This window comes from Chionomys nivalis, chromosome X (genome assembly GCF_950005125.1).
Source record: "Chionomys nivalis chromosome X, mChiNiv1.1, whole genome shotgun sequence".
Taxonomy (NCBI): Eukaryota; Metazoa; Chordata; class Mammalia; order Rodentia; family Cricetidae; genus Chionomys; species Chionomys nivalis.
The window spans coordinates 108,123,582-108,189,060 of NC_080112.1; the positions used below are offsets into that span (position 1 = coordinate 108,123,582).

At 41.6% G+C, this 65,479-nt stretch overlaps 2 protein-coding genes across 4 annotated transcripts; one reads left to right on the top strand and one right to left on the bottom strand.

Moving 5' to 3' along the window:
- The first annotated feature begins 23,267 nt into the window (after nt 1-23,267).
- Nucleotides 23,268-60,166, top strand: Zdhhc9 (zinc finger DHHC-type palmitoyltransferase 9). Of its 3 annotated transcripts, none has more exons than XM_057759595.1 (10): nt 23,268-23,461; nt 25,112-25,400; nt 38,291-38,451; nt 42,007-42,165; nt 49,522-49,659; nt 50,523-50,569; nt 51,323-51,427; nt 52,208-52,311; nt 52,681-52,777; nt 56,866-60,166. In XM_057759595.1, exons 2-10 carry the CDS (start codon nt 25,234-25,236, stop codon nt 56,980-56,982), a joined length of 1,095 nt encoding a protein of 364 aa, XP_057615578.1. In that variant the 5' UTR covers nt 23,268-23,461; nt 25,112-25,233; the 3' UTR covers nt 56,983-60,166. The 3 variants fall into 3 exon arrangements, with proteins under 3 accessions (XP_057615578.1, XP_057615580.1, XP_057615579.1); XM_057759597.1 differs by having other exon boundaries at nt 25,201-25,400; XM_057759596.1 differs by lacking the exon at nt 23,268-23,461 and adding an exon at nt 23,837-23,899.
- Nucleotides 34,227-35,491, bottom strand: LOC130867551 (glyceraldehyde-3-phosphate dehydrogenase-like). The gene has a single exon (XM_057759598.1). The coding sequence runs from the start codon at nt 35,423-35,425 to the stop codon at nt 34,424-34,426; it is 1,002 nt and encodes a 333-aa protein (XP_057615581.1). The 5' UTR covers nt 35,426-35,491; the 3' UTR covers nt 34,227-34,423.
- Nucleotides 60,167-65,479: the final 5,313 nt, after the last annotated feature.

Consider the following 65,479-nt stretch of genomic DNA (forward strand, 5'->3'; position numbering starts at 1 on the left):
GGCCAAAAAGAAGTTCCAGGCCCATTTTATTTGGTGTCTAAACCCTTTGGAATTAGTGTTTTCAGCAAAGATTCTTGGTTCCTTTGGGTGGAGAATGTTATTTATAGGTCAAAATTTAGGTGCCAAGTATTCTCATTGCTATTAGTATGTTGCTACTCCTAGGCCTTCTCAATGGATTAACAGTAAGAAACCAAGAAACCCAGTTCCTTAATATAATCTTAACCCAGTTCCTTAATATAATCCTTCTGCATGTATGAAGATTTGATTTTTTTTGGGTCTTTTTTGAGACAGGGTTTCTCTGTAGCTTTGGAGCCTGTCCTGGTCTTGTAGACCAGGCTGGCCTTGAACTCACAGAGATCTGCCTGCCTCTGCCTCCCGAGTGCTGGGATTAAAGGCACGCACCACCACTGCCTGAAATGTATAAAGATTTGAATGAGGATGGTGTTTTATCACAGCAATTGGAAGCAACTAATATAGCATGTAAGCAATCACACATTGCTGAAGTTATCCCTTATGTCATGAATATGTTAATTGTAATTATTTAAAATCTATGATTGAAAATTTTAATATCTGAATCTTTTTTGTCAGGGTTTATTGTCCTGACCTTTTTCTCTTGATTTTGGCTAGTGGTTCTCTTTTTGTATGGCCCATTATTGGTAACTGAGTGTAGAACAAAGCATAAAATGTAGAGTTGCTGCTGGTTGATACTCTTTTCTTCTAGATGATATTTATTTTTTCTTCCTTTGGCAAGAACACAAAGCAAGGATAAGTGACCCCATAATCTGATTAGAGATTGGGACTGACCTTCAGTTTTCATAAGACTGATCTAGTTCCCATTCACTCTTATCCCAATGGTAAGGTTCTAACAATGGGGAGTGGGTAGACAGACTTTTGTGGTATTTACTATGATTACTCTTCCTTCATGGATCCTCAGCTCTATTTTCCTCATGGAATTTCTATTACATCTCTGACAGTCTCTGACACTGTTATTTTTTCATCATCATTTCACAGGCTTTTAACATTTCATCCACAGATTTCAAGCTGGCAAGTTGCTTAGAAGCAAAGATGTAACCAGATCTCTATCTGGCTCGTCCCATTCCTGCCTACATTTCCCTCCGGTCCAGAATTTCAGCTTGTCAATTCCTTGATATCTTGGAGACCCTCCAGTGTGATCAAGTTAAAACAATATATTTATAGTGCTTTCCAGCAGTTTTTCCTTGAGACAAGGCCTTACCATATATTTCAGATCCTCTATTTCAACTACCTGGATTCTGAGATTGCAGGTTAGCACCACCATGCCTGGTCATTCAGCTTCTATATTTATTGTGGTGTGGGACGGTTGATCAGAAATAAGTCTGCCTCTGCCAGAAGAAATTGATTTATGCTCATAAATGATTAGTGTGGCTTTTTTTTAACCACATCTATGGAGATAACAAAAACCATTCTCAGCAATCACACCAAGGATATTCCAGAAACTGTTGTCACCACTCTGAAGGGGTGCACTGTTATGGCGAAGGGCCCCAGAGGAAGCCTTTGGAGGATCTTGAATCATAGCAATATGGAGCTCAGCCTCATTGAAAAGAGAAGGAAGAGGCTCTGGGTTGACAAATGATAGGCAAAGAGAAAGGAACTGGCTATCTATGGCCACGTAGAGAATATGATTCAACTGTGGTGCACTGGGCTTCCGTTACAAGGTGAGGTACATGTAAACTTACTTTCCTATCAAAATTATTATTCCAGATAATGAGTCTCTTGTTGAAATTTCTTGTATGAAAAAAGTATCTGCAGGGTTCAAATGAGGCTAGATGTTGCTTTTTCTATTTACCAAGCCCAGAAAAATACAATAATTCTTGAAAGAAAAGATATTGAACTTGTTTCAAACTCAGCTTCTTTGATTCAGCGAGCCATAACAATTAATAAAACAAGGCAATCAGAACATTTTTGATGGCATCTATGTTTCTGTACAAGGAACAGTACAGCAGGCTAGCAAATAAGATCTAATTTATCCTGCTACAGAAAAAAGATTCTGGATTATCAAGCCAACTTGTGTGTTTTAATGATGCCATAAACTTTTTTTTTTCTGAGACAGGTTTTCTCTGTAGTTTTGGAGCCTGTCCTGGAACTAGCTCTTGTAGACCAGGCTGGCCTCGAACTCACAGAGATCCTCCTATCTCTGCCTCCCGAGTGCTGGGATTAAAGGCGTGCGCCACCACCACCTGGATAATGATATTGATTTGAGATGTTAAAAGAAGAATTACTCTTGGGGCTGGAGAGATGGCTCAGAGGTTAAGAGCATTGCCTGCTCTTCCAGAGGTCCTGAGTTCAATTCCCAGCAACCACATGGTGGCTCACAACCGTCTGTAATGAGGTCTGGTGCCCTCTTCTGGCCTGCAGGCATACACACAGACAGAATACTGTATAAATAATAAATAAATAAATATATTAAAAAAAATAAAGTATAAGACGTGGTGGCAGAGATGTATAGTACATGCAAATGTGTTGTGGGAGCTCCTCCCACTCCTTCAGCCAATAGCTGCTGAGATACCAGCCCACTGGGTCGTGGTCTCTCTTTCTTTAAAAAAGCAGCAACTGCCCTCACTCCCGCTCTGGCTTCCGGCTCCACATCCCGTGAGTAGGCTCCCTTCCTGATTGCGCAGAGGGCTGTTGTCTGGGACGGTGATCTGTAAGGTTTTCCCCTTTAAATAAATAACCTCTCTATTGGTCATAATTCGAAAACTGGTGTGGGATTGTTTGTGACTTACGCCTTCACAAATGGACAGAGGTCTGGGGGTCAAAATATATGCTTGAGCATCTTTTAAAGAGTGATGAAATCATGTAAATGATAGAGCTTTCCTGGGATTCTCACATATTCTAGTAAGAGGAAATGCAAAAAGAACCATTTAATTGATCTCTCTCTATCTACCTACCTTGAAGTATGGACTTCATATTTGATGTATGTGTTATATGTGTGTTTTGTTTCTTTGTGAAATTAACTGTTTCATAATCTACATATAATTAAATCCATTGTGTGGTTCAGTTACTCTTCACTAATTTTTGTTTGTTTATTAGTTTGTTTCTGGAGACATGGTTTCTCTGAGTAACAGCCCTGGCTGTCCTGAAACTCACTTTGTAGACCAGGGTGGCCTCGAACTCACAGAGATATGCCTGCCTCTGCCTCTGAGTGCTAGGATTAAAGGCATGCACCACCAGCACCTGGCTCAACTCCTCACTAATCTTTGGAAACAATATCTCATTATATAGACCTGGCTAACCTGGAATTCACTAAGTAGGCCAGGCTGAACTTAAGTGCATACGGATCTGCCTGTCTGCTTTCTGGGTGTTAGGATAAAGATGTGCATGACTATGCCTGGCAACTAATTTTTTTTTTTTTTATTGAAAAAAAAATTTTCCGCCTCCTCCCCGCCTCCCATTTCCCTTCCCCTCCTCCCGCCCCTCTCTCCCTCCCCCCACTCCTCTTCTCCTCCCTCTCCAGTCCCAGGAGCAGTCAGGATTCCCTGCCCTGTGGAAAGTCCAAGGTCCTCCCCCCTCCATCCAGATCTAGGAAGTTGAACATCCAAACTGTCTAGGCTCCCACAAAGCCAGAACCTGAAGTAGGATCAAAACCCCGTGCCATTGTTCTTGGCCTCTCGTCAGCTCTCATTGTCTGCCATGTTCAGAGAGTCCGGTTTTATCCCATGCTTTTTCAGTCACAGTCCAGCTGGCCTTGGTGAGCTCCCAGTAGATCAGCCCCACTGTCTCAGTGGGTGTGTGCACCCCTCGTGGTCCTGACTTCGTTGTACGTGTTCTCCCTCCTTCTGCTCCTCATTAGGACCTTGGGAGCTCAGTCCGGTGCTCCAGTGTGGGTCTCTGTCTCTATCTCCATCCATCTCTAGATGAAGGTTCTATGGTGATATGCAAGATATTCATCAGTATGGCTATAGGATAGGTTCATTTCAGGTTCCCTATCCTCAGGTGCCCAAGGAACTAACTGGGGACATTGCCCTGGGCATCTGGTAGCCACCCCAAGTTCAAGTCTCTTGCCAACCCTTAGGTGGTTCCCTTAACTAAGATATGAGTTTCCCTGCTCACCTATCCAACCTTCCTATATCCCCAATCATCCCGTTTCCCCAAGTTCACCTCATCCTCTCCTTCACACTTTTCTCTCTCCATCTCCCCTTACCCCCATCCCACCCTACCCCCAAGATTCCAATTTTTTGCCCGGCAATCTTGTCTATTTCCCATAGCCAGGAGGATAACTATATGTTTTTCCTTGGGTTTGCCCTCTTGATTAGCTTCTTTAGGACCACAAATTATAGACTCAGTGGCCCCCTATCCATGGCTAGAAACCAACTAATTTTTTTAAAATAACTTATTTTTTTTATTTTATGTGCATTGGTGTTTGTCTATGTCTATTTTATTGTGCATACATGTATGTCTATGTGAGAACTGAAATAATAGTGAGCTCTGGCAACTAATTTTTAAAGCTGTTCTTAAGTTCTGACTTGAAAGAGTCAAGGCTGACAGGGTGGTGGTGGTGGTGCATGTCTTTAATTCCAGCATTTGGGAGGCAGAGGCAGGTGGATCTGTGAGTTCAAAGCCAGCCTAGTCTACAAAGTGAGTTCCATGACAGGCTCCATAGCTACAGAGAAACCCTGTCTCGAAAAACCAAAAAAAAAAAAAAAAAAATCGAGGCTGATGTCTTATGTTGTTATAAATAGATGTTATTTGGGGGGAGGAACCTCATTGATAACTGTAGTGGGGAATCTGCAGGTGCCCATAGAGACAAAAAGAGGGTACTGTATCTTCTGGAACTAGAGTTGCAGATGGTTGTAAGCTGCCTAAAATGGATGCTGGGAATCCAACCTGGATCCTCTGCAAGAGCTGCAAGTATACTTAATGACTGAGCCATCTCTACATTCCCTACTTGGGTCTTGGTATATAGTATGAACAGGTAAGATGAACCCTAACCATTATCTGGTGTTGTCTGAATAAAGCCTGTACTTGTCTGGTAATATGATTTTTTTGTCCTGCCTTCATTTGTAACGGCAATAACTGCCTCCCCCAATACAATGATAGAAATTTCTTTCATACTCTAATAGAACTTGGGAATATTGAGATACTCAAACTCTGATATCCTGATGTTTCCATAGTAACTAATGCACACCAAGAGGAAAAGATGGAAAATAAATGAGAACAGCATTTTAACAAAATAAGTGAGGGGCAAAGAGGCTTTAGACATGTGATTACCTCTTGTTTAGGAATATGAAGATATTCATCTCCTTAATAATGGGGTTATAAAAGTTGTTACAATGAAACTTGCCAGTAGCCATTTATATTTCATTTTGCTCTATAATCATCACCATCGAAAGCATTTAAACACACTTCTGTTCAACAATACCACAGCGAGTGAGTTAAATGGACATGGTTATCATTTTTCTGTGAGCCTGTAATCAGGATGGGACAGGTTAGGTGATGGTACTCCAGTCAGCCGGGCAGAGCTTTGACCCAGCTGATATTATGAAGAATGTGGATTCACAAAAGTCTACTTAGTCCTACTGAATGGTTCGCATTGACAAAAGACTTTGCTAGCTTCTCACTGCTTCCTTGGTTAAAGCTTGCGAGTAACGGGATGCTGCTGCCCCACTTTCCCCACTCTAGCGGATGATTTGCCTAGTCATTCCTAATGCTATTCTTCTGGATACCGTGAATGCATTCTATACATCATTCCCATCAACTACAAAGCAAGCTGCTCACTTGTTTGCTAGGCCAGTTCTAAGTGTTTGTGTATTTGTAGATAGACATTCTCCCATATACATCTCAGACACCTGTTAATTTACTAGCAAGTGAGAAATTTTGCATTAAATCTGTTTTTATGCATTGAATCGTACCCCCACCCTTCACATGATTTAAGTCCTAATGCCCAATGTCACTTGTCTACCTTAGGGTTTCTTTCTTTTTTTCTTTTTTCTTTTCTTTCCTTTTTTTTTCCTTTTTGGTTTGTTTTTTTGAGACAGGGTTTCTCTGTGTAGCCCTGACTGTCCTGGAACTTACTCTGTAGACCAGGCTGGCCTCGAACTCACAGAGATCCACCTGTCTCTGCCTCCCAAGTGCTGGGATTAAAGGTGTGCACCACCACTGCCCAGTGGATGTTCGGGGTTCTGTTGCTGTGAATAGACACTACAACCAAGATGACTCTGATAAAGGAAACCATTTAATTGGGGTGGCTCACAGTTTCACAACTCTAGTCCGTTATCATCATGGTGGGGAGCAAGGTAGCATTCGAGTCAACATGGTGCTGGAGGAGGAGCTGAGAGTTCTACATCTTGATCCACAGGCATCAGAAGGAGACTGAGATACTAGGCATGGCTTGAGCATATATGAAACCTCAAAGCCGGCCTCCATAGTGACACGCTTCTTCCAACAAGGCCACACCTCCTAATAGTGCCACTGCCTATGGGTCAAGCATTCAAACACACGAGTCTATGTAGGCCATACTTATTCAAACCACCACATTATTGTATTTGGATCTAGAACTTAAAAAGAGGTCATGCAGACTTGTCCTCACCAGATAGAGCGCTAACATTTTGCCACTGAATATTCAGATTTCTAGTTATCTTTCAAAAATAGATGCATAGATATTACAGTATATGGAAATGTTCTTCTTCCCTTTTCCATGTCCTTTAAAAACAATCTTATTGGGATGGAGAGATGCTTAGTGGTCCAGAGGACCTGGGTTGCATTCCTAGCCCCTACATGGTGGCTCACAATGATCTGTAGCTCCATTTCCAGGGGATGTGACACCCTCTTCTGACTTCCATAGGTACCAGGCATGGACGTGGCACACATACATATATGCAGACAAAACACCCATATACATTAAAATAGATAAATATTAAATATAAAATAAATTTAAAAATACCCTTATTGATAAGGAATGTATTAATTTACATAGAAGATCTTTGTCTTTCAGAGTACCACAAAGGAAAGAATGGTCACAGAAGCTTAGCAAGAAGGAAGAGAGCTCCCACCAGGAACCAAATCGGCCAGCACCTTGATCTGGCACTTCTAGCTTTTAGAACTGTGAGAAATTAAAATTTTGGTTGGTTCAGCCATTTAGTTTTATGATATAGCCCTGAGTTGACCAATATTCTAAGTGTATACATCAACCAATTAAGTTGTTGTCAGATGGAAATAAACACTGTATGAGTAAAAAGTTAGCTTTTGAATTTTAAAATTACAGTAATTATATTTCTATAGGTAAATGTGATAATTATAATCTTTTCAAAAAACCATAATCACATTACCATTGACAATTATTTTTCAACTTAGCTTCTGTGCAAATGAATTCAAGGTTAGAAGCAAGACGTGATGGGAAGGCTGACTAGCGTGCTCAGTAGGTAAAGGTACTTACTGCACAGGCCTGACAACCTGAATTTGATTCCTGAAACTTTCCTGAATGCAGAGAAAGAACTGACTCTACAAATTGTCCTCTGACCTCTATATCTTGGCATGTGCACGTGCACACACACGCACACACACACAAATTTGTTGGGAGATGACAGCAGGCTGAGCTTGTCAGTGGAAGGTCAATGAAGGTCAACACCCTCATTTTGCCTGGAGAAGGTACATCAAAATCAGGACCATTTCCCTGGAATGGTAAGAGGTTTCCCAGTTATTCTCAAGTCCAGGAGGATCTTGGAGGACAGATCAGTATGGTATCATTACAGACTCCAGTTGGAAAGAAGGAGAATTCTGATTTTTTGTTTTGTTTTGTATTGTTTTTCGAGACAGGGTTTCTCTGTAGCTTTGGAGCCTGTCCTGGAACTAGCTCTTGTAGACCAGGCTGGCCTCGAACTCACAAAGATCTACTTGCCTCTGCCTCCCAAGTGCTGGGATTAAAGGCGTGCACCACCACCGCCCGGCGAGAATACTGTTGTTTTTTTTTTTTTTTTTTTAAATATTCAATATTATACTTAGAAATTCTGTGGCATAAATTGTTTTTAATTTAAATTATTATATTTTTTCACATTCGTTCATGTGTTTGTTAGTTTGTAGATCAGTCTGTGCACATGTAGAGGTTAGAAGTCAATGCTGGAGAGTTGGTTGTGCCCTTCTGCTATGTGGGTCCCGAGGGTGGAGCTCATGTAATCAGGCTTGATGGCAGGTGCTTTTACCTGTTAAGCTACCTCATCAACCCAAAAGTATTTAAAAATTAAGTCTCTAGGGATGGCAAGATGGCTTGGTGGATAAAGGCGCTTCCCATCTGACTAAATGAGCCGAGTCCAATACTTGAGGCCCACATAGTGAAACGAGAGGGCCTATTCCTGCACGATGGCCTTTGCCTTCCATGCATGTGCCGTGTCATATTTGTGCACACACGTAAATAAAAAAATGTATTTTTTTCTTTTTTCAAGATAGAATTTCTCCGTGTATCCCTGGTTGTCCTGAAACTCACTCTGTAGACCAGCTAGGTTTTTTTAATTGTTGTTGTTGTTGTTTTTCGAGACAAGGTTTCTCCATGTAGCTTTGGAGCCTGTCCTAGTACTCGTTCTATAGACCAGGCTAGCCTCAAACTGATTGAGATCCACCTGCCTCTGCTTCCCGAGTGCTGGGATTAAAGTTCTGCATCACCACATCAGCTAATAAATGCAATTTTAAAGATGGAATATCTATGTGCTGGCATGCAATTGTACCCAGTATACATTAAGTTTAAAAAATAAGTGTAGACCTGTCCTGGGCATGACTACTAGTGGTCCCATCCCCAAAGAAAAATGACTCTCCTTCCCTGAATAACCACCAACTGGAACTAGCTCCTCAGCTAGGAGTGGGGACTTGGGTACTCCTGTGTACTCTTTCATGCTGGACTTCAGAGCAGCTTGACTTTATGCAGGTCTTGTGCAGGTAACCAGAGGAGAGAAGCAGCTACACAAAGTTGTCCTCTGGATCTGCTGTGTTACAAATGTTTCCACACTGAAGTGCACAGATCATAGGTGCATGCATACACAGAGTAATAATGAATGAAATACTTTAAAAAATAAACATAGACAAAATGAAAAAGAAGCTGAAAGATGGCTGAGGTAAGGCAGAGGAGGTAGTATCATTGGATTTGCAAAGAGGAAAACACAATCATGGCCCAATCTGTGGTTTTATTCTGAGAAATCATAATAATAAGCCAAACACTATTTCATTCGGTTTTTGGAATCCAAGCTAACGAAAAGAAATCACAGACAACTTAGCTGTCTCTTTTAAGACAGAGTTTCTCTATGTAACAGCCATGGCTGGAACTCACTTTGTTGATCAAGCTGGCTTCGAACTCACAGAGATCCACCTGCCTCTGCCTCTAGAGTGCTGGAATTAAAGTTGTGCGCCACCACTGCGTGATGAAAACTTAGCTTTTATTGCTGACACATTTAGTGTAAAAGCTTACCGAAAGTAGAATTACAGGAAGTAGAAGGACACATAGAGACATCAATATTCTAATTTTAAGAAGTATGAAACCCAGAGACAATATGTATAGGTGAATGAGAATTACATGCTTATAAAGGCACAAAAGAAAAACAAAGACAAAAAGATGCACATTGCATCTGTTGTCTGTTGTGGAGGGAACTAAACGGGAACTAATAACAGCCATGTATTAGGGGAAGAGAGGGAGATGCTGTGGTATAAGTGCTAAATCCCCTTCTACCACGCAGGAAGCAATAGATGCTGTTTGCAGTTGGTAAACCAAGGAATAATTTAGAGAAAATGAATTCTTGCAATATTCCGGTCATTGGTTTCTCTGCTTCCACCTTTGCCCCCTTTTAGTCTATTATTAACACAGCGGCTGGAGAGATTCTCTTAAAACTTAAACTCTGTCACGGTGGCTCACTCAGAACAAAAGACCGTGCCATTAAGGCTACCTAAGCTTTACACAATTGTCTGCCTCACAATTTCCATCCTCTACAATTCCGACTCATTTTGCAACAGTCCAATGGCTGCCTTGCTGAGTTTCTATAGTGATCTAACCCTGTTTCCACTTTAGGACGTTGAAACCAGTTATGCTTTCTGCCTAGAATTATCTTTCCCCGGATATTATCGTGACTCACTCTATCGTCTCCTTCAGGTACTTATTAAAACACCTACCTCTCAGGTTTGCTCTGGTCACTGTAATTTGAAATTGAAGCCACCCAACTCTCTATCTCCTTTGTCTAGTTTGCCTCCATAGCGTTTGCTGTTTTCAAAATATTTTCATTTTATTCTTGTATATGTGTCTGTGTCTTTGCTGTGTGTGTGTGTCCCCAACGGAGACTAGAAAAGGTGGTTGTATTGCCTAGAGCTAGAGTTACAGTTTTGAGTCATTGGTGCTGGGCCAAACATTTGGGACCTCTACAGGGGCAGCAAGCTGGGCCATCATCTTGTTTACCATATTGCACACATGGTTTTGTGTTACATGTTTGTGGTGGTTTGAATAAGAATGGCCCCCATTGGATCGATGTCACCAGAAAGTAGAATGCTTTGATAGGATTAGAAGGATTAGGTGTGGCCTTGTTGGAGGAGCTGCGTCTCTGGGGGTGTGCTTTGAGGTCTCAAAGTAACGTGCAAGGCACAGGTTCTCTCTCTGCCTGTGGATCAGGATGTAAAGGTCTTAGATTCTCGTCCGTGCTCCATTCTGCTTGTTTGCATTCGACCGTGCTCCTTGCTGTGATAAAAATGCACTGTTTTAGACATTGTGATCCTCCTGCCTCCAGCAAATCCTACCAGTGTGTGCCACCACAACTGGCAAGTTTCTGAAATTGTAAGCAAGCCCCAAATTAAATGTTTCCTTTTCTAAGAACTGCTTTGGTCATGGTGTCTTTTCACAGCAATAGAACAGTGACAAAGACAATATTTTAGCTATTTATCTTTCTCATTGCTTCTCTGTCTCACTAGAGCATCATCGAGAGCAAAGATTTTCATGTTGCACTCACTGCTCTATTCCTACTGCTTAGAACTGTGACTATCACCCAGTGGGTGCTTGCTATGGGCTAACATGTCTCTTCCCAAATGCATATGTTGAACCCCTCATACCTTAAAATGTAGCTAAAGATGTCATTTCCAAAGTGAGTGAAGGAAAGTGAAGCCATAATGTAGATCTGTAGTTTAATACAACTGCTGTCCTCAGAAGAAGAGGAAGATACCTTAGGGTGGTGGCACTCTGGAATCTCAGGCAGGAAGATTTCCATGACTTTGAGACCAGCCTGGGCTGCATAATGAGACCTTGTCTGAGAATAAACAAAGCAAACACAGTGCTTAAAAATATTTTGTTTGTTTAAATTAGTGGATAGACAGGATGTATTAGTCCTCGTTGCTATAACTCAATACCAGAGGCTGTGTGCTTTATACAAAAATGAATCTCACAGCATCTGCTGGGTTCTGTTGAGGACCTTCTAACGCTATCATAATGCACCATGTGGGATTACAGTGGGATCAAATGGAAAGATGAGAAGCCAGAGAGATTCAGGGGCCAGTCTCAGTCTTTATAACAAACCATTCTCATAGGAACTAACTGGAGTCCAGTGAGAACTACATTAATTTCTCCCAAGACGTAGGGCACAAATGATTTAATCACCTCTTAATTTAAGGTTCTGTAACATCAGCTTCAACACAGTTTCAACCACACTGAGAACAAAGCTCCCAACACATGAAACTTGGAAGAAAAGTCATATCCAAATTATAGCACAAGTTAATGGAAATGACATGAACCATCAGAAAAACCCAAGTCAGAAACACTTATAAGTGTTTATAACTCAGAGCTGAAGGTAGAGCTCAGTTGCTAGTGTGCAAAAAAAATCCCTGAACTCAATCCCCGGTACTGCAGAAAACCCACCATGATGGCACAAGTCTAAAGCCAGAACGCCAGAGGCAGAGGATCAGGAACTCGAGGTTACATCCTCAACGACATGGCCAGCCTGGGCTACATTAAGCCCTGTCTCAAAAGCAATTGTGGTAACCTTTAGAGAATGAGACTACTTGCATGGAGGAATGGGGTGAGAAATACTGTTCATTGTTCTAAGCCTTTTGGTACTATTTAACCTTTATGCACATGAATGTGGTGTTTTGTGTTTTGAGACAGGGTTTCCCTGCGCAATAGTCCTGGCTGTCCTGGAACTTGCTTTGTAGACCAGGCTAGTTTTGAACTCACAGAGATCCACATGCCTATATCTCCCTAGTGCTGGGATTAAAGGTGTGCACCACCACCACCCAGCTATGAATGCAGAATGCAGTATTTTAATAATTTTTTTATTATTATGAAGACTTTTAATAGCAGGATTTTTTGTATTATCTATATTTTTCTATGATCTAGAAATTTTTTCTTGTTTACAGTTTTTTTTTGAGACAGTGTTTCTCTGTGTAGCTTTGGAGCCTGTCCAGGAACTAGCTTTGTAGACCAAGCTGGCCTCAAACTCACACCTTTGTAGATCTGCCTGCCTCTGTGTCCCGAGTGCTGGGATTAAAAGCGTGTGCCACCACTGCCTGGCACTTGTTTTCAGATTTATTTATTTATTTATTTATTTATTTATTTATTTATTTATTTATTGTGTATGCAGTGTTTTATCTGCATGTATGCCTGCACACCAGAAAAGGGCATCAGATTTCATTATAGATGGCTGTGAACCTCCATGTGGGTGCTGGGAATTGAACTCAGGAACTCTGGAAGAGCAGCCAGTGCTCTTAACCACTGAGCCATCTCTCCAGACCCTGTTTTCAGGTTTTTTTTTTAAAGATTTATTTATTTATTATGTGTACAGCATTCCTTCCATGTGTGCCTAAATGCCAGAAGGGGGTGTTGGGTCTCATTATAGATGGCTGTGAGCCACTATGTGGTTGCTGGGAATTGAACTCAGGATCTCTGGAAGAGCAGTCAGTGCTCTTAACCACTGAGCCATTTCTCCAGCCCCACCCCCGTTTTCAGTTTTTAAAATGAAATATAATTATGTAATTTCTCCCGCCTCCTCCCTCCAGTTTTCCCCACTCATGTGTTCCCTTTCATGAATACCTTTTAAAAAATTATTATTGTTTCCTCTGTGCGTAGATCTGTAACTACAACCCACTGAGTCCATTTACTTTTGTTTGTATGTATGCGATTTCAGGGCTGACCACTTGATATTGGATAACCAATTAGAGGACTCATCCCTAGGGAAGATTAATTCTCCCTCCCTCTACCAGCAGTCCTTAGTTGTTTATAGTTTTGTGTCTAGGGCTGAGCTCCTATGAGATTTTCCCTTTCTGGGTTAACATGTCTATATGTCATTGTTCAAGTCTTATGTCAGCAGCCATATGGTTAAGGTATCATGGGTGAAGCTTCCCAGGCATTTCTTGGAGACACAGTCTGGCAGAAGACTTCCTGTTTCTCTGGCTCTTACAATCTTTACATTTCCTCTTTCACAGTGTTCCCTGAGCCTTAGGTATGGGAGTTGTTGTGTTGTGAATGTGTCAGTTATGGATGGAAAACCCACAATCAGCTGTTCTCTGCATTTGGACCAGATGTGGTTTTCTCTAGTGGTCTCTGCTTCAGTGGGAACCTTGGATGAAAGGTGAGAAGCTACACTTATCTGTGGGTATAAGAGTAAGTATTTCGAGTGCAGTTAGGAATCACACTGGTTTAGTCAAGTGGCACTAGTCAATTGTCCTCTAAGATCCAATACCTCACTAGCCTTGGGCAGTTGACTAGGTTTCCTGTAGTAAGCATGTTTTCCTCCTGTTAAGTACATCGTAAGTCCAATTAGGCAGCTGGTTTGGTAGTACCAAGATATGAATGCCATTATTGCACCTTTAGGGATACCTTTTGATAAGCATTCTAAATGTTAATTTAAAAAGTTTCTGTAGAACAAAAAGGTTCGGCAAGGTATAGAGGGTTGCACCTGTAATCCCAGCATGAAGGAGACTGAGGGAGAGTTGTCAATTAGATATTAGCATGGCTGAAAACGCAAGACCCTGGCTCAAAAGACCAAAGAAAAGAAGAAAGACTCACGAAGCTTTAGGTTAATAGTTCCCCATGGGATATTTGCCAAAAATGTCTAGAGACATTTTAAGGGGAGTACTATGGAGGCCAGGGACACTGTTTGACATTTAAAAAATGCACAGGAGAGCTCCCTGCAGAAAAGAACACATTTGTATTTAAATATGCAAATAATATAGCTGCAACAATTTATTAAAGTTATGACCATTTAGTAAACAGGGTCAACCTGTGAGGTGGATATAATGTAGGAAACTTGCTGCTGTTCTTCACTATCCATTCTTAGTACCTCTAAGAGAAGTTCCGAAGTGAATGGTATTCCCATGACAGCGCTAGGAATGTAAGGAGGCATAGTAAATATAAGGAGATTGACTACTCTCTACAGAGGTTTACATAAGGCTTCATTATCTGCAAATTCAATGGGTGGTTCAGCCCATATTACCACAGGCTTTTCACTGGCACTCTAATTTTATCTCTTCTGCTCTTTATAAATAAATATCAAATACTGCCTTTCTGTCCCTTTTATGTGAAATCTCAATTCCAGGATTTCCTCTAACCACAAATCTTACTGGAATGGCTCCTGTGTATCACTGAGCCAAGGGCCAACTGTCTGTCATTTACACAGCACCTCTTTGATGAAATTTCCAGTTCCTTAGAAAATAGTGAACAGTTTCTCGCTGATTTCGTCTTGCATAAAGGCACACATCCTTCCTTGCACTACGACCCACCCAAAGCATTTATTGAAATGTCTGGATCTGGGAGGTGTACTGGCTACTGTATGTTCATCATCAGTGTGTCCATTAGTGTTTTGTCCAGCTAAAAGTAGTTCCGACAAGTATCTTGTGACCTGCTCTGAGAATGTGTTTTCTGAAGATGAAGTTGAGAAAACTCAAGGGTAGACACTGTTCCATCCCAATACCTAGAACATTAGTTTGGCCTTGGAGCTACATGTTTGTATTGCCAGGTACTAAGAGCTTGCTAGGGAACAGGCAATTACTCTATTTCCTAACCAAAGCACAGTGAAATTACCTCTCAAAGGAAACACGTGAGACTGCCCACAGGCATTTGCTTCAGAGGGAGAAACTGGTGAATTTTGAGATGAGAGAGAGCAGTAGGCCTGGTTGCCAGTGTATATCCTTATATAACTTGAAGATTTTGTTCTATGTGTATACATTAGATATGCAAAAATGTTATTTTATGTCAGCAGCATTTGGATTTTAAACCAAATCTCTATCCAGCTACAATGGGAAATGATACAATCATGTTTCTGATGCAGTGACGTGTACACACCTGTAGGTCTAGCATTCAGGAGGCAGAAGAGCTGCACGTTCGAATTCAGTTGTATAGTGTAGAGAAACTCCGATTGCTTAAAAAAATTAAAGGTTGCTATTATCATACTTCTTATGAGATAGTAAACATATATTTTGGTAGTTTGTTAGACTCTGAATCCCACATTGAGAAAAACAGAAAAGAAATTATCTGCAATAATGTTCTTTGTTGATAAGACTTCATATAAATTACAGGAAAATAGGCAGAAGACAATTGATCTACACAGTAATGTCCATATGGATCACTAAATTATCCACTGTAAGGATAATTGGCGGTCTGAAAAATTGCAGTGACAAAATTTCAATTATATTTCAATGCATGACATATAATTAATTGACCAGGAGTTTTAAGCACTGTGTATTATAGCTGACAAGAGAAAACCAGTCTATCCACGAGTAAATACTTCTATGCCTTGTTTCAATTGGTAGAAATAACAATAGGGTTCAAACCTGTTGAGGTAAGACAATGCTTTATTAAGAAGTAATGATGCCTTTAATTCCAGTACTCAGGAAGCAGAGGCAGGTGGATCTCCCGAGTTCAAGGCCAGCCTGGTTTACACAAAGAGTTCCAAGACAGCCAAAGCTACATAAATCGATCTTGTCTCAAAAAAGAAGAAAAGAAGGGATAAAAAGAAAAAAGAAACAATGATGATCAGCCAAGCTAGCTCAAGTGGCAGAGGTGTCTATCACCAAGTCTGAGGAACAGAGTTCAAGCCTTAGGCCCACATGTTGGAAGCAGAGAATCAACTCTTGTAAGTTTTTCTTTGACTTCCACAGGACTACTATGATACACAGAAATTCCTCCCAATAAAAATATAATACATAAAGAAAAATAAATAAGGCCAGAAGGATGGCTTAGCAGATAAAGGCCACATAAACCTGATGACCTGGAAGATGAAAACTAACTCTGCAAAGTTGTCCTCTGACCTCCACATGGATCTCCACATGTATGCAGTGACACACAAATATCCCCCATTGCACGCGTGCAATTGCACGCGTGCACACACATACACACACAATTCTAATAATAAATGCAAATATTTTAAATTAAAATGTTCTTTCTGTTATAGAATTTAAACTCTTTAATAACTTTAACACTGAATATCTTTTTTGTTGTTTTGGAGAATAGGGCTCAGTATGTAGACCAATCTGGCCTCCAACTCCAGAGACTTGCCTGCCTCTGGCTTCTAGGTGCTCGGATTAAAGGCATTTGCCACCACACCCCAGCCTAATATCAATTGTTTTTTTGCTTTTTTTTTTTTTAAATGGAACTCTCTCCTTTCCAGCTGGAGCCTGCAATATGACATCACACTTCACCTGACCTCCTAGGCCCTCCTGAACTTGAGAATTTCTAGCAAACCTCTTGCCATTCAAGAGAAATGGTCCTCATTTCCAGATAAACTTATGGTATTGACCTTCATTTCCACTGATGAGCTCACCCTATTATAATCTCCCAGCACAGCTCTTTTGGTTTTATTTTATAGTATTGCTGTATGTGGAGGGGGCATGCGTGCCAATGTTTGTGTGTGGAGATCAAAGGATAACTTTGTGGAACTGGTTCTCCTACCTTCATGTAGGTTCGGGGGACTGGATTTAGGTTGCCAGGCCTAAGAGGCAAGTGACTTAATGTTGAGCCATTTTGCCTCTCTTTAATATAAAAGTTCTTTATTGAACTATGCTCATAGACACAAAAATGATGTTCTACTCTTTTGTATGTGTATTATAACTTAATTTTGCATTGATATTATTATTATTATTATTATTATTATTATTATTATTATTATTTTGACTTTTCAAGACAGGGTTTATCTGTGTAACCACAGCCCTAGTTGTCCTGGAATTAGTTCTTGTAGACCAGGCTGGCCTTGAACTCACAGAGATCCTCCTACCCCTGCCTCCAGAGTGCTGGCATTAAAGGTGTGCACCACCGCAGCCTGGTAATTTTGTATTATTTTTTTACATTTATTTAGTTAGTGTGTGGTTCTCTCTTTCCATATATGGGTCTTAGGGATCAAACTCAGGTCTCAGGTTGTTAGGCTTGGTGGCGAATGTTATTATCTGCTAAGCTATCAGGATAATTGATATTATTTTTTTGGTGTATGTGTGCATGTTTGTGTTGCTGGACTTGTGTGTAGGTATACATCATACACATGGATGCTTGTATGTGTGGAGATCAGAGGCTATCCACCTTGCTTTTTGAGACTAGTCTCCCTGACCTGGGACACCTAAAAGGCTGGTCAGCAAACCCCAGGGATCTAACTGTCTCTACCTCCTCAATATTGGGATTCCATGTCTGACTTTTTCATGTGGGTTCTGGGAATTGAACTTAGGTCTTCATGCTTCTAAGTCAAGCACTTTGACAAACTGCTATCTCCCTATCCCTACTACTATTTTTGAGATATCTTCCCCTGTTGTCCAGGCTAGCCTTGAACCAGTGATTCTCTTGCCTTGGGCTACTGAGTAGTCAGATAATCTCTTAGCTGTGTAGTTGTGTACAATATTTAGTGGATTTTTTGTTTACTGATTTTTGTAGTTACATATAATGTTCTAGTGATTATCTTTGAGCTTTGTTCTTTAAACATTTTTACTAGTTTTTTTTTTCCTAGAAAGAAGTAGGATTGTTGCATCAGTGGTTAGGTAATACATAAATATTAGGAGATCCTGCCAAATAGTCTAACTGACTTTAAAACCAGTTTATTATTCTATCAACATCATTTGAGAGGGTATAGTCTTTACTTCTTATGGTTCATTTTTATTATTTTTAAGTGTGTGTGTGTGCATTCGTGAGTGCAGGTGCCAGTGGAGGTCAGGGGCATTGGATCCCCCTGAGCTAGAGTTACAGGCAGTTATGAACCATGCGGCATGCATGATGGGATTGGAACTTGAGTCCTCTATAAGAGCAGTATTCATTCTTAACTGCTAAGCTGTCTCTTCAGCCCACAAACTTTCTATTTTAGTGCTGTAGATGGACCCTAGAACTACATGTATGCTATGCAAGTGCTCTAATCCCCGAGCTATACCCCATCTCTAAGAGAGTACTCTTTTGAGTCAAACTTTCTTTAACTGGAGGCTCAACAGTGAGTAGTTGAGAATTTGACTCTGAACTGTTTAGTATTTATCTTTAATGACTACTGAGACGCTAGGCTTTTCTCCCTTAGAATATTTTAAGTTCCCTGGAGGCTGGGGCCATGCCATACACTTCCTTGGCATTTCCCACAGTGCTCAGCACAGGCTGGGCAAACTGTTGGTGATCAATACATACCCAGTGAATGACTAATAAACCGGTTTATATTTGTGGGCTACTCAGTGTTTTGAGGTCAGCTCCTGGAATGAGAGGGCTGGGCAGAGTCAGAGACTAGAGATGTGCCAAGTCAGTATCAGTTGCTCTCACTTAGACAAGTTTAGACCCTAATCTGGGAACCTTATCTTTATCAAGCACCTTCCTGGCCCAGGGAAGCTCCCTATAAAAGACCTCTATTTTGTTGTTGTGATTCCCATTTAATGAGATAGTGTTAGGGGGAGTTGAAGGTTCAAGTGTGGCACCTAAAACTATTCTAGGGAAAGTCAGAAAGCACAGCCCAGAGATGGAAATGAATCGGGAACCAGCAGGAACAGCCAGGGACAGAGGTGAAACAGGTTTGGAGGGTGGCCAAGGTATTGTAGTCCTATAATCTTGGCATATGAGGGGCTTAGGCAGGAAAATCTAAAGTTTGAGTATAGCCTGCACCACACAGCAAGTCCCCATGTCAAAACAACAACAACACAACAATAACAAAGCCATCAACAAAAGCAAAGAAGAAAACCATGGGATGAGGCTCAGTTTCTAGAACCTGAAATAGATTTTCAATTGCATTATGAATGAACATTTTCTCTAACACCCCAGGCAGTTTTTTACTGGATTGTTGTATGTTTGGTTTTCATATGTGGACATCTTTTTGGCTTTTTGAGAGACAGGGTTTCTCTGTGTAACAGCTCTGGCTGTGCTGGAGCTCACTCCGTAGATCAGGTTGGCCTCAAACTCACTGAGATCTGCCTGCCTCTGCCTCTCAAGCGCTGGGATTAAAGACGTGCATCACCACTACCCGGCTCCAGGTGCGGACATCTTAGTGGTGCTGCTTATTCTCAGAGAAGAGCCAGCAAGTCAAGTGTAGTGCTGTGAACAAGGGGGTGCTTACTGAAAGCAATTTTTCCATCTCTCTTTCACCTGTTGAAGCGGAGACTGTGACAACGTTGTTGAGGATTCATGGAGAAGAACAGGTGTTTGACTAGACTAAGATTACTGGGCAAACTACCTGGTTGAAGTAAAATGTGGGACTTGGCAACCAAACAGCCTGTCAGATAAGGATTAATTCAGTGGTGAATGTAGAGAGTATGAAAACATGGTGGCGAGCCTCGTTCTTAACTCTCTATCCCTAGTCTGCAGCATGACTGAAGGAGAGAGGCAGGAGATGGCAGGCTGAACAGACTTGACTATAACATTTGACATGGATTGTGTTTCTCCCATAAGCCAAGCATTTAGAACACATCATCTCTAAGACCCTTTAAGATTCTATGAAGGCCGGGCGATGGTGGCGCACGCCTTCAATCCCAGCACTCGGGAGGCAGAGGCAGGTGGATCTCTGGGAGTTTGAGGCCAGCCTGGTCTACAAGAGCTAGTTCCAGGACAGGCTCCAAAACCACAGAGAAACCCTGTCTCGAAAAACCAAAAAAAAAAAAAAAAAAAAAAAAAAAAGATTCTATGAAGTAGGTACAGTTGTCCCTCATTATCCAAAGGGGATTGGTTCTAGGACCCTGTGAATATGAAAGTGCATGCGTGCTCAAATATTTCATGTAGGATGGAATGGTATTTGCATATAGCCTTTGCAAGCCTCCCATGTATTTTATTTTATTTTTTTCCTCCCACGTATTTTAAATTCAGATTATTTATTGTCTGCACAGTAGATGTTGTACAAATGACGTTTGGGAGACTAATGACAAGAAGAAGTTTCTCTATGTTCAGTAAAGGTACATTTTTTTCCTGAAACATTATTTTTAAGTATCTGTATTTGGATGATATGGAGGGCTATCTTTAGTAGCTTTATTTTATAGATGAGAAAATAAGTACAGAATACATAAGTTGCTTGCCAGGATTACCCCAGATATTAAGTATCCTGAATTTGAACTTAGATCTGCCTGGTCATAAGGCTTATGTTCTTTCTCCCGAATACCATTCTTCGTCTATATTGTCCCTACAGAAGCAGATCTTGCTTAGAAACACTAGCTGGTCATGTGTGGGCAGGGCATTCGTGATTTATTTGCTATTATCTATTTATAGCCAGGGAGTGGGGAGAGGAATGTAAGTTAGACAAGTGGGGTGAGAAGAGGCACGTATGTATTGGATTGAGTATAGGAAGAAAAGGGGTTATCCTGAGCTCAAATGTGACCTAGGGTTTAATTTGATGCATATGTTCTGGATGGTCTCTGGAACAACATTGACAAGCAGTGTCCAATCCAGCGGTGCCATTCAGAATCGGAATCCCTTCAACATTACTTTACACCTACACATGCATATACACATACACACATGCCATAAATATGAAGACAAATTCTTAAAAAAAATAGCATGCCAGACATATACCACTAAGACACGAGCTGCTTATAAGATGGAAGTCTACCCCCCTTGGTTCTAGTAGTGTTTCTCCTACTTGCTGGATGACTGCAACTTCCTTTGAAAAGAGGCAGCGCTGATTTGGGTGCATAAAGTAGGGAAGTTTGTCAAAAACAGCAAAGGGAAAAAAAGAAAGAGAAAAGGAAAGGAAAACCCAGCGTCAGTTTATACTTTTTATTAAAACTTTAAGAGGCTGGGCGGTGGTGGCACTGGCCTTTAATCCAGCATTTGGGAAGCAAAGGCAAGCAGAGCTTTATGAGTTCGAGGCCAGCCTGGTATACAGAGCGAGTTCCAGGACAGGCTGCAAAACTACACAGAGAAACCCTGTCTTGAAAAACCAAAAAAAAAAAAAAAAGTAATTGTGAAGAAATATTTAGTCATATAAAATTTCCTTAATTTTTTTTCAGTAAGGAAGACTAATAAGAAATTGTAATAAAGCAAGCCTGACTTACAAAACCATTTAATCCCAGAGAGAATGTGACCCAGATCAGGGAGGGGCAGAGCTCAGGAATGTGTTGCCACGTTCTGTTCATTCCAGAACTTCCTAGGCCTCACCTGCACCTGAGCGATGACCAAAGCATGTTTTGCTTTGGTCACTTCATCCTGATGGCTGTACACTCACAAGAATGACAGCTAGTCTGAGCATGCAGTTCCTAAGATCATCTCGTATGTACACGCTTGGGAATTCAGAGAGTTGACAGGGCCAAGAGAAGTTCCTGTTCCTTCCAAGCCAAGTGTGTAATAATAGCAGTACCCTCCAGGAATTGGAGGCAATAATGCTGATCACATACTTCATAAGGAATACACCGATGATTACAGTTAGCTTGAGTGCTCAGGAACAATAGGAGGTTTACAAAGACATACTTTCAGTAACAAATTAGTTATAACACATCTCTCTTGTAATACAATTGGGTCATGATTTTGAAATCCTCTAAAATTTTTGACTGAAAGATGTCATGAACGTGTCAAGAATAATTATCATTATAAAGGTTTTTATTTTATATTATGTGGGACCAAAATACTATAAAGGAAGACTAATTCTTGAACCATAGATGTAGTCCTTCATTAAATCTATCACAAAACTGCCTTTAGGAGAGCATTGGCAGTCACCTCTATACAAATTCCGACTACTGTGACCCTAGGGAAACTTTGGTCAAGCTCTGGAAAACCTAGGCTGGTAACATAGTGTGGCAGGCAAGAACAGACCACTTTAAATTATCCTTGGTATTATTTGGAAGGCAAGAAGCAAGCATGCTGGTGGAAACAGGCGTGGTGCCTTGTAACATCCACCCTATAATATAATGCTGTGTTTCTCAGCTCTTTTCCTCACTCCTGTCGTCTTCCATCTCTAAATGATGCTCCTCACCACAACTGAGAGCCAAGGCAGTAACTGCAGAGGAGGCATCAGAAGGAAAGAGCCAATCTGCTGGATGTATGAAAATTGTGCCTTGGATGCCCCTCCCTTAATTATCATAATATCTCCAGTTCTTTTGTTTTGTTCCTTTGAAACAGGGTCTTACTATGTAGCCCTGTCTGGCCTGGAACTCGTCATGTAGACCAGGCTGGCTTCATACCTACAGAAACTGACTTATTTCTGCCTCACCACACCCAACAAGACCTCAGGTTCTAATAGAAATTAGTTACCTTCTGGCAATCTTTACCTCATTATCTACCTGGGAGTATTTATGTTGTCTCAGTGGAGTTTCCCCAGCTCCCTTAATGTCAATTACTTATTTTCAATATCACAGAAGGACGTTCTCAGAGACGGTTATTTCTTTTATCATCTTTTTTTTTTTTCTTTCTGTTTTCTTCTGAAAGCTTTCGAGATTGCATCGGAGTCCCTGGCTCCTGAATGGTGGGGCTTGGGAAGCAAAGAACTTAACACGGAGATGCCCATTAACAGACCTTGGTCGATTTTAAGGCAAACAGTACTGGAAAGGCCCAGGGCACACCTAATTCAGGGTGAGCGCCCGGATCTGTGAGCTCGTGTTGCTTCAGCATCTCGCCGTGTGTTTGTGGGGAGCCTGCTTTTGGCTCCTCCCCTGCCCGGTCCACACTACCTTTCGCCTCCGCTTTTGCGTAACTATATTAATAGAAGGGAACACTCCACATCCTGGCGCTCAGGCCCCAGAGACAGGCTGGTTGTGGCTTGGCAGGTGGGCTTGTAGCAAGGAGATGGGTGGGGGAGTGGGCGGAGCCGCTCCGGAGTGGCGTTCGAAGTAGCCAATGGCAGGACGCGGCAGGGGCGGGCTGGAGGCCCTGTGATCATTCAGCCAATGGAAGACGAGCAACTACTGGAGCGACCTGGTGACGTGAGGAGCGTTCCATTCCGCCAGCGGTGGGCGGTTGCCACAGCTGGTTTAGGGCCCCGACCATTGGGGCCCCCTGTCAGGAGGAGGCACCCTCCCTGTCAGGGAGAAGTCGCTAGCACCTTTGGCGGCTGACGCGATCCCCAGGGACAGGGCACTTTCTGTCCTCAGTTGCCGGCCGAGTTCGGTCTCTCTCATTCAGGTAAGCAGGGGTGGGGGTGGGGGGGTCTCCGGGCTCGGCTGACTGGAGGGCTGCATCCCACTTCAGCTCCGCTGGCACCCGGGGACGTTGGCACCGCCCTGCTCAGCTCGCCAGCTGCCAAGCCCCTGGCCCGGGGTGACTACACGTGGCGGGGCGTGTGTGAGTGTGTACGAGCTTGTGGACGCGTGTGCGTGTGGATGTGGCGCGCGTCCCAGTCAGCCTGGGGCGGTGGTCGGCTGCGTGGCGGAGGAGACAGGGCGGGCCTCCTGAGAGGCCGAGCCTGCTGCTGCATAGCCCTGGCTTCTGGCACTCGGGCTGCTGAAGCCGGTCGCTGCTTCCCGACGGATTTTCATTTTCCTCCTCCTCCCAGGTTGGGCTCCCTTTCCTAGTCTGTGTTCTCCTGCTGGGTCAGTTTCTGAGGAGGAGATTGTTTTCCAGGTTAGTTTTTACACAAAGGAAGTGATCTTTGCACCTCTGGGGCCCCCCTCCCCTTTCCCAGCGCCTTTCACCTTTCCATCTCGCAGCTCAGCTTTTAGTCCTCTTTTGGACCTTTGCCCTCTTCTAGCTCCAGAATGATCTCTAGCTGGTTGTTTCTTGCTCATCAGGCTGCAGGCTTCCGCCTCATTCTTGCCAGCATGGGGCATGTGGTGCCAGTAAATAGAGGACACAGCCCCACACCTGAGAGGAAGAGAAGGGGGTGACAGTGAGTGGGAAGGCTAGGCCTGGAAATCCAGGATGCTGAATTGAGCTGGTATTGGTGAAATGTCCCAGAAAGCCCCCAAGGGACTTACCTTAGCCACTGCCAGCGCCCTCAGGCACCCCTCACCCCATCCCAGTTACCAACCATCCTGGAATCTCTCCTGGTAAAGAAAGCCTTTTATCTACAGGGTGATGTGGTTTATTAAGAGTCCCACAAACGTGGGGCTAGACCAGCAAGACTGTTTCATTTTCAGACTCGGGAAGTTGCAAAAGGTTTGATTAGGGGAAATCTGGTTCGGGTAAATACAGTGTGTGTGTTCTGTACAGAATGCTCAGAACATCTTACCCCAGCCACAGGGTTACTTGTTCCCTCCTGTAATGGATATTTTGAATGACTAACGGAAGAAAGAAGGTGAAGGACTGGAGGAGGGATGGGAAGGGCTACTTAGGGACAGACAGCAACAAGAATAACAAAAGCCTACTACTGTTATTATAGGTGTCTTAATGAAGACTAAATAATATAGGGGTGTAGTGGAAAGTACCAGGGACTGGAAGTCAGTGCGCATGCTTTCTTGTCTCAGTTTTGTTGCTGCATGACCCTGAATATGTTATTTCATCTCATTGGTCCTCAGTTTACTTCTTTGTAAAATATAGTAATTAGGATGGACACAAAGAATTCCTGCTTCCTTCCAAGACTCAGGATTAACCAAATCGTCAGCATTACTTTGGAAACGGGGTTTATTATTTAAATATACTAGTCTCCTCCCCTTTTGGAGAACTGTTGTGTTTGTTTGTTTTCCTCTTTAGAGAACAAACACAGATTAGAAATAAAAACTTCGGACCTCCCCATTTCCACTCCTTCAGGCAGTGCTCATCTTTCTGTCTCTGGTAATGAGGGTTCAGTTGCATTTTGTTATTCTTGTCTCACCCTCCCCCCTTTTCTTATTTTAGGGCTCTTGATAATGTTTGACCCAGTGGCAACAATAGTAGACGCCGTGATTTCAAAGCTGGGCTCAGCCTCTGTTTCTGCTCTCCTGTAGTCACAAAGCCCGTTTGGACCAGGATCTCCAATCATGTCTGTGATGGTGGTAAGAAAGAAGGTGACACGGAAATGGGAGAAACTCCCAGGCAGGAACACCTTCTGCTGTGATGGCCGCGTCATGATGGCCCGGCAAAAGGGCATCTTCTACTTGACCCTCTTCCTCATCCTGGGGACATGTACACTCTTCTTTGCCTTCGAGTGAGTTTTCATTGACTACGGTTGTCTGATGATGGTTAATCTGGGTCCAAGGAATGAAATTGTCTTTCCTGGGCATGTGTGGTGGCTCTTGCATGATTTCACTCTTTTCATGAACAGTGTCTATAGGCTGTGTCTATTGAATTCACTGCTTTGTGGTTATAGTAGAATACATACTCCCTAAAAAGACCAGGGACTTTAATGTCAACTTCATAGCACTGGTGGGGATAACCCCTGACAAACAAGGGGTTTGTCTTAATTATTTACCTTCTTTCATTGACAGTAACTTAGTAACAAATTACTTCTTCTCTACCCCTCCCAGATCTGGGAGTAGCCCTCATTGTTATAACACCTCTCAACAATATCCACTTAATCTGCTATTTTGGATTCTATTTCTATAAGGCCTACTTCTTACTTAGCTGTTAAATTGAAAAACTGAACTGGGAACCTGAAGATTGGTTCCACCATCAGCTGTATCACAAAGGAGCTGTGGGAATGCCATATAGGTGCTTTTGAAGTGTGGTTGTTCTCCCCCCCCCATTCACTCAGTATTAAAAAAAATAAACATTCTATGTAGGCCTAATGTTAGCCTTGGAATTATTTTTTTCTGTGATGTGACACCCAGTGCCAGAGACGCTATTCGTTGTATGTATAGGTCACTGCTCCAGGGAGGTGGCCAGTTGGGAGTCTCATGCACTGTGGCATGACAACTGGGTATGCTGAGAGTGAGTCTCACTAGGAATGGGAGCAGTGCTAATTGTTTTGGGATTACTGTGTCAAGGAGGACCTTGAGGAACTAAGAGGTGTACACGTGTCTACCGAGGCCACACCTGCTATGAGCCTGCCATGGCTTGTGTTCATGGGTGACCTGGAAATAAGAGTTCCCATGCTGGGGTGTGGCTGGAAGGTGCCAAGGGGGCTCCTTGGCCAAACTGAGTAAGTCATTAAATGAGCTCCAGATCATTGAGACTCACTTTTGTCTTTCTCTAAGGGCTAGAGGCTTTCACTATGCATCTCAGAGTGACTGGGGGGCAACTTTGCTAGACTTTTGATGATTGCATCTGGTTTGAGTAACAGCAGTGGGAAGAGTGTTATGATGTTCTATAACAGGGCTGGTAAAATAAGATCAAATGAACTCTTAGTTAAAGGTCCTTTTGTTGTTATTACCACTGACTTGGTGGAGGTTTTCCATGAAGTTAGGCTGCTGAAAGCTTGTTACCTGCTTTCCGTTCTGAGTTTTACAACTCAGTGTGTATGTGTGTGTGTGTGTGTGTGTGTGTGTATACATCACCATGTGCTTATGTGGGTTACAAGTGAACATGTGCATCCAGGAGGGTTATACATAGCACAAAACAGTTTGTTTTCCTTCAGCTCACTCTTCTTTCTACATTTTTCTTGCTTCGTTCCTGCTTGTCTTCTTGATGGAAGTACAAAGTTGAATCCTGCTGTCATTCTCCCTCTGTCTTCTTTTGCCCCCCCCCACCTCTGCTCTTAGATATTTATGATTGGAATCTTTCACGACAGAGATGAAACTTATTTTCAGGCTCTGAGTGACTTGGTAGTTCTGGGTCCAGGAAACCTGTGGTTTGGTCAGAGAAACATGGGATTTAGAACTGTGGCTTTTGGGCCTGTTTTTGTACCTGGAAGGCTTAAAGAGACTGTGCCTTGGATCTGTTCCACTTAGGCCCCTGAAGACCTCTGAAGAAAACTGCCCATGGGATGAAGCTTCTAATTAGCTAAATTACTGTTCAACAGAAGCTTGATAAGTTTTCTTCTAAGACAACTCCCATTTCAAAGTTATTTCTTGGGGTTTTTCTGTAGACACGAAGTTTTGTAAAACTGTTCCGAGTTTCAGCTGTCTGTTTGAAAGAGTAAATATTTCAAAAGTAAAGGCTGGGGGAGGGAGGAGAGAAGGAAGTAAATGTGTTAGCTTAGTGGAATGGGGAAGTGTAAATCTGACCAAAGAAAAGAGGACTCCCGCGATGAATGCTTTTAGGTCATGAATGCTTTTAATAAGGTAGAATCTGGTGTGTGTGTGTGTGTGTGTGTGTGTATGCGTGCACGTGCGTGCATGCGCGTGCATGCATGTGCATGTGTCTGTTTGCCATATGCAGGCACATCGATAATCAAAGTGGTGACTACTTTGTACCTATCTAATGGTAGGCTGTGCAAGGTCCAGCAACATAAGAACGAGGAATTGAGTCTTTTTTTTCTGGTAGACTAGTCTATAATTTACTCTCAGGCAAATAGTGGAGGGTAGTAGGGTTTGGAAGCCAGAGTTGGGGCCCTAATGTTAGTATTAAAATGTGATGAGACCCAAGGAAAGCAGATCTAGTCTCTAATTTCAGGCAGCTGATGATGACATTTGACATTACATTCGATTTTAACCAAAACACCAAGAAGTGATAGGAGAGCATATTTGAATTCACAGATTGCTTCCTGATGTCATTCTTAAATTATCTGTGAGTCTAGATTCCCTGTTCTCTAACTGTCACATTTTTGCCACCCAGGAAGGTAGTTCAAATCTTGATACACATCTGGATGTGCTTTTTATCAACCAGATCCTGTTGGCAGCAGGTGCTTAGGAACAAGTGTGAACAGACTTATGACTGTGTTTAGCCTAGCTGTGGGCCATCCAGATGGTTTGAGCATTCTGGTCAGTCATGTGGGTGCTCCCTTCATGAAAAAAATGTGCCTTGTTGGTACTAGTGCCAGCCTTGCACTTTGAGATTTTGCTTTTCCAAATCTTGAGTGTTCAAAGGAGAGATGTGTAATTTTCAGTGAACAGGTTACATGTTGGATACCTAAAGCAACCTAAAAGACCATTCACCTGAGAGTAGTTAGCACCAAATTGTTAGAAGTATTTCTGAAGAAGTTTGGTGGCCATCCCTTAAGGTTGCTGTCACAGATTGGAAATTCTGTGTGAAGTGGTAGCTCTGTTGGAATTCTGAATAACTGTGTCTGAAAGGATGTGAGGGTGCATAAGGGGAGTATAGATTACCAATCGGTAGTTGTATTTGTGGTAAGCATATATACATTTAAAAGTGGAGTGAAAGTTGTAAAAATGCATAAAGACAAAGGATTTTCTGATTAATTCTGGGGGCGAGGTATTTAGGAAATGTGCTTGTGGATGCAAGTTTTAGCTTTCAGCACAAGGAACAATATTGAAGCCCTTTTGCTCAAACCCTGTCCAGCTTCCACCAGAACATTACAGCAGAGTGACACCGATAACCTGCGAGCTGTCCAGCTACTGAAAAGCTTTGGTGATTAGGTGGTTTAAATCAACTTCCTGATGAAGTGTAGACCTGGGAAAAGGATCAAACACACTGTCTTCTGAAATGAACTTTATAAGCGTTCTCTTTTAACTATCTGACTGAATTTCTAGTGGGGTCAAAGTCTCCAGACTTTTTATGTATGACTCTTGACCCCTACATAGTAGTGCCTTGCTGCTGTGATTGGTGCTGATGCTCTCTGTGTGCTAGATGTGGAAGAAATTGAATAAAGGTGCTGTCAGACCTTTTTTTTATTTGTCAGACTAGTCCCCATGGGTACCATGGGTGTGCATATTAGAAGAGAAGTCACTGAATCGGATAAACTAGAAAAGAGATTTATGTTATTGCTTAGTAATTAATCTCAGTTCTAGCACACCCAGATTTTCCTCCCTCCTCTTTCAAGTTCCTTTAACTGTACATTTGCTCATTGTACAATAATGTGGCATGTCTTACATTTCTGAGTTCTTTCTTTGATTTTCTGTGTGTGATGGGATCTCAGGTAGCTCAGGACAGCCTTGAATTTCTCGTTTGGCTAAGGATGACCTTGAGTTCCTGATCCTGATCCTCCTCCTGCTTCCAGCCCGAGTATTGGGATTAGAGGTCTGTGCTGCCACACCCAGCCTGGCTGTTTTTCTCTTTTTGTTATGCTTGCACTCTTCATGTGTCTGCAGAGCTTCAAGCTCTTTCAGGCTCAGGTGTTATCTCCTGTGCCTGTAACCCCTGTGGTGATTTACACTGGAGTAGGTGGTCAGTAAATGTTGCCAGGAGAATTTCTGGAAGCTTTTAAAATTCCAGTCTTGACTCACAGAATCATAGCATGGTAGAGTTATAAAGAGCTCTGGAGACTCTCTCCAATCCTTTTTGTGGTTCAGGAAATCAGGCCCACAGAAGTAAGCTAATTCAAGATCTGTTGACTGCTTTTCTTTTGGCTATGCAATTCTGAAGACATTCAAATTATTAAAGTATGATGCCAAATGCTAAATCTCCTAAGCTCATGCTCCTAGGAAACCAAGGAGTATTTTGTAGAAAACTGACAACATTTTGGCACGGCATCCTTGCAGGAGCACAGTGGCCTATCACTAAGTGAGCACTTAAAATGTAAGATGTTTTGTGAGTTCATGAAGGATTACTGTCTCTGTTTCCACTCCTTGGTCTGGATTCCAGTATGAAAATTGCTGGGAGAAAGATTGAGCAAAGTGTGCTCCTTACCTAGACACTCTGTGGGTACTCATGACTCTGTAGAAAAAGCAGATCTGGCAACAGTTAACCAGGTTTAAGGAAATACAGTATCACAGAGACCAAAGTCCCAGCTTGACATGGTAGAAATCTACTGTCTATCCTGAAGAGCATTCTTCACCGAGACTGAGATGAGGTCAAGGTGACCATCATGACCTCTGACCGAGAGAGTGTTCCTCTGCGAGTTGCTCTGGGAAGGTCAGTCTTGTACTTTATGTGGGTTAGAGCTGTTTTGTACTTGGTACTTGAGCAACCAAATGGAAGTTTTGGAACACTATAATGGCCATTGACCTCTTTGATATCAGTCTACTACAGTTTTTTTTTTTTTTTTTTTTTTTTGGTTTTTCGAGACAGGGTTTCTCTGTGGTTTTGGAGCCTGTCCTGGAACTAGCTCTTGTAGACCAGGCTGGACTCGAACTCCCAGAGATCCGCCTGCCTCTGCCTCCCGAGTGCTGGGATTAAAGGCATGCGCCACCACCGCCCGGCTCTACTACAGTTCTTAGCTAAACTTAACTTTTTCTTTTTTTGAGATGAGGTCTCATGCAGCCTTGGTTGGTTTCAAATGTACTATGTAGCTGAGGATGACTTTGAACTCTTGATCCTCCTTTCTCTCTCTTGAGTGCTAAGATTGCAGGCAGGTGCCACCATATCTGGTTTTATGTGGTGCTGAGGATGGAACATCAGGCAGGATAGCAACCGAGCTACATCCCTAGGTGTAACTCTGATAATGCATGTTCCTTGAAGATGAGTCTCCCAAACTATTTTATTTCCTTTAATAATTCCCAATGGTTCTGTCATCCAGGATTCCTTTGTATGGCTTATTCTCTTCACCATCTTTTGTGATAATGGCATTACTTACTGTCAATCTGTTTTGAAAATATTTTTTAAAATTTCACCTAGATGAATATTGTTTTTTCTATACTACCTAAGGCCTCACAAGTGTTCTATTTAGCTGCACTCCTACCCCCCCCAGAGGATTATAGCCTTTCTTTTCTTGAGATGGCAATTTCTTTATGTTCAAATGACTTTGAACCCACGTGAGCCTTCTACTTCAGCTTCCCAATTATATGAAACCAGAGTCAAGAATGAGAGCGAGTCATTTGTTTGTATTTTTGTTTGTTTTAGAAAGGCTCTACTTATCCCAGCCTGGCCTGAATCTTTCTACGTAGCCCACACTGACCTTTCATCTGTGATCCATCTTGTCCCAGTCTCCTGAGTGCTAGGATAGTGGGGCTTGAGCCACCGTGCCAGTTTAGAATGAATCTTAATTAAGTCTGCAATTCTCTATATTGGAAAAGGTGAGCACAAAGAGCTAAAATGTTCCTGGCAATCTGACATGAGTTAAGATGCTCACTCAAGGAGAGAAGAGACCTCAGAAGTGTTCTTCCTCAGAGATGTCAGAGCTAGTATTGTTTAAGAATGAACAAAGGAGGCACCTTGTGTCTCTTGCCAAATCAGGAAGCTAGGTAATTCAGTATAATTAGTGGGATGGTTCTGAGATGGAGCAATGAAAAGGCAGGAGCCTTGAGATGATGATTAGATAAGGCTAGTTAATGGAAGATCTTGGAATACTGGTCTGTGAACTTGGGACTATATATATATATATATATATATACACACACACATAGTTGGCAGCAGTACCAAGTTCTTAAGCAGGGGTATACTATGATTGAAGTTTAAAAATTGTCATTACAACTAACATTTGGCAATTTCTGAGTAGATTTTGTATCTACAGGTACAGATTATGTATCTCCTCAAAAAGAATTTTTACCACCACAGAATAGAATATTTGATTAATGTTCTCCATTTCTACTGAAGCAAATGAGGGTTATGCTTTTTCCTCTGACCTTTCTGTAGCAAAATGTCTGGAGGTTAATTTTCAATTAAGTTTTTAGTGTTGAAGAGGACGTCTTCTCTTTCAGTACTCTGAGTGTAGCTATGATAACCTTGAAAATGTGTTCTGGGTGCTAATTCTACATGATTATTTTCTCTAGAGGTAGTTCTTGCTAGTCTGTTTAGACTGCCATTACAAGCTATTATAGACTATGCTTTCTCAACGATGGAAATCTGTCTTCCAATTCTAGAGGCTAGAGGGCTTTAAGTGAAAGTACTGGCAGAATTGGGGTCTGGTGAGGACCTATTTCATAGCTTAGACATGGCTGTCCTCTTGTCATTTTCTCATATCATAGAAAGGCAAATGACTCATAATGTTAATATGAGTCATTAATCTCATTCATGAAGATGGAGACTTAGGTGACATAATCATTTACCAAGGACTCTGCAGATACTATTGAATCAGGGGCTGGGATTTCAACATGAATTTTGTGGAAACAGAAACATTCAGTGTATGCCAGTAAGTAGTAAATAAGGAGACAACTATCCACCCATATCTGGGAGGAAGTAAAATGAAGTGTTATTTCTATCATGGTGGATCAAAGGACATCACTGGGCTTAGATCTTTAGGCCTTGCTTGCTGTTAAAAGCACAGCTCTTCTTTAACAGCTGCTGTTGGAACAGTTTCAACAGCCACCAGCTCCCCAAGAGAGCTCTTTCCTGACCACTTACAGTCCAGAGAGTCTGAATCACCATTCTAACACTTGATTATTGGTCTCATCTTATGCTTTAGCTGTTTCATATGTTAGTTATGTTTTCCCCAACAAAATTAGCTCCCATTTTTCTTGTTCTTCAGTTGTTAGACCAATAAATACTTGTTGGCTTATTGATTGTACTGATAAAAAGAACAAACAAAGCATTAAAAATGTAGGAAGAAAGCTATTAGGGACTTAGAGGCAGAATGTTATATAGAACAATCCAAGATTGCAGTCTGTGAGGCAGAGCCCTAACACAGAATCTATTTGGTCTCTTACCAGTTCCACTCATGAATCTATTTTGAGATTTTTTTTTTCAAGTGAATTGAACTCTGTGCCATTACTATCATTCCTCTGATGAACTAGCATGCTGGGGGTGGGGCATGGGACATGATGCACTAGCCTTGCCTGGCACTGCTGGATACTGCTGGTCAGTACCAGCATGTGGCTCATGGGAACATATGGGAATCCAGTATTCTAGCCCAGCTATGGAAACCGGAGGTCAGTTAAGGAGTTGGGAGAGGATATTTGAAAATGATAATGCCCTTTCAGGTATCAGAAATGAATGCTTAGTGGGCACATGGCTTATTTATAAAGTAAGAATGGGAACTTCTAACCGCTGGAAGGAGGAAGGCCTCCTGGTACTTGGAAGACAAAAGGGACTTCTGTTTCCATGAGAATGTGGATATCTTTATTCCAATAAATGATAGAGATGGAAAGTAGAGGGAGTTTAATAATCAATTAGCTTTTGTTTATTGATGACACAGCAAGTATTTCTCTGAGACAAATTAGTGAAGTTTGAGGTTACCTTGACTTTGGGGAATTACTACTAAATTTTCATGGAGCTTATTCCTGTCAAAGAGAGTTCCAGCTTACTGCAGCCATGGAACTAAAATAAGGTTAAAATGTTTGTAAAGTGGCAAGTACAAACTCTATTTATAGTGAACAACATATTTTGATACATGTGTATGTTGTAGAATGGTTAAAATGAATCTCCTTAACATATATAGTATTTCGTAGACATATTTTTTTGTGCAGAGAACACTTAAAATCTACTTTCAACCATTTTTATTATTGTTACTAATTATAGTCACTATTATGTGTGGTGGGTCTCTTGAATCTATTCTTCCTTTCTGAAATTATGTGACCTCTGACCAACCTCTCCACATTGAGGGAATTTTGTTTTGTTTTTTTAAAAAAAGTACACATGTTTCTCTGTATTGCCAATGTGGTCTTGAAATCATAAACTCAAACAGTCCTCCTGGTTCAGCCTCTTGAGTAACTGGGACTACAGGCATATGCCACCATTCCTTACTTAGGGTGCTGTTTTTACTTAAACATGTTTATTTAGAAGTGAGATAACATAGGTTGTAGTTCACAATACTCTTAGTTTTGACATATTCTCTTACTTGGAGTAGAAAGGCCTGCTGGTCCCCCATTTCCCTTTCTAACCACGCCCACTTACTAGGGACAACTGACTGCCAGTAGCCTCATCTCTGGAAGAGAATAATACAATGAGCTTGTTGTGTGCTTGTTGACATACAGAATGGATTGTTTTAGCAGGTGCAGAAGATAGTCTGTATGGAGACTACAGAGACCTTTATCCTTGATGGAGTAGTAGAATTCAAATCGAAGTTGTCTTTTGTCTAGTCTACAGCAGGTGTTGAAATTGGACTTAGTTAAGCATTGGTCCTTCTTTGCAGGGGCCAGCATTGATTTGATTTTTTTTTGAGGGGTGCAATGAACTTTATTGATGGTATTCAAGAGAGTAGGGCTCCCTAAGCCCCTCCTGCTATTCTGGGGGTCTGGGATGGAAACTGTGAGGGAGATGCTCAGTGTCAAGGGTTGAGTTAGGACAGGGACTGCTCAGCAGCCGAGGGCCTCTCTCTTGCTGTGTCCTTGCTGGGATGGGTGGTCCAGGGTGGGCTTCTTACTCCTTGGAGGCCATGTAGGCCATGAGGTCCACCACTCTGTTGCTGTAGCCAAATTCATTGTCGTACCAGGAAATGAGCTTTACAAAGTTGTCATTGAGAGCAATGCCAGCCCCAGCATCGAAGGTGGAAGAGTGGGAGTCACTGTTAAAGTCACAGGAGACAACCTGGTCCTCAGTGTAGCCCAGGATGCCCTTTAGTGGGCCCTCAGATGCCTGCTTCACCACCTTCTTGATGTCGTCATACTTGGCAGCTTTCTCCAGGCGGCATGTCAGATCGACGACGGACACATTGGGGGTAGGAACACGGAAGGCCATGCCCGTGAGCTTCCCGTTCAGCTCTGGGATGACTTTGCCCACAGCCTTGGCAGCGCCAGTGGACGCAGGGATGATGTTCTGGGCAGCGCCACGGCCGTCTCGCCAGAGCTTCCCAGAGGGGCCATCCACAGTCTTCTGGGTGGCCGTGATGGCATGGACTGTGGTCATGAGTCCTTCCACGATGCCAAAGTTGTCATGGATGACCTTGGCCAAGGGGGCTAAGCAGTTGGTGGTGCAGGAAGCGTTGCTGACAGTCTTGAGGGAATTGTCATACTTGTCATGGTTCACACCCATCACAAACATGGGGGCATCGGCAGAAGGGGCGGAGATGATGACCCTTTTGGCCCCACCCTTCAAGTGGGCCCCAGCCTTCTCCATGGTGGTGAAGACACCAGTCGACTCCACAACATACTCGGCGCCAGCATCCCCCCATTTGATGTTGGCGGGATCTCGTTCCTGGAAGATGGTGATGGCCTTCCCGTTGATGACAAGCTTCCCATTCTCAGCCTTAACTGTGCCTTTGAACTTGCCATGGGTGGAGTCATACTGGAACATGTAGACCATGTAGTTGAGGTCGATGAAAGGGTCATTGATGGCAACAACCTCCACTTTGCCAGAAGTGAAGGCAGCCCTGGTAACCAGGCGTCCAATACGGCCAAATCCGTTCACTCCGACCTTCACCATCGTGTCTCTGGAATGAGGCTGGCACTGCACGAAAAGAAGCGGCTGTCTCTAGAACAGGGAGGAGCAGAGAGCCTTGATTTTTTTTTTTATTTGGTGGTTGTTTTACTAGCTCCATGTCTTTTTTCTTAAATAAAAAGAAATGGGGTTGGTGAGACGGCTCAGTGATTAAAATTACTTGCTGCTCTTGAAGAAGACCTGGGATGGTTCCCAGCATCTATATGGTGGCTCATAACCATCTATAACTCTGGTTCCAGGGATCCAACACCCTCTTTTGACCTCCAAGGGCACACCAAGCATGCACATAGCATGTATACCTACATGCATACAAAACACACATACACATGAAATACAAATAAATAAATCTTAAAAAAGAAGCAACCTCATTTTTGGTGGATAATCATAGCTCTGCTGTTTTAAAGCTTTAAAAAACTTAATTACATCATTCCCCTTCCCTTTCTTCCTTCCAACCCCTCCCATGAACCACCCTTTTGCTCCCTCTAGAAATTATGGCCTCTTTCTATTTAATTGTTACACACACACACACACACACACACACACACACACACACCCTGCTCTGTCCGTTTAGTATGAGATAACCAATTAGAGGGCTCTTCCCTGGGGTGGGAGATTTTTCTCCTGCTCTTAGCATTCCTCAGTTGCCTGTAGCTCTTTGTTTATGGGTGGGTCCCCATGCGATTTCCCTCGTCTGTGTTGACTGGAAACTATACTCAGGGCAGTTAGTCCTGGAGACATTGCTTCTTTGTTTTGAAGAGTGATCTTATAGATGATCAGAGACTAGGAAGATAGTTGTTTTCTGTTAGTGTAGTGGTTGTGCTTGGCTTGCTCATGAAACATGGCTTCATGATTCCTCTGTGTCATTTGGGTCTCTGGCAAGTGGGGGTGACTTTTGTTTTTGAATTTACTTTTTGATTGTGTGTTCCTGCAAAGGGAGGAATGGAAAAGAAATTAATTTACAAACTAGTAATAGTCATGGCCCTTAGTTGCCCTGAACCCATTTGCCAGGTCCTTCAGTTCTTGACATGTTCCCCCAATGCCCTTTTGACTTTTCAAAGAAGGCAGTAAATTGTTAAAAAGAAAGCTAAGACCACAAATTATGTTTTAAAAAGAACAAAAGGCCACTGAAATCATTTTGCAGGTTCAGTACATATGCTCACTTTCATTATAAATACTACTTAGCCTAATTTAACAGTGAGTTCACACCCCCACCCTGTGTACTTATATTGTGGAGGGGAGGCAGGGAAACATCCCATGGGAGTTGTTCTGCAACTAGAGCAAACATACAGCCTGGAGTTAAAACATTTGCCCTGAATAGACTGTGGCTTGCTTACTCTCCATGCTGATGAAGTAAGCTTTTCCCTCAGTGTACTTTCTCTGCTCTTCCTCTGCTCCTTGCTCATCCACTTATAGTCTGCTTCCAGTGAGGATCTCTATTTTCAAGAAGAAATGTGCCTCAGGAGGAGATGGCTAAAAATAGGTCAGTGATAATGCTCATCACATACTCTCATTCATTCGGTTTGATAGTCAGGTCAGATCAACAAGTATTTATTGATAGTTTCTTTGTTCCTTTACTTGAATGAAGATCTATCAAATATACAGTCAGATGCTAATGCTAATAGAGGTCATTTATTCAGGGTTTATATACATCAAATACACTTCTTGAACTTTTTATAATAGTGCATTGGGTCTACACAGTGACCCCATGAAATACTACTACTATCCCCATTTTACAAATGAGGAAACTGATGTTAGCTATCACCCAGTTGGGAGTTGGTAGAACCAGAATTTGAACCCAAGGTCCTATGAGACCAGTTTCTTACTCTTAAGAAGTCAAGTTGAGGGATATAAAATCAACATACTGATAATGAGGTAGGAAATAATGCAGGGCTTTCACAGTGAAGCTGCTGGCAGGAGGGAAGGGAGAATGCTGCTTCGCATAGGCCTTTAGGAGGAGACAAGACTTCTTTAAGTCCCAAATTCTTCATCTATCAATAAATATAAAGGGTCCTACCTTGTAGCTTTGGTGTGAGAATTGGATGAAACAAGGTATTTTAAAAGTAGTTAGCACAGTGCCTGGTATATGGTAAGTTGTAGTTGCATTGATGACAGTGATGTTTCTAGGACCTGAAAGATGAGTTCATTTGGGATATGGAGAGGAAAGGGTGCATTATGAGGAAAGACAGAAATGGACATTGTGTTGGAAAGTGGCGCTAGGGACTTTTCTTATTCCATTGCTGATGATCGTTCATCACCTACTAGCTGAACTATTTGAGGAGACAAAAGGAATGGATGTTACAGAGTCAATCAGCAGCCTGAAAGGTTTTCACTGGTCTTAAAGCATGCTGAGATACCCTCTGTGTGCCACTATGAGCCTGCTTCCTGATTGATCCTATATTTTCTCCTCCTCATCAAACTCAGTCCTAATGCCAGATAAGGGGATAAGAAAAGGTCTGTATATTCCTAGAGCAAAGGTACCCTATGTTGTTTACAAGTCTAGGCTCTTACTTCTCTGTCCCTAGCAAGCATCAGCCTTTCTTGAGATAGACAAAATGTTCCTAGAGGCCTGATAAAAGAGGCATGAGTTATAAGAGGTATGGGTTATCTTAGGCATAAGGGAGTTCCCTTGAGATTGTTTTTATATGGCATAGGTGACCATATAAAAGTATTAAGTATGTATTGAGGTTACATTGTATTTAGAATCACATCTTAAGTGTTTGGAATATCCAGAGGAAGTAAATAACATAGTCTTTGCCCTGGAGATCTGCTGTTCTTGTGGAGACCAGATTGATACAGTTGCAATAACTGGATATATAAAAAATTAAATGTTAAATTGATTCCTTTCTTCAGGTGTCGCTACCTGGCTGTTCAGCTGTCTCCTGCCATTCCTGTGTTTGCTGCCATGCTCTTTCTTTTCTCTATGGCCACATTGTTGAGGACCAGTTTCAGTGACCCTGGAGTGATTCCTCGAGCACTACCAGATGAAGCAGCTTTCATAGAAATGGAAATAGGTGAGTCTTGTAACCAGTTGGCAAGTTGTTATACAGTGGTGGTCCTGTTGGATAGGGGAGTGGGATCATCATAGTAGTCACAGATTCAGACTACTATCCCAGCTTTTCCTGTCTGAGATCCTAAATGACCACCTATGAATTCAGTAAGACAGCTACAGTAAGCCTGTAAAGCTACATGCTTTCTTTTTTCGCATGTTGAGTTGCGTTGAAGAAAGGGTTTGTTGACTGAATTGTTGCCAAGAGAGTGTCTTTTCCATTTTTGGAGGAGGCCATCCCATCAGACATCTGCTTGTTGAGGGAAGCTATAAACTGTCTTTCCATAAAATGTTCTTCTTTGCATATACATACAACTTGGGATATAATTTCATAGGTCTTCTGAAGTTCACTCATGGGTCCAAGAGCAAGAATTTCTGCTTCAAGGAGTCATGCAAAATGAGAAGGGACAGCCATGGTACCAGGAACCACTCAGAGGAGTAAAGAAAGAAATTTCAGGCTCAGAATTTACAGTCTGCAACTCTGAGACTGAAATGTAACACCACCAGGAGCCATAATGGCTTTGTGAATTGAAACAGAGCATCCCAGGGCTAGAAAGGGGATATCCTGGGAGTTCCCACTGTGAAAAGTCAATGATGAGAGTACTAGGAGCAAGCTGGAGCCCACCAGCTCAGTAGCAGTGGTTGTTTCTCAATTTTGTTTTGACAGTAGCTTGAGTCCACACGGAAACAAGATAAGAACAGATAAAGGACCCAGGACTTATTTTGTCACTTCCTTGCCCCCGGGTTCTGGGGATCGAACCCTGTCCCCTGGGCATCCTATGCACATGCTCTACTACTGAGTTGTATACCCTGCTCTGTGACCGGGAACTTAGAATGCTGAATATCCGTGTTAGTAGAGTTCCAGTCTGTGGCTAGCCTTTAGTTCTTTGATGTTGCTTTGAAGGCTGCCATGCTTTTGTGTTTGTTTATTTGAACTGTTTCTCCCTACTTTTATAGTATATTTATTTTTGGAAAAGCTCGGCCAGTTTTAGTTGAGCTAAAGAGAAAATGGTTTGCACATGTCTGAGCTAAAACTACATGGGGTGAGGTGAGGGTGAAAAATAGTAAGCATAAAGTAGAGGCAAGGTTTGGTGACATAGGCAGAATCCACATGGGAATGAGGAAGTAGCTATGCAAGATTAATCCAGCTAAAGAAAAGACAGTACTCGTAATTCCCCCTTTATCTTGTTCTTAAGTACCCCATGTTCTACCCCAATGTCTCTCCTGGATTCTGCCATGGACTCTGTGGCCCACACACCCTACTGTAAAGCATATGTAAATAAATATTAAAGCGGCATGCTGGCACTTACATCATCATCTTATGAATAGCTAGCCTCATCTTCTTAGGACGTGTAGCACACTGTTATTGTTTGATTTCACAGCACCTACCCCACTCTACAAAAGGGAAAATGTTCCATATGACAGATATTTTTAGAATCAAAGTGGATTGAAAAATACTCTGTTTTTAGAATTATGCTTTGTGGCAAAGGTGCAGCGAGCCCAGCACTCTCATATGCTGGGGATGGATAGGCATGCAAATTCATACAGTCTGCCTGGGAAGCAGTTTGGTAATAAGCAAAGTGGCGTTAAGGGTTCATACCCTTTGTCCTAGTAATTAAGGGCTCCTTAAGAGTTTAGTTAAGGGAAATAGCAGACATTTAAAACAACCTACCATAGAAATATTTTCAGTGTATTTTTGTTTCCTTTTCCTCTTTAATATGAATTAATTTTTAATTCCTATTTTTAAAAACTTTATTATTTAATATATATTTAATTCATATTCAATACAATATTTAATTCATATTTTAAAATTCCTTGTTTTAATACAAGGAAGTAACTTTTGGTTTTCCCCCTTTTTTAAAAATTTATTTATTTTTATTTGCAGTTGTGTTTTGCCTCCATGTATGTCTGTGTGAGGGTGTCAAATCTTAGAGTTACAGACAGTTGTGAGTTGCCATGTGGGTGCTGGGAAATGAACCCAGTTTCTCTGGAAGAGCAGTCAGTGTGCTCTTAACCACTCTCTCCATCTCTCCAGCCCCAGTGTACCTCCTTTAAAAAAACAATTTATTTTAACATATTTTTATTATTTTTATTCCATTTATTTGTTTATCTTGGGGGTGGGAGCTGCATGCATCATAGTGTGTGCAGGCGTGTAGGTCAGAAGATAACTTTTAGGAGTGAGTTCTGTCCTTCGCTGGGAACCAAACTCAGGTCCTTAGGCTTGGCAGTAAATGCTTTAGACTGCTGAGCTGTCTTACTAGCCCCTATTCCTGTTTGTTTTTGAAAGAATTTTTTAAAGATATATTTATTTTTACTTTATGTGTATGGATGTTTTGCCTGCATGTATGTAAGTGCACCATGTACATGCAGTGCCCATAGAGATGAGGATCCTCATCAGATCCCTGGAACTGGAGTTTTAAGCAGGTTTGAGCTGCCATTTTGGTGCTGGGAACTAAACCTGAGCCCTCTGCAGAAACAGCAAATGTTCTTAACTGAGGAGCCATCTCTCCAGGCCCTTGAAATATTATTTTAATTGGCATATATGAATTCTATATGGTACTAGGTTTTGCAAGGACACTTTCATAGTAGTATATAATGTACTTTGAACATGTTCTTCACCTCTAGACGTTGTTTTTTGAGACAGGATCTCATGTAGCCCAGGCTGGTCTCTAATGTGCTGTGTAGCCAAGTCTTTCCTCAAATTCCTGATCCTACTGCTTATACCTCCTTATACCTCCTAAGTGCTTTGATAGCAGACATGTGCTGCCATGCTGGCAGTTTTCACTATTAAAAAGGACAGTATTAAAATACTCTTGCATAACCATGCTTTGTAGTTCTCTTTGAATTTTGCTAGTAGAATTACGAGGTTACAGAGCACATGCATTTAAAGTTATGGTAGCTGCTAGTATGTTGTTCACTGGTAAGAAATAAATTTGACCTTTCGGGGTACACTGAGCATTTATTGTCTTTTTAATACTTGTTAATTAAAATGGTACTTTTGTGTTTTGGTAGTTTGTTTTTTTTTTTTTTTTTTTTTTGACATAGGGTCTCACCGTGTAGCCCTGGCTGGCCTGGAACTTGTTACATAGACCAAGTTGACTTTGGACACATGATGATCTACTTGCCTCTGCCTCCTGAGTGCTGAGATTAAAGGCATGTGTCCAACATGCCAGACTATATTTTAATTTCATTTCTCTGATTTTAGTCAAATTAGATGCTTTATTTCATATTCTTGCCATTTTTCTTTTTTTATGTTTTTTATTTGTAATCAACTTGCCCCACAAACACAATACCCTTGAAAAAAACACCTTCTTACATGTATATCATATGTAAAAATTGTATGACATTTAGTAGACATGTGGGGGATGCTGTGTGATGTTGAAATTCTAGTCTAGTAGCACTTGCATGGGAAAGAGGAGCGTTTGCCTTTCATGGCCTCTGTAACTTTTGGAGAGGTGCTGAGACTTTGGACTCAAACAAAGGAGAGCAGTGAATTAAATTTCTTTTTACTGACTTACAGAAGCCACCAATGGTGCGGTGCCACAGGGCCAGCGACCACCTCCTCGTATTAAAAATTTCCAGATAAACAACCAGATTGTGAAACTGAAATACTGTTATACATGCAAGATCTTCCGGCCTCCCCGGGCCTCCCATTGTAGCATCTGTGACAACTGTGTGGGTGAGTAAAACCAAAGGGATGAGGGATAGGCTCAGCTGAACAAGGGGTCTCACAGTGAGTGGCCAATAGTTCTTGGGAAAATTCTATGGGAATGAGAAGGCAGATTCACATGAGAAACAAGGTAGATTTAGATAGGAAAGAAGCTCCTACACAACAGCAACTCAGCATACTTATGGAGATCTGGTCTAAAAAAATCTCTCTGATCAATGGGAAACAATACCTGTTTGGGAAATCTCAATTTTTCTATTCGTTCCTTGTCAGGTGTGGCCCACTTTACAAAGAGGGAGAATATCGTTGTACACTAGAGGGCAGTTTTGAGGAAGGCCTACAGCAAAAGTGGTCTTTGTGGTCCCACTATGTACTAAGCACTGGGCTGAGTGCTTGCCCCTGGGTTGAGTATTTGCCCTTTCTCTCATTTAGTGTTCATAGCAACCCTTAGAAATCAGTATCATCCCCATTTTACAGATGGTGACAGTGAAGTTCCTTTGGGTAAGTTTGTGTAATTGGCATGATTTTCTTACTATATGTGTATAGATGTGCAGGATATAAGGTCTATGCATATGAGTCTTAGACATACTTCCTACTTTGTGCTGAACTCTGCGTAAGATCATACAGAGATAAATAAAGGTGTTCATTGATAGGTATATAGGTGACGCTGCTGTTGTCACTGATGAAATTCGAACATTCTGTATGCGCTGTACCATGTCTGCGAACCTTGCTTTCTTCCTACAAGCCAGGTGTTCAGGCAAAGTTTGGGGAGATATATATTCCTTTATAGATCCAAATTGAAATGTGGGTTAGATTCTGTAAATCAAAACTAATTTTAAACGGAATACAAACAATATTTAAAGTGTGATATGAAGGTTTCATGAAGAATTCCCTCTATTTTTAAAAAGATTTATTTATTTGTTATGTATATAGTGTTCTGCTTGCATATATCCTTGCTTGCTTGAAGAGAGCACCGGATCTCAGTAGATGGTTGTGAGCCATCATATGGTTGCTAGGAATGGAACTCAGGACCTCTGGAAGAGCAGCCAGTGCTCTTAACCTCTGGGCCCATCCAGCCTATCCCTTAATCTCTTAATCTCTCCAACCTATCCCTCTCTTTATTAATTTTCTTAAATATAAAGAACTCATAAGTCTGGTATGAATGCTATTAATCCTAGCACTCAGGAAGCAGAGGCAGTTGGATGTCTGTGAGTTTGAGCCAAACCTGGTCTACAAAGAGAGTTCCAGGACAGCCAGGGTTATATAGAGAAGCTCTGTTTCGGCAAAAAAAAAAAAAAAAAAAAAAAAAAAAAAAAAAAAAAAAAAAACTCATACAAGGGGTTGGAGATGGTTCAGTGGTTAATAGCCGTGGCTGCTTTTCCAGAGGACATGAGTTCAATTCCCAGCACCCACATGATGGCATGTTTAACTTTAGTTCCAGGGGATTTGACACCCTTTTCTGGCTTCTGTGGGTAGTAGGCATGCAAACATGTATGTAGGCAAACCTATACCCACGTAAAAAAAAAAATAGAAGAATTGTACAATTGACTTTTTGAGACAGGGTTTCTCTGTGTAGCTCTGGCTGACCTGAAACTTTCTATGTTTCAGGCTGCCTCAGAACGCACAGGAATCTGCACATCTGTTTCTCCCAGGTGTTGAAATTAAAGGCATATGCCTCTACACCAGCTTATAAGTTGATTCTTGAAAAGCACTGATGCTCTGTGAGAAACATGGACAGTTCATAAAACAGAAAATTTAATTATCTAATTAATGTAAAAACCTCTACTAATCAGAGATAAATGTTAAAACTGGATGTTTCTTAAAATTGTATTTTAATTTTTCTTGACAATTTCATAATGCATACAATGTTTCTTGACCTTCTCCAGAACCCCCAACACATGCCTCTCCCAACTTCATGCCCTCTTCATTTTATTTTTTTAACACTTTATTTGATGTGCATTGGTGTGAAGGTGTCAGATTCCCTGGAATTGGAGTTACAGACAGTTGTGAGCTGTCATGTGGGTGCTGGGAATTGAACCTGGGTCCTCAGGAAGAGCAGCTAGTCAGTGTTCTTAACCACTGAGCCACCTCTCCAGCCCCCATTTTATTCTTTTTTTTTTTTTTGATTTTTCGAGACAGGGTTTCTCTGTAGCTCTTTTGGTTCCTGTCCTGGAACTAGCTCTTCTAGACCAGGCTGGCCTCGAACTCACAGAGGTCCGCCTGCCTCTGCCTCCCGAGTGCTGGGATTAAAGCCGTGCGCCACCACGGCCCGGCCCCCATTTTATTCTTTATAACCCACTGAGTCCAATTAGTACTGCCTGCATGTGCATGGATATGGGGTCATTTATTATCTGGCAACCACACCCCTAAAGAAAAAAACAACTCTCCATTCCCAGCAGTCATCAGTTGCTGATGACTTCTCAGCTAAAGGTGGAACCTCATGAACCCCTCCTTCATCTGTGCTGGAATTAGCTGGCTTGATTTTGTGCAGGTAACCATAGAAGCTGTTCATGAGTACAATGGATCCTGTCATGCTCATTCAGAAATCAGCATTCCAAATCCCCCAGCTCTTGTACTCCTTCCTCTCCCTCTTCCATGAAGTTCTCTGAGCCTTAATAGGATCAATATAAATGTCTCATTTATGACTGAACTCAACAGTCACTTATTCTCAGCATTTTGATAAGTTCTGAGTGTCTGCATTGACTCCTGCCACTGTGGCAATGGGTGGGACAGCTTCTAGAACCAAGTTGAAAGCAGCATTAAAAAATATGTTAAAACATAGATCTGTATAAATTTGCATTTTTCTCAAAGTTTTTATATGGCAAGTTTGCTTAAAATGAGACTATATCTATAATTCTAGGCATGATGCTAACCGCTTGAGCATGACAGTTTTCTTTATACATTTCTTCTTTCTGAAAAAACATATATTGTAACCATTTAGCAAGGAGATATACTACTCTTACATTCACTGTTCTTCAAACACTACCCCCCCTTTAGAGGTGTTTGTGTGTGTGTGTTCATGTGTGTGCGGTTGCCCATACATATGTAAGACAGAAGAGAGCTTTGGGTGTCATTCCTCCCTGTTTTTAGAGACAGGGTCTCTCTATGGGATCTATGACTTCCCAAATTAGGCTATCCTGGTTGCCTAGTGAGCCCCAGGGATATCCTTGTCTCTGCCTCTCTAGTGATGGGATTATAAGTATGTGCCACCATGTCTTATACTTTTTATGTAAGTCTGGGGGTTGCCTAACTCAGGTCCCCATGCTTGCACAGAAAACACTACAACAGAGCTATCCCTCAACCCCCATTTCATTTATTTTTATTTTATCTTAGCTTTTATTTTATACTAACTTATCTTAACTTTTGCCTGTGTGTACTTCTGTGCACCACTTTTGTGTGCCTGGTATTCATAGACCAGAAGAGGGTGTTGGAGCCCCTAGAACTGGAGCTACAGATAGTTGTGAGATGTTATTTTAGGTGCTGGGAATTTAGCTCAGGTTCTTTGCAAGAGCAGAAGGTGCTTTTAGCCACTGAGTCATCTCTCCAGCCACCAACCCCTTTGTTAAAAAGTCAATTAAAATATTATGCTGTGTTAAAAAATATGGATGGCATAAAATATAAATAAAACTCAATTTTAAATTTACACGCTATTTTTGCTGTATTTCCTTCTAATTCCTTTGTTTGTAAAACAAGACATGATATAATATAGAAGATTTTTAATTTCTGGATTCTGTGGCACTGGGGGTTGAACCAGGTCCTCACACATGCTAGGCAAGTGCTTTATCACAGGTTGTATCTCCCGTCTTTGTTTATTTTTTAGTTATTGTACAAAATAATAGGTTTCATTATGCAATTTTTATCCACATGTATCATTACACTTTGCTCATATTTGCCTCAGTAATTTCTGTTCAACTCTCTCTCTCTCTTTCACACACACACACACACACACACACACACACGCACGCGCGCGCACACACACGGATCTTGTTCTCATGTGAGAGAAAACACATAGCACCTGACTCTGGCTTATTTTATTTAGCATAATCATCTCTAGTTCCATCCATTTTCCTGACAACGACTTAATTTTGTTCTTCTTTACAGCTGAATAGAATTCGATTGTTATATGTCTAGGATATCTATTCATCTGTTAATGGGCTTCTAGATTGGGTCCATTATCTTGGCTATTGTGAGAACTGCAGCAGTAAACACTGATGTGCAAGTATCTCTGTGGAGGATATATTAGATTCTGTTGGGTATATACCCAGTGGTATAGCTGACTATTATGGTAGTTTTATTTTTTGGTTTTCTGAGGAATCTCTACACTAATTCTCTGGCTGCTCCACATATAAGAGGCTTATTTTATTTTTTTGAGTGTGTGTGTGGGGGGTATGTTCATGTGTGTGTCTGTCTGTGTGTGTTTCGGCTGTGTACATGTGCGGTTAGAGGTTAAAGGTCAACATTGGATATCTTCCTCAATTGCTCTCCCCACCTCAGATTAAATTTAAATTTAATTTAATTTGTGTGTATTTGTGTTGTGTAATGTTTACTTGTGCTTATGTGCCACAGAGTGCATTTTAATGTGGTTCTCTCCTTCTCCTTTAAGTCAGCCCCATGGATTCAGCTGAGATTGACTTGTTTACTCAGCAAATGCTTCTGTCCTCTGAACCATCTTGATGCTGCCTTCCCAACTTATTTTCTTGAGACAGGGTCTCTCATTCTGACTATATAACTGGATCTTTGCCTGGGTTATGACTACAAAATCCTATCAACTTGATTGTTTAATCAACAGAATATATATATTTCATGGTTCTGGAGACTGGGAAATCTAAGACCAAGTTGACAGAAGGGTTAGTTTCTGGGAAGGCCTCTTTCTGTGGCTTGCAGATGGCTTCTTCCTTGCTGTGTCCTCACACCTTTTCTTTCTACGTTCACACATTTCTAGTGTCACATCCTCTTCAGAGGGGGACATAGCTACATAGTGAGATAATGTCTTACAAAATAAAAACAAAGCTGGGTGGTGGTGGCACACGCCTTTAGTCCCAGCACTCTGAAGGTAGAGACAAGCAGATCGAGTCTACAAAGTGAGTTCCAGGGCAGCCAGGGCTACACAGAGAAACCCTGTCTTGAAACAAACAAACAAACAAACAAACAAACAAACAGCCCAAACTGAAAAAAGAGAACTTCTCTCTTAGAAAATTTCTAGTAGTCTTTGATACTTTTCTTGAGGAAGTATGTTTTTTATTGATTTAGAAAGATTTCTCACAAAATTAGGCATATATGTTTGTTCTCTCTAGTTTTTCCTTTTGAGAGAGAGAGAATGGAGAATGTTGTGTGTGTGTGTGTGTGTGTGTGTGTGTTTGATGTGGGTGGGGCTTGTGTGCTGTGGAATGTGGAGGTCAGAGGACAACATTGTGAATTGGATTCACTCCTACTTTATGTGAGCTCTGGGGAGCCAACTCAGGTTGTCAGGCTTGCAAGGCAAGTGCCTTTTGCCACTACTGTCTCACTAGTATTTTTAATGTATGGAAAGTCATTTTGGTTTTATGACACAGGGTTTCTTGTTTAGTCCTCAGTGTCCTGGAGCTTGCTCTGTAGACCAGACTGGCCTTAAACTCACAGAGATCCTCCTGCCTCTCTCTCCCTAGTAAAATTTGTTTTTCTTTGTCCTCTACGTTTTGTTGGATTACTTAGGTGCTTGGAAAGTCCTATATCTAGTCTTTGTAATTATTTTGTTCTCTAAATTTGTTTTTTGCCTATAACGATTAATCCATCTGGAATTTATTTTATCAAATAGTGTGAAGGAAAAATAGTAACTTTATTTTCTACCAGTTAGCTTATTGTCTCACAATTATTCATGAAATCATACTTTCTTTTATAATAGTGTGCTTAGTAGATGGTAAATTTCTGCATGCTCTACAGTCTATTTCTATGTTCTTTTGGGGGGGGGGTGTTGTTTTTTTCTGAGACAGGGTTTCTCTGTAGCTTTGGAGCCTGTCCTGGAACTAGCTCTTGTAGACCAGGCTGGCCTTGAACTCACAGAGATCCGCCTGCCTCTGCCTCCCCAGTGCTGGGATTAAAGGCCACCACCACCCAGCCTATTCCATACAGCTTTAAGAATAGTGTATTGTAGATTTATATTTTTAAAGAATACAGGTAAAAAGATTCATACTGTTCATTTCTCAAATTTATTTTCTGAATTTAGTAAATCCACCTGCTAAGGTTTTTACTGGAAAAAGCAATGCCTCTGCCCTTAACTGACAAAATAACCCGACCATTAGACTGTTCAAAGCCTTTGTATCTTGAACTGTAAAGTGAGAAAATATTTTTTTAAACTGACATCCAGTGTAGTTGTGAAGATCTGTTTAGTCAGGGTTCTCTAAGGAGACATAACTGATAGAATAAATATATATATGAATGGCATACAGGCTATGGTCTTGTTAGTCCAACAATAGCTTCCTAATGAAAAGGCCAAGAATCCAATAAGTAGTTGTTAAGTCCATAACTCTGGGTGTCTAAGCAATTTCAGTATGGTGCTAGAGTCCAAGAGGATTCTTAGTCTTCAGTCTATGTTGGAATCTGAAGAAGTATGTACTGATACCAGTGAAGGAATGCCTCAGCAACAGGATAGATGAACTTGCCAGCAAGAGTGAGAGTGAATAGGCAAAAAGCAAAAGCTTTCTTCTTCCATGTCCTTTTATGTAGGCTACCATCAGAAGGTATAGTCCAGATTTAGGGAGATTCTTCCTGCCTCAAACAATAGGATTAAGAAAATTCATGCCAGGCAGTGGTGGTGCACACCTTTAATACCAGCACTTGAGAGACAGAAGTAGGTGGATCTCTGTGAGTTCGAGGCCAACCTGGTCTACAGAGTGAGTGCCAGGACAGGATCCAAAGCTACAGAGAAACTTTGTGTCAAAAAACAACAAAAACCAAAACCAAACAAACAAAAACAAAATAAAGAAATAAAATTTCTCACAGATTTGTCCAGCAGCTTGAGTTTTAGTTGATTATCAAAATTGTCAAGTTGACAACAACGATAAGCCATCATAAGATCAAATGAGCTAGAGGTGAAAACATTTTGATAAAGTGAAGAATGTCAACTGTATTTGTCTTCCCTTTCACTGCTGTTGAGACAGGTGTGTATGTAGCTCTTTTTTGAGACAGGTAGCTCTGGCTGGCCTAGAACACACAACATAACCTGGGTTGGCCTCAAACTCCTAGAGATCTACCTGTCTCTACCTTCCAAGTGTTGGGATTAAAGGTGTTCACCACCATGCCCAGCTCCTTGAGTTCTTTGGGTTGGGTACCATGTGGCTGGTGGGGTGGTTTCTGTTTTGAGTCTGTCATTGAACTCCCTTTCTTCCACAGAGCGCTTCGACCATCACTGCCCCTGGGTGGGAAATTGTGTTGGAAAGAGGAACTACCGCTACTTCTACCTCTTCATTCTTTCTCTCTCCCTCCTTACAATTTATGTCTTCGCCTTTAACATCGTCTACGTGGCCCTCAGTGAGTATACAGGGCAGCATCTGTCACTGGAGTGAGAGTTAGGTGGGAAAGGCTTGAGGGGTAGCTTAGGGGAAGTTGGATTTCTGGTGGGTCCTTGTAGCTAGGAAGACACCCCAGGAGCAAACAGAAGTGAGTACTATTGTCTGTTCTTGAGTGATAACCAATCTGAGCTCACATTGGTAGATAGATATTTACTGAGTATTCTGGCCTTCTCTCTGGCTGTCTGCTGGTGAGAATGGAGCCCTAATTCCTGAGCCACACCCAGAGTACTGAGAGGTTCTGAAGTGATACACAAGGTTGGCTATGTATTTGCCGCTACACATCCTCTCATTCTGTCTTGCAAGCTATATCTTTGTGGTGGGTATATCTTTTTACCTGTTTGTGGCTTATGGTATATACTTCAGAGATGGAAAACACACCCTCATGTGCATGTGCACACACATACAAAGTAGAGTATGGAGCTAAGCAAGAGGTCTTGAAAAGAGATGAGCTCTAAGCTGGCGATCACACAAGGGAGGGGCATCTGTGAGAAGGTTCCTCTAGAGTACTTCTGGTTTCTTTCATCTGTTACTATCCCACTGCATGTACATATTTGGGAACTTGGAAAAGGAACCTAATGCTTAGTTTCTCCCAGCTCTGTACCAGTGCTTAGTGCTGCATTGGAGTGTGTTGGAAATGTGAACTCAGTCACATGTGTGCAGATGAAAGGGAAACTCTTTACCCTTGCCTCGGTGGGACCTTCTCTTTTGCCAGAGTATAGTACAGGACAGGAATATGAGGAAGTGAGTAGATACTAAGGGGCTTTTTATAGTTTTGACTGAAGTCACTAATTTTTATTTCTGCTCCTCTTCCCAATTTCACAGAATCCTTGAAAATTGGCTTCCTGGAGACATTGAAAGAAACTCCTGGAACATATCCTCCCCTGGCAGTTTATCCCTGTGAAGCGTCTTAAACTGCTTGCCAGCATGTTTTCTTCCTGCAGTTCTCCCACTATCTAGTTTTCCAGACATCAGTGAATGCCAAAGCCTAAAATTAACAAGTGTAGTCCTAGTGTTAGCAACTCGAATGGAAAATGGTCAGAACTTTAAGGGAAATTTGCCCCTCACCTCTTTCTTGGCTGCCTCCTCTCCTTCAAGAGTCCTTCTAGGTGCAGCCTTAATGCCTCTAGTTGGCTACTGTCTGTCTCAATACACTTTTGTGCTATTTGCTGGGAGCGTTGCCCTACTGTTCCAGTGAAGGCTTATTTTGTGTAGTGGCTACAGTTCTGAAAAGGAGATTTAGAAGAGATTTGGATAAACCACATCTTGTTTCTATCCCATTGATTTTTCATTTATAAAATTTATCTTGGGTGGGATTTTCATTAACAGTGGTGGCCAACACTGTTTAGCTTTGTCACCTTCCTAAATGGCCTCTTCGAAGAACTGATGACAGTCAAATGCTAGAGATGCTAGAGATTTATTCATTGTGAATAGGCAGAAATGCATTAGCTTTCATAAAGGATCTATCCAGTGAAGTTTAGAATTCATGTATAGTTATATACAGATAATTTGACTTTTGTGATACTTGTTCCAAGAGGTAAAGATGGTATAACTAGTATCACGAATGTGAACCGAAGCATCAGGTTCCCTAGTTTGCGTTCTTCACTATTCCTTAACCTAACCTCACTGTTCTGGAAGTTCTCATTTGCTTCTTCACACTCTGGTCTGTTGTGGGACTGACTGGATTTCACACTTTCCTCGTGGCTCTCAACCAGACAACCAATGAAGACGTGAGTCAGCTTTCTCATCTTGCTATATATCCTGTCCGTGCCCATTCTTTAGTCACCTAGGAAACCATGTTGCCAAGGCCTGGAAGGTTGAGACAAGTGGAAAAGAAACCTGGCTTGGGAGATTGTTAATTAAGGTTTAGAAGAGAAGGCAAACAGCTTTGTTTGGAGCTGGATGTCTGCAGAACATTAGGAAGAGGTTAAAAAGTTGGATAGGCACAATGTCTTTTAACTGTTTGTAGGTCCTTAAAGGCTAGTTGAAGTTCTAATGTGATGGAATGCTCCTATAATCACAGTGGTTTCTAGAGATACTCAGACAAGAAGATCTCAAGTTGAAGGCTACTCTGGGCTATGGAGTGACGTGTTACCTTAAAAACAAGCAAATAATAGTGAAGGCTTTTGGTACTATTCTAAATTTAGAATATAGAAGGATGATTACACCAAATAAATATTCACTTTTAATGAATTACCAATTAAATTCATTATGGATATGAAAAAAATATAGTTGAACAAATAAATACATCCCCATAACTTTACCTTCTAGATATCACTTTTATTAATGGTATGATTTATACTCTTCTAAACTTGTCTAGATTTGATTTTATTTGTTTACACATACACTGTATTTTAAATTTAATTTTATTTAAAAATTTTCATAGAATGTATTTTGATCATATTCTTTCTCCTTCCTCAACTCCTCCCAGATCTTCCCCACCTCCTACCCATCTGGCTTCATGTTCTTTTTCTTTCTTTTTAATGTAAGCCCTGGCTTTTATCCTCTAGATCAAAGGGTCATGGACAGGGAAGAATCGTGTGCAGAATCCCTACAGCCATGGCAACATTGTGAAGAACTGCTGTGAAGTGCTTTGTGGCCCCCTGCCCCCCAGGTACTCGAGTAACAAAAGTGCTCTTGGCTACTAAGATGAACTACTCAAACCCATCTTGTTGCCTGCTCTGCTGCATTCTCCTGAATGGAGCTTCTTAATCTCAAATAGGCCTTTCTGGGAATTGTCACGTGGCACTATATCAACATGGTCCGTAAACCATGGGCTGGTTATTTCATTTGTTTGTTCCCTGGTTAATGTGACATCCTTTAGTTTGTGGAAGAGTAAATAGAAGGTAGATGTGTGCTAGGGTCAGGAGAGATTGCCAAAGGCATGTTTGTACTTTCTAATGTACATAACAAGATCCAGTGGGGACTGAGCTGGTAGAAAGTGGCTGCCAAAGACCTTGTTTAATTCTCCTGTCTCTGACAGTGTGTTGGATCGAAGGGGTATTTTGCCACTGGAGGAAAATGGAAGTCGTCCTCCAAGTACTCAAGAGACCAGCAGTAGCCTCTTGCCGCAGAGTCCAGTAAGTATTGCAGACTTATGCTGTGTCGGTGAGAGGGACCATGTAGGCTACCTCTACAGCTTCAAAATATAACTGTGATTTTTTATCCTAACCTCCCCAGATTCCCTGTCTCTGCTTCTGCCCTTGATAGTGCCTTCAGATCTTTGTGCCCTTGGCATAGATTAAGATTTATTCATTTCTTTGACACATACTGATGAGTTATTCTGTGCCTGCCACTTTCATAGGTTCAAGGGATACACCAGTGAGCAAGTTGAATGATGTCCTTCCCTGAAAGAAGTTATTGTCTGGTGGAGATGGGGGATAAGAAAACAGAACTTTGCTCAGTGGGTGAAGAGTAGCTTGATTAGGGAAACATACAATGTTGTAGAGGCAAAGGTGTGGCCAGAGGACCATGTGAGAGTTAGTGATGTGTTTACATTGGTATAATATGAGGGTGCTGTGAGCATTCTCCCGGGTGTCTTGGTCAAGATATATTTTGTAAAATTCTTAAAACTTATATGAACTATATGTATGTATTTATTGATTGATTTATTTATTTGGCTTTTCAAGACAGGGTTTTTCTATGTAGCTTTGAAGCCTGTCCTGGCAGTAGCTCTGTAGACCAGGCTGACCTTTAACTCACAGAGATCCGCCTGCCTCTGCCTCGCCAGTGCTGGGATTAAAGGCACGTGCTACCACTGCCCAGTTTGAAATTTATTTTAAGATATTTACTGAGATTCAATGCACATACCATTCAATGTTTATTTAAAATGTACAATTCCCTAGTGTAGTATACTAACATGTGTATGATTGTCGCAAATTAAAAAAAAAAATTTCCTTATCCTCTGTCTTAAGAAACCTTATATATACTGGGTGGTGGTGCCACACGCCTTTAACCCCTTTAATCTCAGGAGGCAGAAGCAGGTGGATCTCTGTGAGCTCAGGGCCAGCATGATCTACAGAGCGAGTTTCAGTATAGGCTCCAAAGCTACAGACAAAAATCTGTCTAGAAAAACAAACAAACAGATACATAAATAAGAAAGAAAAGAAACCTTGCATACCTTAGCAATGAGATCTGGGGATGGAACCCAGGGCCTCGTACATGCTAGGCAAACACTCTACCAGTGAGCTCTCCCTACCCAGATGTAAACCTTTTGAATGCTGATATATGTGGCTGTACTTCATTCCTTTGTATGGCTGACTCATATCACGTCACATGGATATACCGTATTGTATCTATCCATTCACCGTTTCCACATTTTTCTATTTTAAAATTTTATTTATCATTACTGTGGTATGTGTATATGCGGTACGTGTGTGTGAGTGTGGGCATGTGTATACCACAGCGTGCATGTGGTGGTCAGGTAACAACTTTTAGAGTCAATTCTCTCTTCTCACTGTGAATTCCAGGGATCAAGCTTAAGTGATCAGGCTTACTTGGCAAGTTCCCTTACCTGCTGAGTCATCTCACTAGCCCTGTTTCCACCTTTGGTTATTATAAGCAATGCTACTATGAACGTCTCTGTGCAAGTTTTTGCATGGACATATGCTTTCATTTTTCTTGGCTGTATTCCTAGGAGTGAAATTGCTGAAAGAAGTGGTAATGCAATTATATAAATAAAACATTTACATCTTTTGGGATGCTGCTGAGATGCTTTCTAAAGTGGTTTCACCATTTTTCATTTCCACTAGCATTATCTAATAGGTTATCTGATCTTTCTATTTTAGCCTCTGTAGATGTGACATGTTATCTCATTGTCTGTCATTTGCATTTCCCTGATGACTAATGATGCATACATCTTTCCATATAGGTATTAATAATTTGTATATCTTCACAAGGGAAATGTTTATTCAAATCTTTTGTTTGCGCCCTCTCTTTCTCTCCCCCAACCCCTTCAGTCCTCTTCACCCCCTATCCTGCTTCATGTGTGTAGGCAGATAGCGGGACAGAGGATAACTTTTACTGTTCCTTAAGTGCTTTCCATATTTGTTTTTTGATGGCTTGTTCATTTGTTTGGCTTGTATTTTTGTTTGTTTGTTTTTAGATTCTCTGGGATCAGAAGTGTCTGTCACCATTTTTGACTTTCTCCTACCCTGGGTTCTAAGGATTAAACTCTGGTCCTTATGTTTACACATCAACCCATTGAGCTATCTCTGCAGCCCATATGTTCTAAATTTTAATGTATGTCAATTTTTCTTTTCTTTTATTGCTCATGTTTTTGGTGCCCCATTAAGAAACCGTTACCTAATACACAGTTGTGAAGATTCCTCCGCTTCTTCTGAGAGTTTTATAGTTTGAACTTTTACATTTATATTTTTGATCCATTTTAAGTTAATTTTTATACGTGGGAAGAGGTAGGGAGTATGTATCTTATTTATTTATTTTGTCTGTGGATATCCAGTTATCTTTCTACCATTTGTTGAAAAGATTGTTCGCTTTCCCTCATTATTTTGGCATTCTTTTTGAAAATCAATTGACTGAAATGTGTGAGTTCATTTCTGGACTCTCAATTATAGTCTGTTGATCTATATGTCTGTTCTTATGCCTGTAGTACACGACTGTCTCTGCTGCTTTAGCACTGAAAAGTTTTTAAAACAAGAAATACTATTCTTTTAACTTTATTCTTTTTCATGATTGATTTGGCTTGTCTTGGTTCCTTGAAATCCTAGGTGGACCTTAGGATTATCTTAAAGCTTATGAGTTTCTGTGAAGAAACCAGCTGGAATTTTGATAGAGATTACATTGACTCTACAGATCAATTTGAGGAATACTGCCACTATGACACAAGTTTTCTGAGCCATTGTTAATGGCTATCTTTTGCTGGAGGTGGAGCTCAGTTGTAGGGTACTTGCAACGCTTGCACACTCACATGCACATCTACACACAGGGGAGAGAGATTGAGAGACAGAGACACAGAGAGAGAAAGAGAGTGAGCTGATCTGCCTCTTTGACTGTCATACCTGCTGACATGTCATGATACAGTGGGATAGTAGCTCTCTGCCAGGTAGGAAGGGAACTTTTACCAAAAATCATGGACTGCCTTTTTGTTCATTTTGGTTTTCTTTGATGCTATAGTTTTAAATGAATCTTTTGTTACATAAATATTTTCTTTTTTAAAAAAATATTTATTTATTTATTATGTATACAATATTCTTTCTGTGTGTATGCCTGAAGGCCAGAAGAGGGCACCAGGCCTCATTACAGATGGTTGTGAGCCACCATGTGGTTGCCGGGAATTGAACTCAGGACCTTTGGAAGAGCAGGCAATGCTCTTAACCGCTGAGCCATCTCTCCAGCCCCAAATATTTTCTTTTTGACATTAATGTAAATGAAGTTGATTTCCTAATTTCATTTTTGCATTGCTCATTGGAGTATAGAGAAACATAATTAATCTTTGTATGCCAGTCTCATATTCTGAAATCTAACCAAATATGCTTTCATTCTAATAGATTTTTAGATTTAAACTTTGTTTCAAAATATCATTTTATTTCATGTGCATACCTTTTGTAGGGATATTATTCTCTTCTCCCCTAAATTTTTCATTTGCTTTTTAGAGGACAGCAAGCATGTCACTTTCACCATCTTGAATATCATTTTTCTGATGAGGCTGATTTCAAATAATAACTATATAGGTTAGTGGTTCTCAGCTAAATATAGGACAGGATTATTTTAGAGTCACTTATGAGACATTTTAAATCATATGTATCATTTGAAACCACTTTCATAGATTTCAACTCACTATTCTAATAAATTCTCTGTTAGGACAGAAACAGGATTGAAAACCATTGGGTCAAACCGTGTTAGATAAGCACAGTATAATATTCTGTAGTGGTGGATATGCTTGCATATAATTATTCATGGTACTTCTTAGTATCATCATTTATAATAGTGGAAACATCTGTCCATAACAGTTTAAGGATAGACCTCAAATAAGCTGCAGGCACATTCTGCTGAGGAAATGGTATTGGTCTTAGTTTGGTAACCATGGCTGCATATCTTAGTGTCACTGGAGTCAAAGGTTTCTAAGGAAGAAGTCAATGCCTTTGGATTATCTGCATTTAGATTTTAAGAGAACTTTGTGTTGAATCTGATATCTTTTACTTCCCAGGCCTCAACAGAACATATGAACTCTAATGAGATGCCAGAGGACAGCACCACTCCGGAAGAGATGCCACCTCCAGAGCCCCCAGAGCCACCACAGGAGGCGACTGAAGCTGAGAAGTAGCCTGTCTATGGAAGAGACTTTTGTTTGTGTTTCATTAGGGCTATGGGAGATTTCAGGGGAAAGATCAACCTGAGACAGAGAGCAAATAAGCTGTCCTTTATTACTATTTTCCTTTGGTCTTTAGTCACCGAATTGCACACTGGCATTTTCTTGCTGCAAACTTTTTTTAAAATTTATGGACTTAAGACAGTGGCAGAAGATGCCAGTTACCTCTTGGTAACTGGACAAATGGGTCTCTTGGGACATGGCACTTGTTTTCCATGGTCTCAGCCACAAGGTGTCCTTGGACTCCCCTTCTCTTCCCTCCAGATCCTAGCTCTCCTGCTGGGGGTCATTGGTCTCATTCTTGGGCTAAAGATGCTCAAGACTGACTCAGGTCCTTTCCAGCTGCTACATGTCCTGAGTCCAGAGGCAGTCACAGAGACCTCTGGCCAGGGAATCCTAACTGGGCTCTTGACTCCTTCAGACCTAATGAGGATTGGAGAGTGAGGTTGGAGGATTTTCCTGGCTACAAAGTGCCAGCATTGCCAGCCAATCCTTTTAGGAATAGGGCAAGTACCTTCCACTTGTATTTATTTGTGTAGCTTTTCCTCTCCCCCACCCCCATCCACTCTCTAACATCCAAGTTCCACTCTTTCCCCCATTAGATGATATATGTAAGTAGTCATAGTGGAGATAACAATTTACATTTCTCATAGGTTCTCCAGAAACTTCAATGCCTGTGCTATTCTCAATAAGCATTGATGTGATGCCAACAGCATAGCCCCTCACACTCTCTGTCTCATCTCCCCTCTTTTCTCATTAGCCCATCTTAATTTTCTTTTTTTGACTCCTGCTTCCTTTGGGAGCAGGAATGGCAGTAATAAAAGCCTGCACTTTGGTGCTTCCTTTTCCTCAGAGGAAGCCTGAGTGCTCATTAAAACACTACCCCTCAGACTTCTTGTGTAAGGCCTACAGAGGCCCTGAATGCACAAATGGGGAAGTCAAGGCACAGAGAGGCTCTCCTCTCCTCTTTCCTCCTATCCCTCTTCCTCCCCTCAAAAAAAAAAAAAAAGAAAAGAAAACAAAACAAAACAAAAAGGCTAAACAGTTCTTCCATTAAGCCTTGGCTGAGTGAGGGAAAGCCCAGCACTGCTACCCTCCCGGGTATTCCACTCCAAGGCCTCAGCCCACCTCTGGCAATGGTAACCACACCAGGGGCTTCATCCAAGCCCTACTCTTCCAGCACTTCCACCGGCAGAGTCCCTGAGCCACTTCACCCTGGGGGTGGACTGTGGCCCCCAGGCAGCTCTGCTCAGGACCTGCACTATTTCAGGGAAGAAGTTCTATGTATTATATGTGGCTATATTTCCTAGAGTACCTGTGTTTTTCTCTTTCTAAGCCAGGGTCTTGTCTGGACAACTTATGGGGACAGTAAGGGGTGTGAACCACAACTTTTAATCTATTTGAAGGCGATTAAACTGTGTCTAATGCAAGCTGCCTGCCTCCTCCTTCCCCTTCCATTTCAAGAGCCACCACGGGGTTGTGAATGTGTTTGTGTGTTGGTTCAGGGGGTGGGTGGGGGGTAGAAGGGGTTGCTTGTTACTTCCCATACTTCCATTTTCCAGGGTACCCTTGGGTTGAAGAGATAGATACCTCTCAAATTCAACCTCTCCGTTGATCTATTTAATTCTGGGACGAAGTTTATCTTATTCTGGACTATGAAGACAGGATGTCCAAGCAATACACAGTGTGAGCATGACTGGGAGACTAAAGGGTTGACACTTAAGAGAACATGTTCTTCATTGGGATATTGTGTTAAGTAGGTGGACACTGTTATCTGCAAGTGAGTCTTGGATTTTGAAGCAGGCTGACCAGGGCCTCCCCTTGGAAGTATTTCATTAGTGATCTTTTACAAGTGATGGCATGCATTTCTTTTCAATGGTCTGTAATCAAGACTCCTATCTCACTCTTTCCAGTTAATTGTAATTGGTGAAATTGGCTGCTCCCAGGTTTCTCTGTGTCTTTTTGTTTTGGTTGCTGCAGGATTTGAATTTAATATCCTTGGGGGAGAGAGAGTCATTGGGAGAGAGCTTGACTCAACTTCCTCTCCTCTCTGCTTCTCCTTTCCCACTTTTTCAGTGGCTCTCTCAGTTTTGTTCTTACAGTTTGGGTTCAGTTAGTTGAAAAGGGGGGCAATCGTGGAGAGTGTGGAAGTTTCATGTTTTTGTGTTATTGTGCTTTCCAATCAGCTGTCCCTCATGGGGACTCCCTTTCTAGTCACTTCTCAGCCCATGTCCACTCTTGGGCCAGAATGGATTTCTTTCCTCCCTCACCTTACCTCAGCTGCTCTTCTGCTGCCCCTAGGTCAGCCAGAAGAGCTTTCTCTTCTGGTGGGAAGGATCAAAATGGAAATCTTTTATCTCTAGTATAAAATGTTTTTGTTTGTTTGCTTGTTTTGTTGTTTGTTTAAATCTGCTTCTTCACTCACCTTGCCCTCTCTCCCCCCCACCCTCTCTCTCTCTCTTCTGTATTTAAGACTTTGGCCTGAATACCTGTCCCATTCATATCACATACCAGCTGGGACTGTCCCTAGTCTGAGCTCTGATCAGAGGAGAGATTGAAGACTTGATCTTTCTCTGGGGAAAGAGGCCTTATATTGTTTGATGTTTTCAATGGTTGACACTCTCTCCAACGCTCCCCTTCCTCTCCATTCCTCACACTTCCTATGCACCCACCTCAATTCTCCAGGCCAGGATGGTTGGCGATGGTTCAAAACCTCTGAGGGAAGGGGAAATTTATGTCCCTTTGACTCTGGGGCCCTCTTGGCCCTAGCTGAGATCATTTTTGCTCCTTTTACATTTTTTCCCCCAGGAATGGGGATGGAATTCTATAGCAGCTAATTTCCTTTCTTCCCATCCTAACCATCCTGCCCTTACCTTACCCCTAAAGCCCCTTTTCCTACTGACCAAATCTCTTTATCTTATTTTGGGGAAAAATATTTTGTTTTAAAATCTATTTTCTAACTTAAATGCAATTTAATATGTAAATCTCTGCGCTTTTGTGTGAGCCTACAAATGTGTATGTGTTGGGGTTTTTCACTCTCTGGTACTTCTTAATAAAGAAATCTTTCTTTTGGGGGGAAGCCAATTAATGAAGGAGACTTGAATGGTTTTAGAAATATAGGGCTGTCTGTTTCTTTGTGCTTCTGCCTCATTTCTTTACTTGTGCCTAGTATGAGTGATCGGGCCCCTCCCTCACCTTTGAAACCTTCCTTTTTCCTTTGAGAGGGACTTCAACTTAGAGAGAGAGAGAGAGAGAGAGAGAGAGAGAGAGAGAGAGAGAGAGAGAGAGAGAGAGAGCTGTCCTGTATCTGGTACCCCTCTGGGACCACTTAGATTGGCTCAAGTGGTTACCTAGCAACTTAGCTTCCTTCTCACCCTCTGTAGCCTGGCCTTGTTAGTCCTTTATTCCAACTCAGTTCATTTTACACTCCTGAGGCTGGGGCCAGGCTAGAGAAAATCACCAAGAGATCACAGTAAATAGCTTTTTTCCCCCTAAAGATAATTTTTTTCTTATGGTGCTACTAAAGAAGAATCACATTCCCAGTAATTCAAAAGGCATTTGTGTTACTTTTGAGAATACATTCTAGGAATCTCTTGCTGTTCTCAGGCGATAGGTTTTAAAAATAGACTCAAAGGCTCACACTCCGAATATCATTAATTTTAAAGGATACAAACCCAATGCACAAGAAAAAGTGTTGGTAAATTGCATGTTTTGGGTAAATATGAAAAGGGAATAAGAAGTATACACATACATCTTAAGAACATTCAAATGTCCTATAGAACATGAATACAGGTGTAAAATGGTATAATTACCAGTCCTAATAATTTCATAAATAAATATAAAATGATCTTATAATGTGAATAAACACGGACTTTCCAGGAATGCAGCAACTATGTAGATTGTGGAAAGGTAGTAGTATACTTTAGTTGGAAACTTATAAGCTATCCTTGTCTATAGTGCTGTTCTTGGGTATTGAAGTTCCAACACAAACTACCTGTGTGAGTATGTTTTTATTGCATTCAAACGACAGTAGGATGTATCTTGTACTTTATTATATGTCAGCATAAACATTCCCAAGTGTTTCTATTAAAATACATTATCTTATAAGTTTCTTTCTTTCAGTTTTTCCCTTTATAGCATAGCTAGTACAGTAGACTCTTTTTTTTTCTTGAGTTCCATATTCACAGATTACACTAACCTTAGATTTAAGATAATTCTTAAAAACATCTGTGTCTGGTGTGAGGGTGCATGCCTTCAAGTCCAGCCTTCAGGAGGCAGAGGCAGGTGAGTTTGAGGGCAGCCTGGTCTACAGAATGAGTTCTAGGTCAACCAGGGCTACACAGTGAGACCCTATCTCAAAACAAAAACAACCTGCATCTGTACTAAGCACGTACAGACTTTTGTGTGTCAATATTGCATAGTACAGTGCACCGAATATTTGAATGCCGTGGATTGTAAAAGAACACTCTGTGACTCAAAAGTTCTGTTTCTAGAAATGTGTAAGGCTGTAATCACAGATATGCCCGTATATTTTTAGAAGCAGAACTATTGAGTCACAGAGAATGCTCTTTTACAAGCTCTTGGCCAAATAGTTACATGGAAAGGGTGCCAGCACTGGTTAAGCGCAGAAAGCTTGCTTAACCCATGGCATTCAAACATTCAGTGCAATGATCTGATAGTGTAAACCTCAGTGTCATGTACTTGCTTGGTTAATAGTGAGACTGGATATTTTCTGCACTTTTTATCTACTCTATATTTATGAACATTTGAGTTTCTTCTGTGAATTATCTGTTCATGGTCCATGACCTTTTGGTACCAGGTCATTTTCTGATAAATCAATAAATGAGAGCTAAGGGCTCCCACTCCCTCATGGGTCTGGAAATGAAAGGACCCTTGATTTAGAAATGATTCTAGAATTTCAGAATACAGGCTAGAATTACCTCCTTGACAGTCCATGTTCCTTTGCCTTCTTTTTATACTTATTTTTATATTTTATTATGTGTGTATGTTTGCTTGTGAGTACATACCACATATGTACAATGCCTGCAGAGGTCAGAAGAAGGTGTCAGATCTCTTGGATTTGGAGTTAGAGACTTGTGAGCCACCCAAAATAAGTGCTGGGAACTGAACTCAGGTCCTCTACTAAAGCAGTTGTGTGCTTTTAATCTCGCCCCCACTGTTTGATGCCCATCTTCCTAGTCTTTGATGTGAGTTACGGGCCACATATTTGTCTATCAGTTGTTATTTGTTTATTCCAACTTGGATGAAAGAGTTAGATTTTTGTGTTCAAGACACATGATTAAATTGTCATAAAATGCAGGCTCTGTTGAACAACATAGCTGAAAGGAGCCTTTTGATGACATGGGCCATGCTGCTTGCTTTTGCTCTCATTTTCATGATCTTTCTCCCAATTAAGTACAAAGACTTATGCAAGGTCTCATAAAGAAAGAGTTACCAGTAGAGCCAAGCCCAAAAGGAAGATGCACTAATTTCAAAATCCAGAGAGCTTTGTAGTATAACCTACTTCCTCTCTGTTAAGTGGGTATAAACAGAAGGAGTTTGGATTACTACAAATGGCATTTGAATGAAACAAGCCTTGGATTTGTTTCACATTCGATAAATAATTTCTGAGTATTGTGTGGTTTGTGCTACGACAGTGGTTCTTAACCTGTGGGTCACGATCCCTCTGGGGTCAAATGACTCTTTCACAGGGATCACACATCAGATATTCTGCATATCCAATATTTACATTATTATTCATGAAAGTAGCAAAATTACAGTTATGAAGTGGCAATGAAAATAACGTTATGGTTGGGGGTCAGCGCAACGTGAAGAACTGTATTAACGGGTCGCAGTGTCAGGAAGGTTGAGAACCGCTGTTCTAGGGTGAACAGGAGAAACTACATGACTGACCTCATTCTCAAACATGTCACACAGCAATGGTTTTTAGGATTATTTGTCATTTGGATTTATAGGATTGATGCTTTCTCCTTTTTAGGCTTCAGGTTGACAAGGGGGTGGTTACTGGGTTTTTGTTTAAAAGTTAAATCTCTTTAATCTTTCTCCGGACCCCTGCACTTAGGTTGAACTGGTGGTGAGGTTTCTTTAGCATTCAAAGTCAGGAAATTGCCTTGTGAGTTCCCACAATCAAGTCGCCTGTGCCTTTGTGAAGGCCATTGCCTTGGGCTCATTCTGGCTTTCTGGCGCTGTCCCTAGCAAGTCCCAGAGGTAATGGTATACAAATGCTATATTGGTCACTGTGAAGTTATAGGAAAAGGTGAAGCCTACATATCAAGTACTATAGAATTCCATTTATTTAAGTACTTCCTGGAGGAGGAGTCTTGGCTGAGTCCAGAGGGGAGGCAGTTCCTTCCCACTTGATTGTGTTCTTGGCTGAATAATAGTGTAATGTGGCCACTGTTGTGTGAGAAGTGACGGTGGGTTCTATTGTGAGAGAGAGAGCTGGGAGAACCACTTTTTTTCCCAGCTTGGAAACCTCATACCTCATCCTGAATTTCCTGACTCCTGGAGGGGGGAAGGTGTTGGGCCCTGCTGGGACTATGGGTCTATGGGTCTATCAGTATGCCCTCACCAGTCTGCCTTGTATTTCAATGTCTTTGGGCCCTGTGGTCCAAATACAGCCTCCACTCCTGTGAAAAGTCCGAATGGGAAGTTCAGAGAGTGAGTGAGAATTTGGAGGGTTACCAGCAGGGACTGGGGTCTCTGCCATATGTTAGCCCACACTGTCATAGTTGGGGGTTGGGGGAAGGCAGGAAAGAGAATGGTGAGGGTCTGTAGGGAGCTCCTCAGAATCTGCCTACAGTGGTCTTAGATGGTGTTAATGAGTTAGGGGGTCTATGAGTGAGAAGGGAGGCAGTTTAGCTGGTGTGTGCCAATGCCAGTAGCTGATCCTTTGGTGGGAAGAAGGAAAATGTGCCTGTCACCTTGAATTGGACAATAACTGACCAGACTCTAACCCTTTCATCTAGCATTTAGCAGACAGGAGTCTGGTGTCTAAGGCTGATATCTACAAACTGGACAGAGCTCAGGGCTGCTGTAGCTGCCCCAGACTCCTTAGAGGGACCTTATCTCCATCACCAGTGTCCACGGTAATCAGAGTAGGCCGCTCAATTGACCCTTGAAACCCAGCATCTGCTAGGTATTTGAGGATCAGCTTGATTCTGGGCTATGGCAGGTAAGAGTGTCTCTCTATAGACAAGCATAAATTGACATGGCCTCTCGGCCTCTTCTTGAGCTCAGTTCTCTGGAGATTACAAAAAAGTCAAATAACTGTAACTTATTGACCCTGCATGCCAAAAATTTAGCATGTGCTCATTGTGTTTTGTTGTAATATGGAGTGGCGGGGCTGCGTCCCTGGCATCCGGCCGCCCGCATGGCTAGCTTATGTCCCGAAATAATTACACAGAAACTATATTCTTTTAAACACTGCCTGGCCCATTAGTTCCAGCTTCTTATTGGCTAGCTCTTACATATTGATCTAACCCATTTCTAATATTTTGTATAGCACCATGAGCTGGCTTACCAGGAAAGATCTTAACCTGCGTCTGTCTGGAGTGGGAGAATCATGGCGACTCACTGACTCGGCTTCTTTCTCCCAGCATTCTGTTCTGTCTATTCCACCCACCTAAGGGTTGACCTATCAAATGGCCTTAGGCAGTTTCTTTATTAATTAACCAATGAAAGCAACAGATTAATACAAGACCCACTTCCATCAGTGTTTAGTTCTCTAAATGTACTGTTAGACCACTTTTATTGACAGACCACTATTCCCATTTTATAGGAAAGCAGTGTGTATGTAACTTACCTGAAGTCATGTAACTAGTGAGTGGTGACAGCAGACCTTGAAATCTTTTTAACAGCAACGTCTTTGTGCTCACTGTATTCAGTAGAGGTGAGGGGAAGATGGACCTAGAAGGAAATGAAATGGAGGTGGCAGGGTGGTACAAAATAGGGATGGATGTGCAGATGCAGTATCCATTGGTAAGTACATACACTAGTATCGTGAGGCCAATACTGTTATCTCCACCTCCGAGTTTGGTTTTGTTTTTGTTTTTGTTTTTTTTTTTTTGAGATGGGATCTCACTATGTAGCTCTGATTGTCCTGGAGCTCAACATGTAGACCTGGCTGATCTCTAACTACCTGCCTTTGCTTCCTGAGTGCTGGAATTAAAGGCATGTGCCCACACCAGGCCCCGTCTCCCAAATTTCTTGATATAATGGGGAAATTGAGGGTTAAGGAAGTCATGTGGCTTGTTTAAAGTAACCCAGCTAGTGAGAGGCATCTAACACTTGAATTTAGTTAGGTTGGCTCAAGTTCCTAAAGCTTAGGCCTCGCCTTTTCAAGAAGATATCCCAGTTGCTGTCCTCTGGCTCTAGCTTGGTTCATGAGCAAAGATCTTCCCTCTTGAACTAGTCTGTCCCCATGGTTACA

Bases quoted from the DNA above. Each gene is read 5' to 3' on its own strand.
- Zdhhc9 (XM_057759595.1), top strand. From the start codon at position 25,234: ATGTCTGTGATGGTGGTAAGAAAGAAGGTGACACGGAAATGGGAGAAA. The intron at 38,452-42,006 runs GTGAGTCTTGTA...ACTGACTTACAG, and splicing joins TTTCATAGAAATGGAAATAG to AAGCCACCAATGGTGCGGTG. The intron at 42,166-49,521 runs GTGAGTAAAACC...TTTCTTCCACAG, and splicing joins CATCTGTGACAACTGTGTGG to AGCGCTTCGACCATCACTGC.
- LOC130867551 (XM_057759598.1), bottom strand. From the start codon at position 35,425: ATGGTGAAGGTCGGAGTGAACGGATTTGGCCGTATTGGACGCCTGGTT.